General features: G+C 36.5%; 1 protein-coding gene across 1 annotated transcript; it reads right to left on the bottom strand.

Moving 5' to 3' along the window:
* Window positions 1-15,532: 15,532 nt before the first annotated feature.
* ankef1b (ankyrin repeat and EF-hand domain containing 1b) lies at window positions 15,533-64,141 on the bottom strand. The gene is made up of 10 exons (XM_028796919.2): window positions 63,911-64,141; window positions 45,549-45,937; window positions 42,603-42,802; window positions 39,908-40,057; window positions 37,757-37,880; window positions 26,612-27,434; window positions 25,607-25,833; window positions 23,527-23,687; window positions 20,504-20,647; window positions 15,533-17,085 (listed from the first exon to the last, which is right to left on the bottom strand). Exons 2-10 carry the CDS (start codon window positions 45,898-45,900, stop codon window positions 16,933-16,935), a joined length of 2,334 nt encoding a protein of 777 aa, XP_028652752.2. The 5' UTR covers window positions 45,901-45,937; window positions 63,911-64,141; the 3' UTR covers window positions 15,533-16,932.
* Window positions 64,142-72,089: the final 7,948 nt, after the last annotated feature.

Here is a 72,089-nt window from a genome sequence, read left to right as displayed (position 1 = left end):
TCCAGAGAGGTACTGAGGCTTGGTGCGGTAGGGGTCACTGGTCTGTGTCATGGTGTTTGACTTGAACCTCTGCCAGTTATTAGAGATGTGGCTAACAATGTCAACCCGCATCTGAACAGCCAGAGAGGCTTTTCCATGCACAAGGTAGGCCAGCGAGGAGAACAGGCACGCGCCGTCACTGCTCATCCGCACCACGCGGTGAGGGACCATTACTTTGTCAATATAAATCCTTTCTTCCTCGGTTATAGTTTTACAGATTTATTTAAAGAGGTATAAACTTAATAGAAGAATTTGTGAAGAAAGTATGACAAAAATAAAATAAAAGTATAAAAATCAAAATCCACAAAAAAAAAAATTAAGTTAATATACCTTGGAATAACCTAACTAAAGTATTTTAAAAAGATAAATAAATGGCAAATTATAAATGCTTTGTGGAAACTTGAAAATATCAGAACAAAGCTCGTACTATTCAGAAAAATGAAAGTATTTTTAATTTAAAGAAATTTATTTTAGAAAGAAATAGAGTGAATGGGTCTAAAAAACTATAAAAATTTCACGCTTGGACCACAACATTTTTTAAATCGTTTCTTAGCGAGCACCTATGGGCCAAGGATAACTTACATTCCAAATTTCAAGTCCCAAGTCCTCATGGTTCGGGAGATTTCATGATGAGTGAGTTTTGGTATTTGGCTTTTATATATAGATATATAAGTATGGGTGTTGTGCTTTTGAAATATCAGTTGATGGCAGACCTCACTGATGTCATACTGTGTGATAAAATATCACTTTCTCTAGAGTTCTGAGAATTAAATATTTTAAATGGTCCACTGATTGGATTCTGCGCCACTTGGCAGTGCTTAAACATGAATCAATGATAAAGGCCTTCATTGAATTTGAACATCTCAGTTTGCTGCTTTGTAAACATCTTAATAAAGATTATTTTGCATGAAAAGATTCTTCACATTCATGTGTGCCCCTGAAACCAACAGCTAGAAGTGCCAACCTGTCACAAGTGTTAAAAGATACATTTGGCATTTTTGATGTCAAATTTATTTTTTCACAAACATGGTGTGCTTTCATTTGGTCCAGAAAATTATGTTCTTAACTGAATCATTATTTAAAAATTGAAAAAGAAAAAAAAAAAAGTCTGTCACAGCACTTGCAGAGGACGCAAGAAAAACAAAACCTTATCTACAACAAGTTAAGAACCTTTGTGAGTTGACTCAATTGAGATTGCAAACGTCAGAAAAGTGTGTAACCACATTACTTTGGCAAAAATACTGATTGGTTTTCTTTAGGACTCCATCATTTTTAAAGAAGTTAGGGTGTCCTCATCATTTCATTTTGTCTCTCCATACATTGCAGACTTTGAACCCTCGGACATGGCTGCCTGTAGCTTGTTTTGTAAATAGTACAGTTGCATTTGTAATTTGATAGAGATTTAACATTCAGGCTACAGCTTTTTTATTTTGATGAATAGTGTACACAAATAAGTTCTCCTTTTATACGATCAATATGACCAACTATGAAGATGACAATGCAGTTAGAATTGTTGCTGGGCTTCATCTGTATGAGACAGAATGTCTGTATATAACAGGCTGAAGATGAGAAAATGACCAGAAGAAACAGAGAGAAGAAAATTTACAAGCTGATCCTAAGGTGACACTCAGGACAACTGCCCTTTGGTAACAAATATGTGGAAAGTGTAAAATAATGTCTACAACTAGATGAATGTCTTTGCTGCAGAGGTGGGTTTACTGGTGTCAACACTGGAAAATATAGACATGCCTGCCTTGTGACATGAGGCTGCCATGGTTATTAGTGGTGGCAATGATTTTCTAATCATCATCAGTCATGCAAGTCTGGAGAAAATTTTTTCTTTTCTGAAATTAAACTGGAAGATGAGGTTCAAGCTGGAAGAACAAGCTTTCATTAGAGTAAGTTTATTTATTGATCCTACTAGCTGAAGTGGCCCATTGCTTAGTGCTGATGTCTCAAAGCTAGAAATGATTCAGAGGAAAGAAAACTTTTTTCATTGTTTGTGTGACTGGTTCAGTGGGTTCCATGGTTTGCTTCTCACACCCCAAAGATACTGTATGCATGTTATAATGTGGTCACTCCATTTTTTCACTTTAATTTTACATTTGCATTTTTGAACCTTTTAACTGAATGGCAATGTTGTGCTGAAAAGCTGCAGATAGATGTTCAACTTTATGATATTATACTCTAGCAGTGGTATTTTGGGCATGGAAACTTTGGTGGGGCCATACCAGAATTTTCCTTTATGTATGTAGTACTAGGGTGTTGTACCGTCTTAGCCATTATAAATGTAGAGAAAAGCCAAGCAAAATGACACCTTTTATTGGCTAACTAAAAAGATTACAATATGCAAGCTTTCCAGGCTTGCCTTGAAAGCTTGCATATTGTAATCTTTTTAGTTAGCCTTTATGTGTGCAGATTTCTCTAACATTAATATTAACCTATCTAATAATATATGACCCTTTTTTCTAATGACTACTGAGACACGCACATTTATGCACAGTTCCCATCAAAAGTACAAACATTAAGTAAGCTGAGAGCCTTGCATCCACCCAGAGAATCTATTGATAATGTGCTGCATAAATTGAAACAGCAACACTGCAAGTTTAGAAATGAACGGTTTTGAGGTAAGAAAGGACAAGTCGTAACATCATGGAAAGAACATGCAGTCTACATACACTCTGTAACTTGAACATAAGACTCTGAAGCACAGTGCTAACCACCATGCAGTCAGCTGTTTGCTGGATAGTGTAAGGCCACTAAAAACATTTTTCTGTATACAGTACATGTCTTTTCAGTACTTACCAGTCTGTGCTTCTTTGAAACAGGTGTATCATACCGCCCTACCCTTCAAATTGAAAGGAGCACAAATAAGACTTCCTTGGTAGATCTTTCAAGAAGACGATGTTGCTCAACCCCTTTCTCGTCTTGGTCTCAAAGTATTCCTGATATTGATGTACTTCCTTTTTTTTCAAGTTGCTGTGACTGACTTTAAGGTAGCAAACAGCACAGGACTTTTCCAAACTTGTCACAGGCCTGTGCTGCATACATAGCCTTGACATGGAAACGTACATTAAAAGTACAGTCAGACCTCATTTTAATTAGCAAGAATTATTATATTAAAACTTCTGGATCCATCATGAAACTGGAAAGTTCATGTTGCACATGAGCACACATCCCCAGAGGTTAACTTTGAACACAGCAGGGCTGATAGAGCTTGTCCCCTGACCCAGACACCGGCTTATAGCATTAGTCGGGAGGGCAGTTTCACTTAATAGAAGATGCAATATTTTCCTAGATAAGAAATGACATTGAGTGTATCATGGAAAACTTGAAAAGAAGTGCTTAAGAAGAAAAGCTGAGGACTATTATAAACATTTTAGTTTATTTATTTATTATGATTTTGTAGAAGCTCAAATTTCACTCTGGGGACAAATAAAATTCTTTCTATGGATCTATCTTTGTAATGATAGCTTAAATTACTGTGGGGAGCTCATTACTTATTTTGCATAAAATCTACTGAAGCTGTGCCCCACTGGTCCTTAATGCAGAAAAATCACTGCACTTCTGTGCTTCTGATTTTGACAGTAAGTTCCATCATATGTGCTGATGTTTAAAGGAAAGTTCAGCACATAGACAACCATGTATTCTACTCTCCAGAAAGAGAGTTTGTTGTCATACACATAAGTCAGAAACACAGATGGCAAGTTTTGCCTATTTTGCTTTAATGTAGGTATATTCAATATGGGGCTTTTATTTCATGTTTTCTCTTATACTCTATAGATTGCCATTATAAGCTGCTAAGGGGAAGCCATTTTACTTTTTATTTCGGTTAAGAGTAAAGCTTTCTTGGGCAACTGATTATAAGCAATGAATGTTATACAATAGCTGTAGCTTTAAAAAGTAGTACATTTATCCTTTTAAAAAGTGTTGACAAACTGTGAGTCTCCTGCTAAGGCTGTGGATAAACGTTCAGCCATCTAGAAAATAGCCACTATTGTTAACAACATTTTTGAATGCAAATTTTGCATTACTTGTGTTACATTTAAAAGGGTTTTAAAGGCAGTTGTGACATATTTTTCTTCTTTCTGCATGCCCCGTGCAATTCTCATGAATCACTCTTCAAGAGTACTGACTCCGTTTATTTATTTATCTTCCACCATACCTGAGTCCTAAAAGCTAACCCAAACTTGATACAAGAAAGAAAGAAAGAAAGAAAGAAAGAAAGAAAGAAAGCAAGCCTAATTTGACCAAAATATTATTTATGGACACATACCAATGTAGCACATCTGCGGCTGTAGCTTCTGGTCAAGCCAAAATTCAAGTTCTAAACAACGTTAGCCAGATATGAATGTTGCATGCTGGCTTCATTGTTGTCCTCATCTTACTGCTCCTTTTTTAATATTCAAAGCAGATTTTTTTGTCCAGCAATCTAATTTTAATTTTCTACCCCTTGTGTTTCCCTCAGTATTTATTATCTTTAACCATTTAGACTGTCCCAGCTTTTTGTTTTGCTTTGTAAACTCATTTTATTTTACTTGCAGAGTTCTGCTGTTAATTGTACTCTTTAATTGAATACTCTTTTTCATTTTCTTCATTACTTGAACCCCTCACTTGCTATTGTTGCTGCACTTGATCCTTTTTGGGTCACTGAAGTTCTGTTCTTTTGAGACATCTATTTTTTTTTCTTGCTCTTTGATTTGAGCTGTTTTCATCTTATTTTGTCTAATTTCTTGATTTTCCCTTCATTTTGATTACATAGTCTATGTAGTATCAGTGATAGAATGACTGCTGTGATATCCATGTTCAGTGGTGCCATTCTAATGGGTCTGTAATTACTTACTTAGACTTCTAGAAACCTCAGTAGTGCAGTTATCAAGGAATTAATGAATGATAAGAAAAAGCCGAGTTCTTGGACTGATGATTAATAATAATCGCTCTTTAACATAGACTGCACATCAATTGAAGTATCAATAGCAAGCAAGGGTTTTTTAATTCTTTCTTATCATTTAACTGTGGAAAAATGCTATACTTTTGTAAATAAAATAGATAATTACTGTTATTAATAAAAGGACTTTCTGTCATACTTAGGCATTTAATAATTTAATATCGCATGTGAGCTTTGTCGCTATCATGGCTCTTGATATTAATACTGTATGTATGACCATTGCTATCACTCATTAAATCACTGATAATAAATCTAGTAAAGATACTGAGAGGTTCAGTGGGCACCACTGCCCCGGTTGTGTGGACTGATGAATAGTAGTACCATCCAACCGATGAAGTGAAAACAATTTGTTATATTTCTACATTTTCACATCTTTCTTTTTAACTTTCCTACCATCCCCTCTGTCCCCATTATACAGTATTTTCATTAACCCTTTATGCCTAAAATTCTATTTATCCTCACTTCAAAGTACTGTAGACCTCAAACTGCAGACATGTGAATCTGCTGTAAATTATAACATATGTCGCACCTCAGTAATGAAATTCATTCTACAATTTGTAAATTAATTCAGAGATGAACATTTTTGAGTTTTATTTAAAATAAATACCCCTGGATAATCAGAATTCTTATTTGACATCTGTGCTACTGTTTTGCTTTAGAGAGGCAACTATCCAATATTATGAAGTGTAGTGTATTGCAACATTTATGAACTGTTTAGTGTTACAATCCAGGGTTCCAAACAAACTGTAATTACTCACTGGGTGACAAGGCTGGCACAGCGGGAGACTTGCAGGGAAATTGGTACTCTCTAGTTACAGTCTAGCATTGATACTGTGTTACATGGCATAGCAGTTGGTCCTCAGTTACAAACCTTCTCTCTGTAATTTAACCTAATGTTTCCTTCACTATGTACTACACTAGTAAAAATGGGTGCACTAGATCAAATGTAGAGTGTCTATTGCCTCACTGCACTTTGTCCTATTTTTAATCCCACCTGGGCCCCCTTCTGTGCCGATACATGAAGATTAGTTGATTGTTAACTCTCAATCTGTCTGCCCTGCAATGAGCTAACTGTGTTATACCCTACTAGTTGTGGCCTTGAGGAAATGATTGCTTTCATGGCTTCAGGAAAAATGGAAATGAAAATGAATGAAGGAAGGAATTGAGATGTAATGAATTACACATTCAGTTTTTAGCTGACCAAAAACTTTCAACAAAAGTGAAATGAAAGGTTTTAGTATGACAGAGCCAAGAAGCCAGTCATCTGAAAGAAATACATCATAATTGTACAAATCAGTATCTGTGCCAGATTTCTTTCCTCCTGATGAGTTATTCAGGTTAACTAGAGTTAGCATTGACTGAAGTCTGCCCCTCACTCATGCTTTCAAGTGCTCCCTGTCTTAAAACATGTCCTTCTTGTGTTTTCTTCCTTTTGTCACACCCATCAATCACAGTTGCTAAGTAGTTTTAATTATCAGGCTGTCACTTGATTGAAGGAGGTCATATATTGAAACAAGACTTGCACCTCTAGAAAGTGTTCAGCCACTCTCTGCATTTTGTCTTTCAGAGAGACCCTGATGCCATTCCTTGGTATTGGTCCTCTGATGTTTCTTAGGAAATCCATAAAATAAAAATGGCTTCATTATCTCCTGACCTCTGCTTTTCAATATGGCTTTTGCTGTTTGTCAAGTGGGTGCCATCCCAGCACGCTCATAGCAGCACACCCCCTTACCACCTGCTTTCCTACAGAAAAAGCTGAGTCACAACACTGCAGTATGGTGCGGCCCTAGAAAGCTTGTCTTACTGTGCAAACCAAGGTTATTGTGTAGAACAGGGTGAACTGACAGAAGCAGGGGGCTGTCTATTCGCGTTCATGAACCAAAGAGTAGTCATGAGCACGAGCAGATGGACAAAAACTGAATAGAGAACAAAGGAACAAAGAATGAGGCCTTTGCTTGCATTGTTTCAATAAATGCTTGGCTCTCCGGACCTGGAGGTTGCTTTACACTTATGGGAGCTTTTCTGTCTCAAACATTTTGTAATTGATGCAAAACTGTGATATGCATTAAGGCAGAGACAAGTCAGTATACTCAAGAGATGTGTTCAAAATTGTCATAACCAATTTATAATTTTAACCCAAACCAAAATTTCTCTGAGCAAATACACAGTGCTTTCATGAAAGGAGAATCAGTGAAGCGTATATTGCAGATTTAACTGCAGAATGATTTAATGACTAAGCATCTTTTGGTCTATGAAGCCTGCTAAAGCACTTCATGGTGACTGCAACAAAAGTGTTAATTCCCTTAGTAATTGTAAAAAGAGATAACAATTTATTACCATTTTATCTTAACCACTTTATTGCCCAGCTCTTGATTTTATGTAATTCTCTAAGAATATGAACTACAGTATATTTTGAGTTCAAAATAACTAGTGTTTAGCTGACTTCACAAAATTTTACTTAATGTTCCTTTTTGTTAGTTTAAACTGCTACTGCAGGCACACACATAATACATGTGTAAATTACATCTGTTCAGACATTATATGATTTAAACTGATCGAAATGTAGCACTCTGTTAATTCCTAACAATGTTAATTGTTTAACCAATACACATTTTGAGACTAACTATTATTAATACATTGTAATTGTTTTAATGCAAATTAATGCAAACTTTATTTGGTCATCTCTGATATCAGTGACTTGTAAAATTATCTGCATTTCACTATTTGAGGGGTTCAGAATCAAATAAGAAATAACTGCCATTATTTTATAAAATTAAATTATATACAGTTATATATATACATACAGTATTATCTGTGCTACTCACCTAAGATAGGTTGAAATCTAAGTAATCAATATAGACCTTGTGTTTTTTATTTGATACATGGTTTGTCCATTTGGTTTGGTATAATCATATGCACCTGATCCCTTTCTTTCGTGGTGGCCTTTTTCTTTTGGGAGAGAGCTGCCTACTTCAACTGCTGCCTCCTACTACTGCTTATAGTTAAAAGTGTTTTTGCTGGGAACATGTGGTAGTGGTCGTTACCACATTGGTCTGGTTTAACGACTACAGGCTAGCTGTGTCAGGGCTTTGGTTTCCCAAATTGCACATAGATTTATTGTTATTTTCACTCATCTGTTGTCCACCACATGAAGTTATCAGTCATTAGCATTGCAACTATTAACCTTGTTCACGTGGCCTGAGTCGGTGTAAGAAAGTTCCTACCAAGCCGCTGTCACTTAGATATAATGTTGGACAATAGAATAAGCCAAAAAGACAATTTTTCTTATTTTTATACCCTTACTTGGTATTTTTATGATCATCTTTAATTTTTTTTACCATACTCTGTATTTTGCCTATTTCTAAACTTTACTTCATGACCCTAGCAACCAGACAGACAGATGCAGAAGCACACGCACAGACTATTAAGGTCTGGACAGAATCGAGACAGAATTAATTTTAAACAAAAGAAATCCAAATCTGATTCGTAAACTAAAATGTGACACATGTGCAGAGAAAGGCTGGAATTTGGAAAAAGTGAAGATGCTGTAGGGATTGACACCTAGCTGCGAGGAGGCGGCGGCTCTTTGCTTTTGACAGAAGGTGAGGGGGAAGGTGGTGTGAATCTGTGCCAGCTTTGCAGGGTAGACTGCAGCAGAATGTTAGCCATTTTTCATGTTTCTCAGTGGATTATTGATTAATGTAACTTGATCCTTGAGTTGTGTGTCTTGCTTTGTAAAATTATTGAACAACCACAGGAGGCCTAGAATCCATAAAAATAAACAATACCTCAAGTGCATTTACTATCCTGTTTTTAAGATCAGCCTGATACACTTTACCACATGTAGAACCTTTTAGCACTGCAGCTTAGGATAACTGGCTCCTTACCTTAAAATGATGCTATTTTAGTCTTTATTCAGCAAGTGTTTACTGCGGCCAACAAGCACGGTATGACAGTATCTTGTGTCAGAGTTAAGCGACAGACAATGAAGACGTCTCATTGCTTCTGTGGCCTACTTTGAAGAAAACAGCCTTGTATCATTTAAGACCAACTAAGAGATCTTCAAAAGCACTTCATCCAGTATGTACAAAAATTAACAAAGCATTACTTCACTACAGAGTTGTGTTATTCTCTTCTTTGGGTTCCAGTAGTACAAAAGTCCAATTATAATATAGTGAGACAAAAGATAATTTATAATAGGACCAGAAGAAAAAATATGGTCAAGAAAACAGGCAATGATTCATAACCAGGAAGTCAAGCACATAGTCATTAAGCCAAAAATCTGAATTTTAAATCATAGTCAATATTTTTTGCAAGGATTTGTTTGCCAAAAAAACTTAAAAGTACAATGTACCAGTCTCTTAGTTTTTACACTGGAAACTGATGAATAGGAAGTGTTGATCTTACCCTGCACACCAAAGACCCTCTCTGCAAAAAGGTGGTGCATGTGATAAATAAAACAGAGCCAAAAAGAAGTGAAATTAATTTGGCAGAATTAAAGAAATTAAATTAAGGAAACCATTATTAGAATTGGAATCTACTTGTTTTAAAAAATAAAATAAACCTGAAAACATCCACTCAAATTTCACAGGAAACAACAAAAAATTACAAATGAAACCAGACTGTACTTTGTAACACACACAAGACAAACACAATATAAGAGTGAAGCTAAATATTTGTACAGATCTCAAACACAAAAGTAAGGCCAAATAACACAGCAGACATAGTTAGCTAATGCTATAGCATCAAGTCTTTTATTATCTTCTCAAGTGACTTCCATAAGTCAGAGGACAATAAAGATAATAAAGAACATGAGGGACCAGCGTAAAATTATAAACACTAAACCAAATATAAACACTCCAAAAGTAAGGGGGTAGATTAAAATAAAAAAGGGGTTAAACACATTCCTTACACATAAACACAGATTCAAATCCATACCTTGAAACTCTCTGCCTGAAGTTTGTACTTTCTCCTCATGTCCATGTGTTTTTTTTTGGTTCAACTCATTAAAAAATGATGCATATGCTAATTAAATTTGAGCAATGTGAGTGAGTGTGTGTGTGTGTTGTATGGTGGACAAGTTTTATTTACTCTGTAGCGCATTATGTGAGTACAGAAATACATGGATGGGTCAATGGATTATTTTCTGTGTAAGATTTAAAAAAAAGGAACATCAAATATTGTAAATTAGAGCACAAGATAAGCATAGCTGTCTACTGCATAATGAACTCAAACTTTGGTCAAAAAAAGTAAAAGCCATGAAAGAAAAGTGTTATTAAACAATGTAAGGCAAGTTTCTTGTTAGAGAACAATAGCCAGTTAACCAGTAGAAGTGAAAAGTGCACCTGGAGTGAAAGGCAGGACTATACAGAGGAAGACTTGAAAAACTGGACCAGTCAGTACTGTAGTGTGATGTTTAATAAAAAGACAAATCTAATAGAATGTGCTTATTATAGAAAGGCAGGTTCATTTCACAAGAATGATATATAATGCTTAATTGGATGACAAAAAAGTTAGAATTTCATGACAAAAAAGTATAAATTCTAAAAGCAATGAAATACAAAGGAAAATAACAGGATTTCACACCATTGCACCAATTAAAGATTCAAGGGCTCTCAACATAAACCTCAAGGGCAGAATTTTGGTTAAGATTTCAATGGGTCAAAAGTGTCTATTTCTGGTCAAAGGCAATTTAACACCTTGCCTCATCAATGAGGAACTCTGGGATCTTTATTCAGTTTAGTCAGAAAACTAGACAAAGCAAAAAAAAAAGGAATGAAACAGGGGAATAAAGCTCAAAGAAAGAGTCAGTAGATCAGAAGCATGTCAGGTGTACATTATGCTTATCTGCAGAGGATCATGTTCACTCAGGCTAACAAAAGTTGCAAGTAAATGTTGCACTTTGGTAGATGACTGTCCACCAAAACAAGACGTGACTCTGAGAACTTCTGTAGATGAACATGTTCTTTGATCATTTATTATAATTATACATTGATTATACACTGACTTTATATACCCTAAAAGCACTTAAATAAAATCGGGATTAATAAAGTATCTATCTATCTATCTATCTATCTATCTATCTATCTATCTATCTATCTATCTATCTATCTATCTATCTATCTATCTATCTATCTATCTATCTATCTATCTAAAAGGAGCAAACAACAGTTCATCCTGGCCACAACATCACCACATGTAGATTATCTTCCTATAGCTGCTCAGAAGTGAGTAAATTGAATGTGTAATTGGACAACATTGATTCTTATTTGTAGGACTTATATTAATCTTATGTTTTTTTCAAAAGTTAAACATGGTTGTAATGATTGTAAATTTGTATAATGAATGATAATTCAGTTATCTCTCTTTACTGATGTTACTTTTAAATAAGTATACTTCTGCCAATGTAGGAATCTTATTGCTATAAATAAGTAAAGCTCTCAACTGAAAAGAGTTAAAAGCAAAACTGCTGGAAAGCAACTGAAGCAGAAATATCATTATTTATGCATGAAATGGCAGCATTATGAAAGTGTTTGTATTTTTCCTTTGACAAATAGGACTGCTGATCATGAAAGCCAAGACATACTAGCGTCAGTCAGCTGCCTTTGTTAAGAAATGGAAAGCCTACTCAAAGAAACTTCTATGATTTTAGGATCATCATATGAAACCATAAATAAGAAACCATTTGTAAAATATCTCTTTTCACCCTTTAAGTGCTTATCACCAGGTAGAGGACACCATGCCTTCAGAAGGGCATTTGAAATGAAATCTTCTACCTAAAAACTACTGCTATTTTTCTCCTAAACCCTCATACTACACATAATAACATTTAAAGTACACAAAAGCTTCAGTTGGAAAGCAAACACTACTCAATTATGCAAATACTATTTTGATCCTGGCAAGAAAAAGAATAAAAAAACCTACTTTTTTAATATTTACATATGGATCTCTACGAAGCCAAGTGGAATAATCTACCGCTGTGTAAGGAAACTGTAATTTTAACTGTGCATTTGTTGGTACCTCTTTCAGACAAATTTTGCAAAGATTTCCCATTTGTACAGTGGAAGACCACATGCTATTTTATGTTCCAAAATGTAGTTGGTGCCTCCACCCCAGGACAGTTGGTGCCTCCACCCCAGGCAGTGCTGGTTATCTCTAGTATGTTACAATTCAAAGAAAGCAATGGGTGACAATTTGAAGCTCTGAAGAAAAATATATAGCAATGCTCTCCATATTGTCAAGCATAAAATTTTTTTAACAGCCTCTGCAGAAATCTATTTAATGTTATGTTTTCCTGATCAATGTAAAACATAGCAGATGTAGTGCGAGCTTATCAGAAATTTACCTTTGGTACACTGCATGCATGCCTTCTAAATGACAGTTACATTATTTACCTTAGGAGGACCATTGCTTTTTAATTTTTTTTAATAATTAAAGAAACAGATTCTTCCTTTCCCTTATCAGTTCACTGACTTTACTCCTCCTCTGCAGCAAGCATATTAAATCCAAAATCAAAAGAGTGAAAGAAAGTGTAAAAGAGAAATCAAAGTGAAAGAGAAACCAAAGCACTGGTCACAAAGGAAACCTTAAGAAAGAATTTTAGATTATATTTATTATACTGTATATTACAAGACTGCTCTGATTGTATAATATTTTTGTCAAGGTTCTGTGATTTGCATGTTCTTTGTTTTTAGGGCCATGCAGGTGCAACACTAATTATTAGAAAGTGTACTAATGGTTGTGTTTTTCTTTTTTTTAATTACATGCTTTCACTAAAATATACACAAGTATAGGTAATGGATTTAAATCACAGAATATTTTGCACATAAGGAAAAGGGGAATGTAGATTTGCTTTTAATTTGTTTCAGCAATTGACTGCAAGCTCCCCCTGGTGGCATAACCCACCATTACATAGGCTTGGTATTCTGAAAATATGCAGTGTTTTTGACAAGTGAATTAAATTTCTTTACTCATAAATATCAAATGTCTAAGAGTCTTTCATCAGATCAAAAAAAATGTGAGCACATTTTCTTCCCCTTTAGTAGTGTGATTTGCATTACATTCATATATACATACCTGTATATATTTATTACGCTGATTTTCCCTGTTTTTATACACGTATTCCACTGCTTCAGTGACACTTTCACTTTCTGTCTTGATTAATTTTACTCTTATTAGATCTTTTCATATTGTTATTCTTGTAAACCTTCACATTTTCTTCTCTCTCTTGCATACCATATCAATTGGTATACTGTATATACATTTATATTTTATATTTTCTTTATCTAGCAGACTTTTTATTACAGAACAATTTGCATATCATACTTGAAAAAATGTGGGGGCAACCAAATATTTTAAATTGAAAGTGTTTTGTTAATTTTTTCCATATTTCTGATCAAAAAGTTATGATTGAAAGAAAAACAAAATGATAGACAAAATACATCCATATTCTAAACACACTTATCCAGAACAGTGTCACAGTGAATCTTGAGCCTATCTCAGTAAGTATCAGGTGCAACGCAGGAACAACACCTGGACAGGGTGCCAGTCCCATGGAGTGTGAACACATGCACACTTACATACTGTATATATCAAGAGCCAATTCAGCTTCGCCTGTCCACCTAACCTGCATGTCTTTGGACTGGCAGAGGAAAGCAGAGCACCTGGAGGAAACCCATGTAGACAAATGGAGAACACGCAAACTCCACACAGTGAGCACCCAATACTTGAACTCTGGTCTCCTTGTTGTGAGGCAGCAGTCTACCCACCATAGAAAAAATGATTCTAAAATATAAAAAATTACATTCTAGGGTACTACAAGAAGTTAAAAATGAGAGCGCAGATAATATCAGCTGACAACATCAGTCATTATAAGATGTGCTAACTTTAATCTGACTGTTCATTTTCAAATTTGGATATCCAGCTAATGTCTGCACAGAGTAAACAGAATTGGACACATGGTTATAATAGGAATCTACTTCAGGGCTATAATGTGGCACACACCTACTCTGACATCAAGTTGTCACTAAGTGTAATAGCATATCATTGGACTGAGGAAGAATTGCATTTTCTGGGCATGTGATATTGAAGGTCCACAGAATCAAACTAGTGCTCAAGCATGGAGAGAGACTGTAAGACATTCTGCAAAAAATGCATTTTCATGCTTTTACAAAGTATTTTGTAATCCTATGTAACATACCTAGTTTAACTAATTTTTGCATTTTTCTGTCTGAAAAGCAATCCACAAAATATTCATGGGTAAGGCCAGACAGAATTGACCTTTCTACATGAAAAAATAAATACCATCATTTGTATTCAAATATGTATTAGGCCAGTAAGCTTAAAGTGCTGTCATTCTTTAGATGGTGTCGGTATTAATCACTGACATGCTAAGATATCTGAGCATAAATCACTGGCCATTTAGTTTGATGAGGCAGATCTGTAACTTATGAGCATTAATAAGCAGGAAATAGTAGTCGATGTTAGGTTTTGCTTCAATAAAGACATAAACATCTCACTGTTATGAATTTTCAGATACTGGAATAGCATGGAAATGCACTGCTAAATTAGTCTACTGCATGTCAGAAGCAAGAATAGCATTTTCCCTCTAAACATCTTTGGTAATGAAGACTTATTTACTGAGTTAGTAACAATACAAACATGAAAGCTGTACATTTCATCAACAACATTTTCTACATGAATTTCTGTATAAAATAAGATAATAAAGGAGAAGTACGTACCTCGACTGTGGTAATAACAGTATCATATAGTTTTTCATTAGCATTTTAAAACAAGCTGTCATAAAGGAACTAAGGCAATTAATTGTTAATAGAAAATGGATGGATGGATGGATGTTTGGTTTTTAAAACTGCTTATTCCAATGTGGAAAAGCAGCACAGTATAATGATATACATCTATTTTCTTAACTCACGTTAATTTCTAACACAGGGCAACCGAGGCTTAATGGGCTTATGAGAAGGAACCAATCCTTGATGAGGCACATGCCTTCATCCACCTTCACTTATAAACGGCCATAAAAAGAGTCAGAAATTAAAATAACATTGCTGTGGAAGTAAACTAGAGGAAAACCTACACATATATGAGCAGAACTTTCAAACTCAATTGAGACTAGGACAAGTATGATTCTGGAGGTGGGAAGCAAGAATGTTAATCATTGCCCCATTATGCTGCCTGCTAAATATTCATCAATGTTAAAAAAACAACAAAGAACTGTAATGTGGAAATTATGCAATCAGCCAGGGTTTCATGAAGAACAGATTTAGGTGCTCCTCCAAAAATAAACAATCATCAAAGTAAACTTTTGTCTATTGAAATTTGCTTTATTTTGCATAATATTTTATCATCAATTAATTTTTTTTTAATAAATTTACTTTTAAAAATACTGCGGTGGGCTGGCGGCCTGCCCGGGATTTGTTCCTGCCTCGCGCCCTGTCTTGGCTGGGATTAGCTCCAGCGAACCCCCGTGACCCCGTGTTAGGATATAGCAGGTTGGACTGACTTTTAAAAATAAGGTTTACAGAAAATAAAACGCTGTTCTTCTGTTGCAATAGTAAGAACATATGTTTTAGTACAAAAGAGAAGAAAAATACGTTTTCAAATTTACTTAATAAAAAGTAACTGCCAAAGTAATGACATGAGACAAATTAGTAAAAGGATAAGACAATATGTATTACATTATTTTTGTACATTTTCAGCAATGGTAACAAATTTCTAAAATTGTTGTTTCAATGAATTGAAGTAATTGAGAATCCTTGCAAAAATCTTTAAAGGTAAGCATGAATTGTTGAAAATTAAACAGAAGAAAAAACAAAAAGAGAGTAAGAAAAAACAAGTCACTTAAAGTCTCAAAACATGAGGTTATGTTTTTTTTTTCATTTCTGAAACAGTAAGTTTCCAGCACCAATGTAACAATTAAATTTAAAGTGTGTCACTGCCTAAGTCTTAGATTATCGTATTTGCATGTTTCAAACCTGCTGGTGGACACCATACTTGTAATAAGTTCCCCAAGAGGTGTTGGGAGCATGCACCACAGACAAAGCAGAGAACATAGTCTTCCTATAATTTTTGATTTCACTTCATCCAATGTAAGGCAGTGTGTTTTCAAATTAGAAAGTTTTTCTGGACTGACAGATACATGATTTATTCTCTGCTTACCAGGTGTAGGCAAGTTTAGTCAGAACAGTCTGTATTTTCACAGTTCTTCTGTACCTGTACATGCCTGTCCCTTCATGCAGTTTACAAATATGACCACTGGAACTTTTAAGATTTTTAATACTTCCATAATTCAAAGTCTTAATAATAGAGAATATAAAAGTAAAATGTATAAACAGACTGTTTGACACAATTATAGAATAAAGCTAAGACAATCAATGGCTTTGTAGGAATGATTACTTGCTTTTCATTACAGCACTGTAGAAACCAAAAATGTGTCTCAAACTGAGAGGATGCCATGTGCTGTACTTGCAATTTGAAACTATTATTGAAAGTATTAATTTAAATCATTGCAGAGGTTAAATAAAAAAATGAAAGTACTTTTGTAAAATTTATCAAAAATACAATTAACTTACTGTAAAATCTCTTATGCTTTTCTTCCCAAGCAGTCAACTGTAACATTCAATTAAAATCCTACTATAACTACAGAAGAAACTGAATCCTGTATAATCTAAACACAAACATTAAGGAGACATAATTATCTTAAGGAAGAACTGATTTAACTCTGTATAAAAATTGGATAAATTGTGCTGTGAAAGGTCTGCATTTGGGAAATCTTGTATACTGGATTGCTGTTGAAAGCTATTAAAGTGCATACATTTGCTTTGACAGTAGCTTTTAAATCACAAGTATTCATTTTAATCCTAATATATAGGATGCTACGAAACTGTACCCATTACTTAACATTTATTTAATTTAAGAATTTATTTGCTCTAGTCTGGACCTCCTAATTCTAAAGATTTTTTCATGATGTTCTTTTCAAATGGCATCGTAAAGTCTTCAAAATCCACTTCACTGGAAAACCGCATTCTTCGTTCTTCTTTCCTTTTAATGAGGTCTCTTGTTGTTGGTTGATCACCCCAAACCTGCAAATAACAACAAAGAGCAACAATATGGAATAGCAACAAAAATTGTACAAAATGCCAGACCGGGGTACCCTGGAATTGACTCTATAACCAGAGAGATACTGGCACAATTCCAGGTAAGTAATGAGAACACAGTTTTATTAATGCAAATATCTACATAAGGGTAGAGGTAATGGAAGATGAGAAAGCAATATCAAAAAGAAAAGACAAAAGAAACAATAAAGACTATGCCCCTCTATGCCTACCTTTCCCTTCAAGACTATCTATCCATCCATTACCAACCCGCTATATCCTAACTACAGGGTCACAGGGGTCTGCTGGAGCCAATACCAGCCAACACAGGGTGGAAGGCAAGAAACAAATCCCGGTCAGGGCACCTGCCCATTGCAGGGCGCACACACACACACACCCACCCACCCACACACCAAGCACAAACTAGGGACAATTTAGAATCACCAATGCAACTAACCTGTATGTCTTTGGACTGTGGGAGGAAACCGGAGCACCTAGAGGAAACCTACGCAGACACGGGGAGAACATACAAACTCCATGCAGGGTGGACCCAGGAAAGAAACCCAGGTCTCCTAACTGCGAGGCAGCAGCGCTACCACTGTGCCACCGTGCCACCCCAAGACTATCTAACTGTACTGAATTTAAAAAGGGCAGTAAGTCCAAATACTTAAAGAGTGGTGATAATGAAAAACAACACAATCAAAGAGAAAAGCAAGAGTCAACAAAGAGAAAAGTCAGAAAAATCATAAACCAAAAATCATAGTCAAAGGTCAGATCTTTGTTTCAAATCACAAAGTTCAAAGTAAGCAGTACGCTAAATTTAGTCCAATCTTGGATACCTGTGGCTATTTTAGGGTGATCTTTTCTAACATAAGTTTAATATGTCACTGTCCTCTGTACAAATATTTTATAAATCTACTTTTCTTTTTACTCACATGCACAGCTAATACAAAGTCAGATTTAGCACAGGGGCTCATCATTTAGAATTGCTAGGCTAACATTAGAATACAAGACAGGGACAACTGCGAAATGGGCATTGTATACTATTCTTGTGTGTCAAAGTCAGCATAAAACTGTATCGTCTATGCCTTGTTTGGAATGGCATGATTCACCTAAGTGGGGGCCTGCACATGAAGAAAGAGTATAAAGCCTTGGAACATTGCCCGGCACACCTTTGAAGCCGACAGACGGATGGGAGATAACATCATCCGATCCATAAAATTCTTCCAACGCAGCAATGAAAATGGCAGACTGTATACATCAGGCCCCCACTTCTGAACTGGGTTCTTGCAATGGCTTCCTTTGCCTGTTATGCCGCCTAAGTCGTCATTAAAGAAAACCAAGTTATTTCTCCTATGTGATTTCTTACCGCCGTATCACTAAGGGAGGGTTATCGCCTTTTTATATTATATCTATATAGTTTCGGGTTATGTAACACACTGCAATTAAAAAAGAACTCATTCCAACAAGGGAGCTAGCGCCCCCTGCTGGATACATCTTTACAGTGGTAGGTTGATGATATCACAAGTGGCACAGCCCCAGTGCTTCATGGGAAATTACTATGTAAACAGACAATACAAACCCAACCAGATAGCAGTGCCATCTCTTATAAAAAAAGGTGTTGGAAAAGAAAAAAATAAACTTTCTGATTTCAGAATTTGATTCCTTGGGTGTTAAAAAACCCAAAACAATGCCAAGATTAATATTCCAGCTTCAGGGAAACACAAGAATAACAAAAAAACTCCAGTCATAACAGACAAATATGACCAATTATGACAGTAACTAAATATACATAATTATTTCTCTCCTTTCTACCTCCTAGTTTTTTTTTTGGCACAGTAAATTTCCATTCTCTTTCTCCATGCCAGAGGAACCCTATCCTGACTCCAAGCTCTTTAACTGAAGATCTAGAGTGTGTTTAAGTATAGTTCTGTGAGTACGTATGGCACCACTCCAATCTAAAGTGAAGCACCGAAGGTTATCTCTGTTCCCACAAAGACTTTGAAAACACTACATCTCCTAGAGATCTCTGCAGGTCTTTTAAGTATTGCAGTAATATTGGTCTTGGGCATTATAACAACTTAACAGCAGAAGGCCTTTAATCCTAGCTGAACACACCATAGTTCAGGAAAAGTTATCCGTCCTGGGTTGTGCACTGCTGTACTCTTCTCTCTTCACTTAACAATAGTTACATTAATTTTATACTGAAATTTAAACACAATTGATTATTCTTCAACTGTTGTAAATAAGCTGAAGAAAACAACTTACCCATCTGAAACAATAAATATTTTGGAAATTATGTAATGGTTTGCTTTTTATAACGATGCATTGAGTAGGATGCCTGCTTCATAGACCTTAAAGCACAGTTTGATTCTAGGCCTGAAAATCTTCTTTGTTCAATTTGCATTCTCTTCTTAATACTATGATTGTTTCCTACAGGTGTTCTTATTTTCTTCCATGCTGTTGGCTGTAAAATCTAAATTAACCCAATGGGAGTGTGCAGGTGAGTGTGCCTTGTGACGGACTACCATCCCACTCAGAAATGGTGTCTCCCTTGCTCGTTTATGCTGTCAAGATAGACTCTGGCTCCACAAAGCTCTATAGTAGAAAATTATAAGTTTAAAATATGTGTTAGTGCTTATGTTCTATAGATTCAGCATCCTTGATTTGAATTTTGCCTCTGGGTATTGTCCATATGCAGTTTAAATATTCCTCCTGTGTCTAAGCAGTTTTCTCTCCCACAACTGTAAAAGCAGGCAAATTTGTTTAAATGGCAACTCTTAAGCTGACGCTGCATGAGTTGTAATGCAAGGGCTGTTTCTTGCCTTGCACCTAGTGCTATCAGGCTAGGCTCTGGCCCCAGACAACACTTTGACAATGGTATAGTATTATATGGTATATATTAAAGTATGAAAAATTTATCTAAAAGTAAACACATATTTTAGTATTTTTAATATATTGTTATTATTAATATTGTAACTCTGGTGTGTACTGCTAAATTGTACTTTACTTTCAATATTGAAATACTATGCTTTAACTGAAAAATACTGTTCAATAGCAAGTATATTTAATGCCATACTGGAAAGAAGCATTAACAATATGCTGAGTACTTTAAATAAAACATTTGCATTAGATAAAAATTTACATAGCCATGAAATACACTATATCATTGTTCAGGTGGCTCACCCTGTGACCCCTAAGTTGATTAGGCTGGTTTGAAAATAAATGGATGGATATATTGATAAGTTCAAAAATAATCACAAAGTAAAGTACATTTTTATCCTTAGCTTTCTGTGTTATCTTATGACAAGATTGCCAAAAATTATGAAATAATCAAAACCCGACTTTCTGCCTTATTTAGATGTAGCATATGTTAATACAAACTCAGAGACAGAAATCTTCATACCGTTTTTGGCACAAAAGTAATATCAACCTTCTTCATGGCTCCATTAGCGATTTTTGTGTTTTGATAAATCACACTGTCATTCAGTGACTCCTTCTTTTCTACAGTAGCAGGAGTTGATGGAGAAAGTGTAGGTACGGGTGACTGCTGTGATAGCAAAGAGAAAATACATATTACAATTTGATGATACCAGACTAAATTTTAATTAAAAAAAAACTACCACACATAATTATCATGAGTGAGAGAAGGACTATGTCAGTGTGCATTTGGGCAAAAAAACAACAACTAATGATTAGTTCCATGTTGAAAAAAGAAGAACAAGATTTGTGACATAGTGCTTTGGTATGGAAATAATCTATAGTTTATCTAATACTTTATCGCCTCTACATGAAAGTTGCTTTTTCTGACTTTCAATCTTTGTATTTTTTGCACAAAAGAAGCTATACAAAGGATCCAGGAAGTAGAGGTGTAGGTAATCCAGGGGCTGAAGTAGGGCAATGCCCTCTAATGAGCCCAGGACTTTATTTTGTAGACCCTATTTCCAAAAGTTATTCTGGGAAATCCAGGAATTTTTGATCATTAAGTATACAGTGAGATGCAACGCCAAATGTTGAGATGCTAACTAGATTTTACAGTAATAGGTTACACCACCCAAAATAGGCGCCATTTTCAACTATACAGCTAAGTAACAAGATTCATTATGTAAAGGAGAAATGATGAAGAGAGGTGTGTACAGAAAGAAAGTGTACATATTGAAAACAAACTGCATCTGCAGTATTAAAAGAATTTTGCATTGTATTTATATTGACTTTTGTGCTTCCTCCTTGAGTAACATTCTCCTTTTGCTGAAATAATAGCTTTTATTTTGCAGATTTAGTTTTTAATTGTAATTTTGGAATTTGTGATGGTACTGTGTCTATCTTACATCTGTAGATAATTACTGACTCTTTGGCAAGCCGTACGTTTGGCTGTGAGTTGCATATGACAGTACTGAAATTGCAGGAAATACTCCTGTATAACTAAGTGTGGGAAAACCAGCTTTAAAAGTAGGTGGTTAAGCTTTGTAAATGTACTGTGAATTTGCAATGACTTTCAGTATAATTGCATAAACACATTTAATAATGCCTTAGAATTAAACTTTAGGTATACTTTAAAAGATTACTCTCACTCAGTGCTGTTTTTGTTGTTTGTTCTTGAGCTTCTGTATTGTGTCTTTGTGGACCTGGAGAAAGCATATGACAGGGTGCCTCAAGAGAAGCTGTGGTATTGTATGAGGAAGTCGGGAGTGGCAGAGAAGTATGTAAGAGTTGTACACGATATGTACAAGGGAAGTGTGACAGTGGTGAGGTCTGCAGTAGGAGTGACGGATGCATTCAAGGTGGAGGTGGGATTACATCAGGGATCGGCTCTGAGCCCTTTCTTATTTACAATGGTGATAGACAGGTTGACAGATGAGATTATACAGGAGTTCCCCATGGACTATGATGTTTGCTGATGACATTGTGATCTGTAGCGATAGTAGAGAGCAGGTTGAGGAGACCCTGGAGAGGTGGAGATATGCTCTGGAGAGGAGAGGAATGAAGGTCAGTAGGGACAAGACAGAATACATGTGTGTAAATGAGAGGGAGGTCAGTGGAATGGTATTGAGTTGGCGAAGGTGTAGTAATGGGGAGTGTGGAAGAGAGATGAAAAAGAGAGTGCAGGCAGGGTGGAATGGGTGGAGAAGAGTGTCAGGAGTAATTTGTGACAGATGGGTATCAGGAAGAGTGATATTGGGAAGGTCTACAGGACAGTAGTGAGACCAGCTATCTTATATGGGTTGGAGACAGTGGCACTGACCAGAAAGCAGGAGATAGAGCTGGAGGTGGCAGAGTTAAAGATGCTAAGATTTGAACTGGGTGTGATGACGATTAATAGGATTAGAAATGAGTACATTAGAGGGTCAGCTCAAGTTGGACGATTGGGAGACAGAGAGACAAGTCAGAGAGGCAAGATTGCGTTGGTTTGGTCATGTGCAGAGGAGAGACGCTGAGTATATTGGGAGAAGGATGTTAAGGATAGAGCTGCCAGGTAAGAGGAAAAGAGGAAGGCCTAAGAGGAGGTTTATGGATGTGGTGAGAGAGGACATGCAGGTGTTGGGTGTAATAGAAAAAGATGCAGAGGACAGAAAGATATGGAAGAAGATGATCCGCTGTGGCAACCCCTAATGGGAGCAGCCGAAAGAAGAAGTAAAAGTTCTTGAGCTTCTGTAAAAAGCTAAATTTCCCCCTTCTACCTGGACTATGTTGAGATGATGATAGCCATGCTCACATTTTTTTCTATCAGTATTAATTAGTGTTGGAATGCAGGAACTTAATAATGATTCAGTAAGACATTTCTTAATAGGTATACTAAAAAGTGAACAAATACATATATAAAAACAACAGCAAACCTATTATGCTAGTTCTCAATGTTCCATTCAGTGAGTACAAGGCATATGACATAAAGCATGATCAACACTCCATATGCTTTGTCTCTCTGACTCAGAAGCAATAGTCATGATTAAAACAATTGTCACAAAATGACCACAGAATTAACTTTTTTGAAGCTTAAAGAGTAACTAATTGTTAGTATAAAAGTTGCAAAGCTTATTTTTAAAATGATAATGATATCCTGGTACTTCTCATTTTACCCCCACTTGAGCTTCTCCACATGTCATGTAGAACTTTAAAAATATTCTGCTTATTTTTTTCTTGTAAAGAGCAAAACAATTCAATAAATAAGTACAATAAACGTATCCTTCAACACAAACATTTCTAACAGAGCTGTCTGTCATTTGATTTAAATTGAGAAGGTGACTAACATTTCTAAAAACAGAAATAGAGAGCTGTACATAATGTGAAATACATCAATTTAACAACTGAATCGCCTTTTCTACTTTATACTTTATATTAGTATGAAATGTAGATTTGGTACCCAAAAATTAAGATTTTAATATCAGCATTCAATAACTTTGCATGGCACACATGGAAAATACATTGTGTTACCTTGCTTTTTGGTGCACTTGATGTTGATTTTGGCCTAGGACCTACTTTTCCTTTACTTTTACTTTTTTCTTTGGGTTTTGGAAGAGCATCAAATTTCTCTTGCAACAGCTGGATAATTCGGAAATCAGCATAGGCTTTAGCAATATCTAATGCATTTTGCTCTGTAGGAAGAAAGTTGTTTAGAAATCATTAAAAGAGGCAAAAACAGCATTAAGGTATTGTCAATAGTTATTCACGCTCTATGGTATTCTGGTGGTTTATTGATACAGTCATGTGGCAGCTGATTTGTTTGTTATCAAGTACAAAAGTTTATTGATTTTACTTACTCTGTTCAATTGGGCCAGTAAGTACCTGCTGAGTGTACAATTGGTTTAGAAGATTTATTAGCAGCAGGTAATAACAACACTGATGCACCATAAGAGCAAGTAAGCAATTGCAGGTGTATAAACAGTCCCGCTATAATTTTAAAAATAGCTCTGAGTAAAATATTTTTATGAACTAACCTTAAATCACTTTTGACAATGCAGCATATTTCTGAAAAGTGTGTTTCTCTTAAAACTGACACCTATGAATATATGTTTTAACTATACCAAAATGCTAATAACAAAAGAATAATATTCATTGGTGCAGTAGCTAGTAAAATATTATAAATTTACATAGTAACTCTAACCTAGAAATCAAACAAATATTCAAAGGGTTAACATTATTCAGATTATGCACTTAACTGAAAACAAAATTTACAAATATATGACACATTTTAAAGAACTTTTGAGGTGCTCCTCATAAAGTGATTTTCATTTTTCCAGTTTTAAGTATAATAAATCTCTTTCCTATTGTTTGTGATAGGAAAATTGTTTCTTCCAGTTGAGGAAAATGAAACAACATAGCAGTAGTGTACAACAAACTGTTCATTAAACAAATTCGGTGCTATCTAATGGTTATCTAATAAATATCGCAGCCATTGAGACCTTTCCATACATTTCTCACATACCAGTTTTAGGGGTAGTGACAGATGTGTTGTTATGATTTCATATCAAAATTGCAGTCCGACAAAGCAGAAGTGGGTACACTAGGAACAGGGATCAAAATCCAAAATCAAAGTAGAATAACACTAAATTCCAATTTGAAAACAAGGCAAAGTTAAAAAATTAAAACTACATTCAGAACTAAACTGATTTGCTCAAGCACTAATTATCATGCAAAGTCTTCGTTTATTTTAAAACAATGTTTGAATATCCATCAGAATGAAAGGCAATCTTGTATACAGATGGCCACTAAAACGGCAGTGATTCAACCATGTGTCTATGCACAGCATCTACGGTAGCAACCAAAATTGCAGAGTATTGTATTGTTTTAAAGTTGAGGATAAAAATGATTATCTAACCATTGTTGTAAAACAAAAACAATGATGAACGACTGTCAAACAGGCATGCATCAGGCAGTCCAAGATGACATTTGTTGCTCCAGCTTCCACTGCTACTGTAGCGTTGGGCTTATGAAGGCCTGTATGTACATCCTCTGAATCTATATGCAACTGTATTGAATTGATTGGCCAGATATAGTTGTTCCTTTCTTTGGTTTTAGAATTGTTTTAGGAGGCATATGTGCTCTGTACCATTCTCAAAATATGAATGAAACTATTTAAAAAATGATATTTTACGTTTGTGCATAGAATCTCATCAGCTGTGGTAGAGTTTGTAGTAATCAAAACTGGTAAGGCACGTAAGTAATGTTATTACTTGATGATAATAAATTAAACTTCCAACAACTTTAGTGGGTACTTCTTGGCCCATTGTTATGGGACTGATGGAAACATGTCTGTTTAATGGAGTGATAGATAGATGGCCATTCATCTGTGTTCTTTCAATATTACCACAAATACGGTGAGAAACTATAAGTTTTATATGAGGAATCAACAAAATATGCTGGGGGAATAAAGCAGAGATAGACTTTAAAGGATTCCTGCATGAACACTGGGAGAACATGCAAGCCTTAACTGAATGCAACAACAACAAATTAGTAATAGTATTTTACATACACTTTTTAGTTTTCCAAATAGTTTAAGTAGATTACTTTGTACCTTTTTTATTTTGAACCTGAATCTTTGCACCAGCTTTTAACAAATACTCAACACAGCTCATTCTACAACTTTCTATTGCTCTCATCAGAGGGGTAGATCCATTTATTGCAATAGCATCTACTTCTGCACCGGCCTCTATCAATAGTTCAATGATATCCAGCTGTCCAGCATGGCATGCGTGATGCAGTGGTGTCCACTTAAACTGATCACATGCATTTACATTGGCACTATAAAAAACAAACACATATGTAAAAACTTTAACATAATATAATTAGCATGCAAAAATGTAAAAAAAGTCACATGATGCAATACTGTATTTCTAATCTTATTAGAATTAAACTCCGCTTGTATTTGTAACTGTAATTTTTGTACACACCCCTTATTTACACATTCTTATTTACCACTACAATCTATATTATTACCTTATGCTATATTATATTGTAATATTGTTTGTTCATTGAATCACATTGTAATTCCTGTCTCCATTTAGATTATATTAAATCTTTTGTCACATACTGTACTGTAAGACTGCAAAAGCATAGCAAAATTCATGTGTCAGTCTAGCATTGTGGGGCAAGTATACTGAGGCAGTAAGATATTTCCCCTTAAAACAAGTTTACCTGATTTACTAAAAATCCTCATGAGATATCCAGCAGTCCTCCTAGTGCACACATTTCAAAATGGTAATTAAACAAAGTGGGTTAGTGAATTTACAGATAGACAGAATTGTACAGAAAATATTTAAAGTGACATTTATACCAGTATATGCTAGTGTATGTTGATTATTAATTTAATTATGTTCAATTTTGCATTACTCCTAATTAGTAATTATTCACAGAGGAGAGGCTGAGGGAACATGCAAATGTTTAATATAGACTATTTGCATTACAGTTAATAATAATAAAGCCTGCTCTTGCTGATACATCAATTAAATAGTTCTTGAAACTTGTATGAAGCTTGAATAAAGTGCAAACTGAGTAAGGAAAATGTTTTTAGTATTCTTACCCCATTTTTATCAAATACTTGGCTATTTCATAATTTCCATGAGCACAAGCATACATGAGTGGAGTTTTGTAGAACTGGTCCTGCACATCTACTGGCACACCTTGGCTGAAAGCAAGTTTTATGGATTCAAAGTCTCCCGATTTCACACAGTAATTTATATGTGTGTAACTTTTATCTGGCTGGTCAAGGTACCATGCTGAGTCATCTTCTATGGGGTGTAGAGGAACATGATCTCGATCAAATCTACTGAAGTCAGTAAAAGGCTGGTAATTTTCAATCATAAAATGTGGTGGGCCACCGTCTTCCCTACGATGTATCAAGTCCTGGGGAACCACACATATTGGCATGGGAATTGAAAATTTGCCTTTTTTCTTTCCCTTTCTTCCTTTTCTCTTTTTTTTCTTCTTGGCACCATATGAAGATATCAAAAATGCTTTTTGCAAATACTTATTCCCTTTGAACAAGTCAAGGACATTGACAGATCCTTGATTACTCTTGTCAAGAGCTGAAATAATATGTTTTAACCCTTCATGTTCAACAGGTGCTCCATGATCATGAAGAACGGAAGCAAACACTTCTTTTGAAACTGCATCATTCTCCTCCTCAATCTGAAAAGCAATGCGGAGCTTCTCTTCATACTCAAGGGCCCAGTCATATAGTCTGATTGCCCAAAGTTCATTGGGATTCTTTACTCCAGGCTTGGAGTATTTATTGCTAAGTCGTTCAGCTTTACGTAAGTCTTTCATAGCTGCCTTGTGGCCATTCTCTTTAGCTACCTGCCTTGGGGTCATTAGTTCTAAATTTTTCAGTTTAGGATTGCAACCTGTTTTGAAATAAAACACATAGTATAATAAACAGCTGAAATATTACCCACAGTTAGAGTCACAAATAAAATATTCAGTAAATACAAGTAAAAATAGAAATACAGTAAACTGCACCCATGTGAATACACTCTGTAGTAAACATAACTGGCTTATACTAACTCTAATTCAGTAATAAAAAACAAACACAAATAAAAACACAACTTAAAACAAAAATTAAGGTTTTCAGTTATGATAAATGACAACAGAATGGATTTTACAGAAGTTATGAAGAACAAGTAGTCCTATTTGGAGGTTTTAAACACATTTTATAAAAATGATTACAATATACAGTATATGTATATACATATATTACCGTATAAATATACTGTATGCAGTAATACACACACACACACACACATACACACACACATATATATATATATATATATATATATATATACACTGTATATGCATACACTCACTAAGTAAATTATTAGGAACACTATACCAAGGCCTGCTTTTGCTCTCAGAATAGCCCTAATTCTTCATGGCGTGGAATGGATTCCACAAGATGTTGGAAACATTCCTTTCAAATTTCATGTTGAGATTACTACATAACGTAATTTCTGCAGATCTGTCAGCTGCTCATTCATGCTTCTGTTCTACCACATCCCAAAAGTTTTCTATTGTATTCAGATCCGGTAACTGGGAAGGCAATAAAGCATTTAAGCAATAATTGACTGATATTAATTGGTCCAAAGGGTGCCAAGAAAACATCCCCCCCCCCCACCATTTCACAACTACCATCAGCCTGGACTGCTTGTACAAGTCAGGTTGGGTGCATGGATTCATGTTGTTGACAGCAAATTGTGACTCTACCTACCTGTCACAGTAAAAATCAAGATTATTAGAGCAGGCTACATTTTTCTAGTTTTCAGCTGTCCAGTTTTGATGAGCCTGCACCCATTGCAGCCTTAGGTTTCTGTTCTTGGCTAACAGGAATGGAACCTGACATGGTATTCTGCTATTGTAGCCCAGCCACCTCAAGTTTTGACATGTTGTGCATTTTGAGATGCTTTTCTTATCACTACAGTTGTACAAAGTGATTTTTTAAAATATTTGGTACACTTCATTAATCACTGAGGGGAAATTGTCTTATCTGAGTTACCATAGCCGTTCTGTCACCTTATATCAGTCTGGCCAATGTCCTCTTACCTCAATAAGGCATTTCACACCATTTTTTTCACACCATTTTGTGTAAACTCTAGAGACTGTTGTGCATGATCTCAGGAGATCAGCAGTTATGGAAAGACTCAAGCAAGCCTTTCTGGTTCCAACAGTCATACCATAGTCAAAATTATCGAGATCACATTTTTTCCCCATTATGGTGTTTGATGTGAACATTAATTGAAGCTCCTGACCTGTATCTGCAGGATTCAATGTATAGCACTGCTGTCACATGAATGGCTTATTAAAAAATTGCATGATTAAACAGGTGTACAGTGTGATGCTATAGCCTCACAGTGATGCTGATACATTATAGTACGGATAGATATGGGACAAGACTCTCAATAAGTTTTACGTATGAACCACAATGAGCAATATACCAGCAAGTTTACAATGGGAAAAAAAAAGGAAATTTTTTTTTTTACTTTTATAAGATTTTTGGTCTTACCATCAGGTTGTTTGTTTAGTTTTTTTTTCAGATGTTTCACCGTATGTTTCGGGTTTACGTTATTGCAGGCTGAGGTACAGCGAGGATGCGAGGGAAGTCCATCAAAGAACCCTAGAGTGGTTCGTTCACCACCTGTAAGTCCCAATCTAATGTACACGGAGGGTGCGGAGGCTAACACCAGTAACTCTGCTGCAGGATCTACCAGGTGGGTGGAGGGTCCAAAGCTCCTCCCCTATAAGGAAGAGGAGGATGTAGAGATATTCCTTGCCACCTTTGAAAGAATGGCTGTTGTTTTCTCATGGCCTAAAACTGAATGGGCAATAAGATGAGTACCCCTATTAACTGGCACGGCTCATGCAGCGTTTGTGGCCATGGATCCTTCTGAATCATTAGACTATGAGTCACTCAAACAAGCCATATTGAATAAATTTGAGATTAGTATAGAGAGTTATCGTCTGTGGTTTAGAACTGCAGAATGGAAGGACGGTGAAACCGCATTAGAGCTACAAGCCAGATCGAAGGATCTATGCACTCGGTGGCTTAAGCCCCAACAACATGATAAAGAGACGATAATTGACTTTATTATTTTGGAGCAGTTTTTGCAGGTGATGAAGCCTGAGCTGAAGACTTGGATTTTAGAACATCGGCCACGCCAAGTCTTCACGCCAAGCCGCAGAACTGGCAGAGGTCTTTCAAACTGCTCGAGGCCATCCCAGGAATCTACAAAAAGTGACCAAAACTAGTAGGGCTCCAATGACTTATCCAATACTTCCTGGTGCATCCAAGATCGTGGTAGGTCATGGTTCTCTTATCTCTAACAGCGGGAGGGTTGGGGGTGTAGCCAGTGTAATATGTTATCTTTATGGACAGTGGGGTCAGAAGAAAAAACAATGTCCTAGGGCCAAGAGTAGTGCAGTGTACGAAGAAAATAAATTCTGTTATGTACCGTGCCCAATTCCTTGGAAAGTAGTGCAGAAGAATCAAGAAAATGTGGTTAAAGTAAAAATAGCAGGTCGAACCAGAACAGCACTGATTGATACAGGGTGTACCCAAATCCTGGTGAGACGAGATATTCTTGATGATAAATTGCTGTCGACATCCAGGAAGGTGGTTCTGAGATGCGTCCACGGAGATGAGGTTTCTTACCCTCTGGTGAAGATGTGCATTGAGATAGGAGGCCAGATGTATGCAATGTCAGTGGGAATAGTGGATAACATGCCATACCCTGCCTTGCTTGGGCTGGATGTGCCGGATATTGATGGCATATTGCAGCAGAGCCTGGTGCAGGAAACCTGGGACTTGACCAGAGCTCAAGCAGCTGCAGCCATAGAAAGTGACCAGGTGGACTGGAGCACTTTGCTTTTTTCCCAGGGGAATGAGGACTCAGTCCATAAGACCCGCAGGCAGCAGAAACAGGCAAAAATTTTGGGCACGCATGCCCTAGATACTGGCATTACTCTTGCCTCCGGAGAACTTGACTGCCCACCTTTCATTACAGGGGAGATAGGGGCTTTGCAACGTGGCGATCCCAGTCTGCAGTCCTGTTTTGTCAAAGCCAAAAAACAACATCAGTCAGTTAAAGGAGAAACCTTTGTGTTAGACCAGGATATTCTTTACCACCAAGATGAGCATGGCAAACAACTGGTATTACCTAAAGAGTTTAGGAACAAGGTGTTAAAAATGGGGCAAGATATCCCATGGGCCGGGCATTTAGGACAAACTAAGATTAGTGACCGCATTGCTAAACATTTTTATTGGCCAGGTTGGTCTAAAGATGTAGCCAGTCATTGCAGGAGTTGTCCTGAATGTCAGCTTGTAGGACATGTTAAGAAAGGAGACAGAGCTTCGTTAGTGCCGTTACCTGTGATAGAGAAGCCTTTTAGTAGAATGGCGATGAATATTGTAGATCCTCTACCACGTAATAGTAACGGGCATCATTACATACTGGCCCTATGTGATTATGCAACGAGATATCCATAGGCATTCCCATTGAAGAAGGTTAAGGCTACTCAGGTTGCTAACGCCCTAGTTCAGTTGTTTTCCAGAGTTGGCATCCCTAGGGAAATGTTGACCGACCAGGGGGCTAATCTTACCGCTGGGCTAATTAAACAGGCGTATGGTCTATTAGGGATGCAGGGTTTGAGAACCACACCTTAGCATCCACAGACTGATGGCCTAGTAGAAGGCTTCAATGCCACTATGAAGCAAATGCTAAAAAAGTTTGTGACTGACACTGGGGCAAACTGGGATCAATGGCTGCCATACTTGCTCTTTGCTTACAGAGAAGTCCCTCAGGCTTCCACAGGATTCTCACCATTTGAACTGGTCTATGGGCGAAATGTTCGAGGCCCTTTAGCTGTGCTGAAGAAAGCATTAGAAAATGGCAGTGGGCAAGAACACATGAATATTCTAAATTATGTTATTATAATGAGAGATCAATTGTCAGCAATGTTCGAGCTGGTTAAAAAGAACATGTTTCAATCACAAAAGAAGAAGAATTCCTGATACGATCAAGCCTTACGTAATCGCAGTTTTCAACCTGGTCAGAAAGTCTTACTACTGTTGCCCCTATTGACTACTAGTTTGCTGGCAAAATGGCAAGGCCCATATGAGAGTGTTTCACAAAAAGGCCCAGTAAATTACAAAATTTATAAACCAGATCGGTCTAGAAATAAGTATCAAGTCTTCCATATTAACCTGTTGAAAGAGTGGAGGGAAAAAGCTAATCCTGAGGTACACCTTTTGATTTGTAGAATTCAAGATGAAGAGGAATTACCAGAGTAGTTTCTGCCTGCAACATCATCTTCTGCCGATCTACCTGCGTTGGACCATCTTTTGGAGATGCAACAGGAACAGTTAAAAACAGTGATTCCGGAGCATCTGTTCAGTGAAATACCTGGTAGGACTAATGTAATAGAGCATGCTATTTGCCTCATCTCTCCAGGTCCCGTACAACAGACATGCAGCAGAGTTCCAGCTCGTCTGCAGGAGACGCTAAGGAAGGAGGCACAGTCCATGCTCCAATTAGGTATAATAGAACCATCTACCAGTGAGTGGTGTAGTCCAGTAGTACTGGTCCCAAAAAAGAATGGAGAAATTTGCTTTTGTGTGGATTATTCCAAACTAAATTCTATTTCTGCATTTGATCCTTACCCTATGCCAAGGGTTGATGAACTGATAGAACAACTGGGTCCAGGTATGGTTTTTATCAACTTTAGACTTATGCAAGGGATACTGGCAGGTGCCACTTGATGACACAGCTAAACCCCTCATGACATTTAAAGTGCCTAGTGGACTGTATCAGTTCACCGTCATGCCTTTTGCATTACACGGAGCTGCAGCCAATTTCCAAAGGTTTATGGATATTGTTTTGAGAGGAGCAGAATCTTATGCTCGAGCTTATATTGATGACATTGTAATATACAGTGAGTCTTGGCATGAGCATTTATCACATCTTGCTGATGTTTTTCACAGGTTAAAGCAAGCCGGCCTGGTAGTAAACCCGGCTAAATGTGTATTAGCCAGATCTGGGATACACCATCGGAGGAGGATTTGCAAAACCTCAGGTGGACAGGGTGATGGCTATTCAGGATTGTCCAAGTCCTAACACCAAAAGACAAGTCCAGTCATTTCTAGGACTGCTTGGATGGCATAGGAGGTTCATTCCACGGTTTTCGGAGATTGCCATCCCACTTACTAATCTCTTACAGAAGAAAGAGCCCAACCATGTGAAATGGACTGAAGAATGTGAAAAATGTAAATTGAAAAATATAATATGTTGTAACCCTATTTTGAAATGTGCTGATTATAATTTACCTTTTTGTTTATAGACAGATGCTTCTGGAGGGGGGCTGGGTGCTGTATTGCTGCAGGGTGAGGGAGAAGATAGACACCATGTTGTCTATATAAGTCGCAAGTTGTTCCCTAGGGAAATTAGATATTCCACTGTTGAGAAGGAGGCACTGGCAGTTAAGTGGGCTGTGGACTCTTTGAAGTATTACCTGCTAGGTCATCCTTTTGATTGTGGAGTCTGACCTTCGTGCGTTGCAATGGCTAGCACGGATGTGTGACTCCAATGCTCGAATTTCGCGGTGGTACTTGTCCTTGCAACCATACAAGTTTACAGTGAAGTATATACAGTAATCCCTCCTCGATCGTGGGGGTTGCGTTCCAGAACCCCCCGCGAAAGGTGAAAATCCGCGAAGTAGAAACCATATGTTTATATGGTTATTTTTAAATTGTCATGCTTGGGTCACAGATTTGCACAGAAACACAGGAGGTTGTAGAGAGACAGGAACTTTATTCAAACACTGCAAACAAACATTTATCTCTTTTTCAAAAGTTTAAACGTGCTCCATGACAAGATAGAGATGACAGTTCCGTCTCACAATTAAAAGAATGCAAACACATCTTCCTTTTCAAAGGAGTGCGCATCAGGAGCAGAGAATGTCAGAGAGAGTGAGAGAGAGAGAAAAGCAAACAATTTTTAGACGAGCGTCCGTATCCTCTAGGCCAGTGTGCGAACAGCCCCCCTGCTCACAACCCCTCCGTCAGGAGCAGAGAATGTCAGAGCAAGAGTGAGAGAGAGAGAAAAGCAAACAATCAAAAATTAATAGGTGCTGTTTGATCTTGTAAGTATGCGAAGCACTGTGCAGGAAGCATATCGCGTGACAAAGCAGCCACAAGTAAGCCCAGCTAGGAAGGGAGCAATGTGAAGGTAATCTTTCAGCGTTTTTTGAGGAGCGGTTGTATCCTCTAGGGGTGCGAACAGCCCCCGTGCTCACAATATATAGTTTTATTTAATATTTAATACGTGCTCTGATTGGGTAGCTTCTCAGCCATCTGCCAATAGCGTCCCTTGTATGAAATCAACTGAGCAAACCAACTGAGGAAGTATGTACCAGAAATTAAAAGACCCATTATCCACTGAAACCCACCAACCAGCAAAAAATCCGCGATATATATTTAAATATGCTTACATATAAAATCTGCGATAGAGTGAAGCCGCGAAAGTCGAAGCGCGATATAGCGAGGGATTACTGTACAAGGGAAACAAAATAGATGTGCCAACTTTCTCTCTCGAATCTAAGATATCGAGGGTCTGAGTGAGAGGATGTGTGGTGCTATAGCCTCACTGTGACGCTGATACATTATAATACGGATAGATACGGGAAATGACTCTCAATAAGTTTTACGTATGAACCACAATGAGCAATATACCAGCAAGTTTACAACGGAAAAAAAAGGACTTTTTTTTTTTTTACTTTTATAAGATTTTTGGTCTTACCATCAGGTTCTTTGTTTAGTTTGTTTTTTCTTATGTTTCTCCGTATGTTTCGGGTGCAAGTCTCACGCGTAACATACCATTGTTACCGACCGGTGTTTTAAAGGTGGCGCAGACGCTAAACGCAGTCACAGGTGCCTGGGAAGGTCAAACGACAGCTATAGGAGAGTCCAAGTTGTATTAGTAGTAAACGTGTACCATAATGTTTAAGTTTGTATCTTAGTAACCTCGAGGTTAGGTATAAAGGTTTTTCTTGTTTTGTTGTTTATTGTTTTATTATGTATATGTTGTTGTCGGATATTTTGATTTGTACTTGAAGTGTACGATTTCCCTGGCAGGTCTTACATGGTATCTCCCTATGATTAGGTAAGCGGATCCTGGTAATGAAAAACGCTTTTCAAGTACATTTGTGGCCGCAAAAGGGGGAATGATCGTTTGGAGAAAATTAACAGGGGTTAGGTAGTGCGTGGCACGCCAGACTAAGAGGTGCCTGGTGGCTGAGCTGTTGATTGATGTAAAGGAGTGTGTTAGGCTCCTGAGGACCAAAAATGACTCCTGAGATTTCTTTTATTGAGGAGTTGTACTTTGACCTGGGCTGAAACAGAGTCCAGTTTTGTATTATTTTAAGGCTGCTGATGCCCTTACATTGACTGGAATTGATTATATATATATATATATATATATATATATATATGGTTGAAATAGTTTACTGTCAAATAATGCAAAGAGTACGCGACACGTGTTTCGCCCTAATTCTGGGCTCATCAGGTGTACACACTCTACTGCACTCCCTCTCGGGAATTGAACCTCGGACGTCAGCGCCAGAGGCGATGCCCCTAACGTTGTGCCACGGTGTGTGGTTCATTTATTTGAAAGCATGTAGATCGGGGTAATTACATTCACAGCATTCGTAGTCTGTGTCACAATCTGATTGTATGGGTGGTTACCTACTAGGTAACGCTTGTGGTTGGCCAGCAAGTCTGCTAACATATACAGTATATATATATTAGAGTATGAGCCTCTGTGTTTTCCAATTTCTATTTTTCATCCTTTTTTTTTTTATTTAGATTTTGTCTTGTCACAGGATTATTTATATGTTTTTGTGCATCCTTTTTACATCAACAACTGTTTTTTTTTCACTACTCTATCGTGGAATAATAAAATTACCTTTTGTTTTGAACATCTGCCTCTCTCGTGCCTCTCTTATTACCCCCTCAGTCCTGGTCGGTCTCAAACTACTAGCAGGCCATCTGTTTTAGTAGATGGCTTGTGACATTCAGGTGTTCCTAATAATTTGACAAGAGCATCACACTGACTCTCCCGGCTTTTCTTCCCATAGTGCATCCTACTGCCATATCTTTTCCAGATAAATGCTGCTCACGTGTCCAGCTGTCCACATGGTCTAAAAGAAAACATGATTCATCAGACCAAACCACCTTCTTCTGTTGGTCCATGGTCCAGTTCTGCCGCTTACATGCCCAATCCAGAGTCTTTTGTCAGTGGGCAAGGGTCAGCATGAGCACTCTGACCAGCTTGTGGCTATGCAGCCACATACACAGCAAGCTGTGATGCCCAGTGTCCTAAAACTTTTCACCTATGGCCAGCATTACATTTTTAAGTAATTTGTGCTCCAGTAGCTCCTCTGCAGAACCTGATCAGACAGGCTACCCTTCACTCCTCATGCACATCAGTGAGCCTTGGGCACCCATGACTCTGTTTCCGGTTCACCGGTTGTTCTTTCTTGGACAACTTTTGGTAGGTACTAAGCACTCCGTACTGAGAACACCCCACAAGACCAGCCATTTTGGAGATGCTCTGACCCAGTCATCTAGCCATCACAATTTGGCCCTTGTCAAAGTTGCTCAGATATTTGTTTGCCCGTTTTCCTGCTTCTAAGGCATCTCCGTCAAGACATGACTATTCTCCTACTGTATCCCATTTCTTAACAGGTGTTACTTTAACAAGAAAATCAATGTTGTTAACCTCACCTGTCAGTGGTTTAAATGTTGTGGCTAATTGTTGTAAGTATGCAATATTTTTCTGCCCAGGTGGATCACTAGCTCTTATGCTTTTCACATTGCAAAGACAAAGATCTTAGGCTACTTCTTAAGTTTATACTGGCACAGTACGACCAAGTGTGTCTGTGAGTGTGTATGCAAATGTCACCCATTCAGTGCATACTTCTGACTAGGGCTTATGTTACTAAGATTTGCTCAGGTTACTCACTATCCTATAATGGAAAATTGGATTCAGAAAACTGATGAATGAATGAGCCAAGAATTTCAGTCTGCTTATGTTATGTATTTTGTTAAGATTTACCTAAAATTGAAAATTGTGATTTCCAGATGCAGGGGGATTTAAGAATGCATTTACTCATTTACTATTCAGCATATGTCTAATGTTACACAGTGCTCACTTTCTGAACCTTTATTTATCCCTATATAGATTAGCAGTATACAGTACTGGGGATTAGCCTACCAACATGTGGCACAGAAATCATAGGCGGAGAAAATGGGGACAGCGTTCAGATTGCCTTTTGACAGTAATCAGGTCCTGCAGCTGGTCTATTCATTGTACCATAGTCCCATCCTTAATTTACATTTAGCTGAATTTAGTTTCCAGGGGCAAATACCAAGAGATTGGATTACTGTACTGCACATAAATGTTTAATTTATCATATATATATATATATATATATATATATATATATATATATATATATATATATATACATATATGTATATACAGTATACATATATATATATATATATAATGTATATACACATATATATATATATATGTATATATACACATATATATATATATATATATATATATATATATACACATATATATATATATATATGTATATATACACACATATATATATATATATATGTATATATACACATATATATATATATATATATGTATATATACACATATATATATATATATATATGTATATATACACATATATATATATATATGTATATATATATATATATATATATATATGTATATATACACATATATATATATATATGTATATATACACATATATATATATATATATATGTATATATACACATATATATATATATATATATATATATATATATATACATACACATATATATATATATATACACATATATATATATATATATACACATATATATATATATATATACATATATATATATATATACACATATATATATATATATATACACATATATATATATATATATACACATATATATATATATATATATATATATATATATATATATATATATATATATATATATATATATATATATATATATATATATATATATATATATATATGTTTTTATGTACTAAGGACTATTCAGTACCTCTCTGAGACAGAAATTTGCAGCAATCCGCAAATCCACCTTTAGCAGCAAGGTGAAGAGGTGTGTTTCCATCCATGTTCACAACACCTAGATCAGCACTATATGCTGAAAGTACCCGTATTACCTGGGGGAAGAAAAAATATGAATGTTTTGACTCAAAACTTGCACTGATTCAACTGAAATATTAACTTAACATATTCAGAATTTAGGAGTGTATGGTACAACATACACCTTAATTTTACATGTCTGACATATTGTACACATTGTTACTAGCATTTTAATTTATCATTGGATTTCAAGCATTACATTTTCTGTGTTTTTAATGATTTCTTAATTCAGTAAAATTACCTAGATCAAGCTTAATGTCTTTGCACTTTTACAATAAAATCAATAGGCAGAAGAAAGCATTTTAAACTTCAGCAACTGCTATTATAAAAACTGACTAAATAAAAGCAAGGATGATGAGCAAGTTTATTTATTAAATATGTGAAAAAATGCACATTTAGTAAGATCATACAGTATCCATTTTAAAACCCTTTTGTCCAGTTACTGGATTACTGGGACCTGTCTATGCAGCTTTGGGAACTGGGCAGGAGCCAACTATGAACTAGGAACTGGTCTATTCCTGAGCACACTTATACACACACTCACACTTACTGATACAAGATCAACTTAGAGTAACTACTTAAAATGCAAATCTTTGGAATGTGGGGGTGAAGCCAGAATATCCAGAGACAATCTGACATAAACTAATGTTATAGCAATAATTTCTTTATTTTTCTAACATCTAAAAAATGAACAGGATGAGATTTGAAACTAAGATTCTGCAACTGTGAGGAATGGAATTAAAAGACTTTGAATAAAATCAATTAATTGCAATGGTTTATTTATTTTTGCCAAGTAAAACCTTCTGGCATGACTGCATACAATAGTGCAATAGTCCTCATATTGGTTAACATACCTTAGCTTGATAAAGTTAAACTCTTTAATAGTACTTTTTTTCTCATGTTTATTGACTTTAGGTTTTTCACTGATCGCAGATGGTTTTTCCTCCCAATTATATAGTTTGTATGTTCTCCTTAACTGCGGTGGGTTGGCACCCTGCCCGGGATTGGTTCCTGCCTTGTGCCCTGTGTTGGCTGGGATTGGCTCCAGCAGACCCCCGTGACCCTGTGTTCGGATTCAGCAGGTTGGAAAATGGATGGATGGATGTTCTCCTTAATATATGGGAAAAAGTACGGTGACAAGTTGTTGCCTTGGCTGGCACTGTTATCATGCAGTTCCAGGGACCCAGGTTCAATTCTTGAGTTTACAGTATATTTTTTTCCAGTGTATGTGTGTTGTACATTAACTGTGAGTCTACTGTAAATTTGCTTTTAATAAAAGAGTGAGTGAGCATGCTCTGCAATAAAGCTATGCAGTGCTGTATGCCTTCTACCATTCCAGTGGAGTTATTTTCCTATTCTTCCATTGGTTCCCAAACTCAGTCCTGGGGACCAACTGTGGGTGCAGGCTTTTGTTCCAACCAGATTCACAACCAGTGATAGTAATTGATAATAAGTTATTATTATTATTATTTAATTAGCCAGTATTATTTTCTCTGTGTTCTGCATTTAGGAAAGCACAGCAGTACAATTTTTACATTTATAAGACATTTAGAAATATTTTTGTTTTTGCTATAGATTTAAGTGCTTAACTCTCTTTTGTTGTTTTTTTATTATTTTGCCTTTTTCCATGTAGTTTGCCCCCTTCATTGTATTCTAATAATGATAATTAAAAGCAAGCAAAGCAGACATACGGGCAAACATCACAGAATGACAAAAGGCTGTGAGTACCTCAGCATTAGATTCACTAATAATTAAATACTATAAATAACCAGAACACATGGAAAAGCAGAATGAAATTAGGATAAAAATATTGTTAAAAAGTCAAAACAAAAAAACAGAAATCGGGAAATTACATGCAAGACTGAGTTTGAGAACGACTTGGTTAGAAAATGGATGGAAGGATAAACAAATTTGTTCTATCCATCCACAAATATATAAAACCTACTTATTTCATTTCAGGAGGCTATATGGCAGTATCTATCCAAAAAGAAAAGACAATCTTGGATACTGCTTTATTGTAGATTATTTCTTTACAAACACTTACCTCAAAAAAACCACCCAATGCAGCAAAATGTGCAGCATGATTTCTCCTTTTGTCTAGAGCATTCACATTCCCTCCTTTTAAAAGAATGGCTCGAACAAGTTCAGCATCTCCTGATTTGGCAGCTTCCATTAAGGCTGTATGCCCAGTAACCTAAAGAGATAAACAGGGAATAGTGTAGACTTTGTGTATAGTAACTTTATACTTAGGTATAAAGATTAATGGAAAGTATTTTTCTATTTCAGATCAAATGCAAAAAATATAAAAAAAATCTTATCCTTGGATATAGTTTATAAGTAAAAGAAAAACACTAAGAACCATTATTACAACCAGTTAACTATTTACCAAAATGACAACATGAAATCCTCTTTAATAAAATCCCTGTGTGCGTCCATGTGTCCGTGTGTGTGTGTCTTCTGGTGAAGTGCGCATGTGCAGGGCACAGTGCGACGCTTCAAAGCAGATGCTTCAAAGGCCACCTGACGCGTCACACAAGACAGAGAGGGCGGGACCTATAAAATGTCACGTGGCTGATCCAATCAGATTTCGGTAAATGAGGTAAGACCTAAAACAGAATGCACGAAAAATACAATCAGGTACTGAGACGCGGAGACCAGCTTCCCCAAAGAAGTGGGATTAGTGTTTGTTGTTGTGCAGGTGTTCACTCTTGAGGATGTCAGATTTGCGATTAACAAACTTGGCCCGGTAAAGTATAAAGTGTCAGTCGTTGAAGGAGTTTTCCTAAATATACAAATTTTCATGATATTACAATATGATGACTTTTAAAAGTAGATTTATTTTCGCGCACATAAAATCCGTTGCTGGGGAGACGTCACACATACAATAATCAGCTGCACGCCAGCACAGATTAAAATACTTGCTGGGGAACTACACAGTACTTGCTGGAGAGACGTATTACTGTGAGAGAAAATTAAAGGCACACAATACAGTGACGCATATTACAGCCACATACAAGTCAGGATTACTGTAACAGAAAATAGACGGTCCCTTGCCATTTAATATAGACTGTTCCTACTAATGTTTATGCACTACTGTTCTAGCGCCCGTTATTGCAACGGGCTTAATGTCTAGTAACACTATAAAATTAAAAAAAAAAATCTCTATCCCATGTAAGCTAGTGCTAATTAATTTAGTCTTTTCTCATATTAATACATCTTTCTTTATTTTTAAGCAAACACATCCATTGTTAAATATTTTGTAATTCATATTACTTGCTAAACGTGAAGTAATGCTGATGGCAAAGTAATGGTGACTTTTGTGAGGAGCAGCAAAACATTGCTGAGATAATATTTTGAAACACACATTTGATTGCATCATTTTGGTTGTAGGTGCTAAGTAACAATTTTAAATGTTGAAGAATATAATGATCTTTGGCAATGAGTATAATTATGTATGAATGTTACTACTAGTGGTGAAAGAGTTATTGGTGGAAAATAAAAACAAAGAGGAATGACAAACAGCATTAAGTACACTCATGGAAAAAGCAACAGTCAATCTGGAAAGCAAGATGTAAAGAAACATTGCCTATACAAGGATGCTGATTATGTTTGGTGCAATCATACTCTTTAACTGACAGACATTGTAAAGGGTGTATTATGTACTGTTTGATTTGAATAAAGCATCTGTTTTACATCGTCTGAGAATACTTTTACAGATTTATCTAGGCCTGTGCTGGCATACCGTTAACTGACTGACTCGGTTATACACCCATTATTTCTGTAAAATGAGACTTACCAGCTGCACTTTTTGTAGACAGCAAATTTTAACAAATGTAATTACAATATTAATTTCAAAATTGTGCTGCATTAGTGACCTCCCGTGAGAAAATTAAAAAGAATTTACAGTCAATATGGATATTATTTCAAACCAAATGTAACTTCTGCAGTTTTGTAATATCTTATGTGGATAACAGAGTTAATATTTTTCTTACAAGCAATCAATAAGAAGATATAGTAATTGTATGATTTACTAAACTGCTGCCTTGTTTAAATCACTGCGACATATTACCCAGGTTTTATGGGTAATATAGTTGTACAGCTCAGTACATACTACAAAAGTCTACACGTTTTTGTTTCAAACCAAATGATAACAGAGAGACATAAAATGTAACAGATCCTATTTTCCAGCTTTGTTTGAAAATGGTAGTCCTTAAATTCTCAAATACAAGCAGTTTGCAGGCACACTTAAAATGCAATCATTCTGGTGTTGTTGCTCAGTTAATGCTCTCCACTTCTTCATCATAAGCCTAACCTTCTACATCCAGTGAACAACATTTATGAAATATTCTTACAAGTAGTTACAACGTGTAGCCTTTTATTTATGTTATTTATAGAATATTGTTTGAAGAACAGTGTTTATAACAAAAAAAATGCACTGTTTTTAAATAAAGTCACATTCAAATTATTTATTAAAAATAATAACCACAATAGTACCTTACTTAACCCCCGATACTCACCTTCTTCCAAAGAATCTGTGATATTACCTACTAGTGACGCTATTTTTTGTTTTTGTTAATTAGTTTTGTTAATTATTGCTAGTTAGTTTGCTTGTTAGTTATTGAAATAAGATAAATGACCTGATGGCACACCACTAAATGCATACAAAAAATTTCAGGTAATACATAATAAAAACCACAACTAAACATGATCCATAAAACTCTCATAACAGCAGTAATTACCTGATCTGTTGCATTTGGATCAGCACCATTTTCCAAAATGTTCATACATGTTGCTTTGCATGTCAGAGCTTGTTCACAAGCTAAAACAAATATGGGTCTTCCTGAGACTGAACAGTTGTTAACATCAGCACCGTGTGAGAGAGCAATCTGAACACAGCGTAAATGTCTTTTAGTAGAGTGAATACAATAAAATAAAATGCCTAAAAATGGAAAAAAATATGTAAATATATATTAGACAATATATACTCACACTACACATACTAAACTTGCTGCATGGCAGGTAAGAAAAAGAATATGACACACCTTTACATACATAATAGTGAGTTCAATGCAGAGCTAGACTGAAATATGATGAGACACTGGGCTGGCACACTTTTTAAAACATGGTGCCTAGATTAGTGTATATTATACTAGGGAGCTTCGCCCCCTGCTCGCTTCGCTCGCCAACCCCCGTGTTTGGTTTTCCGGATACACACTTTTAAGATTTTTTTTTCTTTGAATTGTTGCTATTTCATTAGTTTCACTTTTATTTCAGAACTTCTGTAAAAACAATATTTGTAATCTTGCGAGTACCAATATGCTGAATCTTTTTAATGAGGTCAGGACAGGTTTCTCTGTTTGGAATTTCAGCACAGACAAAACGATCTATATCACCAGCAGTTAATAATTTTTTTTTACAAAGTAAAAAAGTAAATAGAGTTCTGCATTGGACTCCTGTCTGTAAAGTCGTGCTATTTTCCTCTCACAGTTCCAAAGGTACATGGGGTTACCAAGGTGATACCCCAGCTTTTGTGTAGGTTTTTGTACAAGGGCTAGACAGAGCGTTTTTGACTCCTGGGGTAAATGTAGCTTTTTAAATAAGCAGACAGATAAATATATACAGTATACACTAACAAAGTAACCAATAAATGCATGTGCGGTAAACTCCGTTTTTGAAATTCTCAAGATACTTTATTTGTCACATGCATAGTTATACAGGACAACACCCAGTGAAATGCATCCTGATCTGCTTATCAAAAACTGTGCAAAGTTAGAAGAATATCAGTTAAATTAACAAAAAGTCATAGATTGAAAGATAACAGTATAGTATAACATAATAAATAAGTAAAATTATGTGAATAAAGTAGAATTAAGTGTTAAGGTGCAATAGTGTAGTAATTATTGTGCAAAACCAAAGATAGACTGGTGCATAGTTAAATGAGGCAGTTTGTTTGCGCTACTGCGATCTTTACTTTCTTTTTTTATATTTTCTAATCTTCCTACTTTCATATCCTTTAACTTTCTCCACATGTGTATAGCGCCGGATTTTTTTTGTTTTTTTTTTGAGCCTTTCTAATTTCACTGGTTTCATAGTCTCTAACCTGCTCTGCATGTGTTTAGTGTCAACGTTTGTAAACGTCTTTATGAAGTTCTAGTTTGTCATTTTACTCATTGTCTTTTAATTCTGAGCCGTACAGTACAATACATAGAACAGAATAAATCCTCAATACAATATAAAAATAAAAATTCTAGAAGTACAGAGTAGAATTTCACATTAGATGATATCACAAAATATGATTTGGATTTGTTTTAAGTCCTGGAGACCTCATTAATTAAGCTGCCTCCCCCATTTTGCCATTCAACATCTGAAATAGCGCTAATCCGATGAAAGAACCCCTCATTCCCACGTCCCCCATTCATCAGGGATGACTTTACCTTAGGCAGGCAATCTACAATTTAAAGAGATTGTTATTTTGTTGTGAATTGTTACACATGCATTATTTTCACTATTACTTTAAAACCTTTTGTAAAACAATACTTGTTTCTTTATTTCCTGCCCCGCGCGTGTTTACATCTCTTTCTTCCCAGGCGTATAATACTGCTCGTGTTGTGAAGGGTGTTGCGGCTGAACGTACGCTAAGGATATGGCTTTGGATCATTTGCTGTCTTTTTGCTGCTTTGAGCTCCGAGCACATGATGCTTGCCTGCCAAAAGCAATCCAACAACTGCTAGATTAGAGGTCTATTGACTTGTTTTAAATGATGACTCACTGCCTGGTCTCGCGTGACTTTGTAAAAGCAATACCTGTCTTTTATTTCTGGCCCCGGGCATGTTTGATTTTTTTCTTGCAAAATGTATAACGCTGCTCGCGTTAGGTTGGGGTAGCTGCCATCGCGCTACCCTTCGATCCTTTTAAAGCCTGTACAGCCGCTGTCCTTTTTGCTACGGCCCTGGGACAATCTCTTGACACCAAGTCTCATGTTTACGGTCCGTGGCAAGTCTCCTTGGTCTTGCGGGTCTTTTAAATGTCTTTCGAGATTATCACGTATCGTAGCCTTGCATTTGCTTTCCATTCCTAATTCATGAAAGTGGGATATTCTTTATTTCTTTTAGCCAAACAGAAACTTAGTTTTTTTTTTTTATAAACACGCTTACACAGGGCCACCTTTTTATCTCCAAATAATGTATAGTATCTCTGCATATTTTTAAAGATGTGGGAGAAGAACTGGTGTACTGGTGTTTTACTGCTGTAAAAATAATTTTCTCAGTTTAAAGGATTATACCTGTATATTACTAATACAAAATGCATATAAACAGTAAAATGACAAGGAGATTGCACGATGATGTCACAATCTAATATACTTCTAATGCAGATTCCTGCAGGAAAAGAGGTACTTTTCAGAATTTTGTTTATTTATAATGTTTGTGGCTTTAGATCTAACACCATTAAAACTAGAATTTTGAGAATATACAATGTCTTCTCTGAAATTATATTAAAATAATCTGTGTTACTGTAGGTATAAATTAACTTTATCTTTACGGCATCTAATTTCAAAAGTATACCTGTGTTTGTTTTCTATGAATAACAACTATCTTTACAAATCATGCTACAATACTGTTAACTCATTATGTGCCATATTTGTTTTTAAAATCATACACTGATTGAAAGATTAAATATTTGTATACCTTTGCCCTCATTGTCCACTACTTTCATATTTGCTCCAGCCTTTGCAAACACTGCGACTATGTTATCATGACCAAGTTCAGCCGCTTTCATTACTGGGCTACATCCATTTTTGTCTTGTGTGTCAGGATAAGCCTTCAATGAGAGAAGAAAACTACACATGCCAGCATTGTTATCTAATGCAGCCAAATGAAGGGCACTGTTTCCATCACCAGGATCAACTAAATTGATGAGATTAGGGACACCAAGCTCAACCATCTTCTTTATCTGAGGCTTGTTCTCTTCTCGTACACATTGAAGGAGCTTATATGTCTGAAGTACTGCTAGTCGTCCTTGTGGTAGTGGACTTGCCATAACTGCAGACCGAATAGCTCTTTCCTGATGCTATAGCCTATAAAAAGAGAATGACAGAAATATTCTAAATGCCACATTTATTCAATATTCTAATTTTCACAGTAGAATTACATTTTATTTCAATCTTGTTTTGCCAAGTATTACAGCACATTACAATATAACACATTGAAAATAACATAAGACAATAGAAATAAAAAATATGTAAAAAACACATAATGCGAAGGTCAGCTTGTCCCTGAGAATAACAATGAATTCCTCTGTCTGAAAGGGCCAGACTACTTGCACTGGGAAAGCAAATATACACAGTTTAGGAAAGATCTCCACATACCAGAAGACTACAAAGCAACTCTTCTTCCATCTCTGTGTGGCAAGAGTGTTAAATCAGCATTTGGCTGCAGCACTTAGCAAATACTCAGTTTGACTCTTACCTAAAAAGATCCTCAGATCCCAGCCCTCTCCTTGGAGGACCTTAGGCACATCTCCTCTAGAAAACAATAGTCTGCAAGTTTACTTTTTCCTCTGGATTCAATGTTGCTTTTTGTATTCAATACAGCAGTCTCCAGTCATTTAGCAAAAGACGTAAGACACAAAATGAAACAAAGAGCAGCATTAAACTACTGTGCTAACATGGTAGTAATTATCTTAGATACATTAGACGACTGCATTTTTTGTGAAAATACAGGATATTTTTTATTATCTATTCACCTTTAACTGTTCACTTTGTGATGATGATGATCATGATGATACAAAATTAATTATCTTGTTCATAGCACAATTTATAATTTATTTTAGATTTTTGGAATAATACAATTAGAAGTGACTATAACTTTGCAGCAGTATTTAAAACAAAAGCCTATTGTAGTGCAGTGTTGAAACTGTGGCTGGTCATAACAATGATGATTACCACCTAGGTAACAGAAGTTCTTTTTGAACGTATCTAGTTTGGTCACTTGTGTACCAAAGTTTTGGCTGGGACTGCAATTATGAGTACATGGTTTATAATAAGGGAAGATTATGAGCTAGCAAGGATAAACCTGAGCTTGGTTGCAAATACCTTGCAAATATCAAATGTAATAAATGGCAAACCTAGGTTACTAAACTGTTTATATGAAACAGGAATACATATTTCCACATATACTATAGACAAGACATAAAAACTAGTAATTGCAGGAATTCAGGGAAGAAGTCGTCAGAAGGCAAAAACTGGTGAGGGATACATGTTATATCAGTCATCCTGGATATTCCTTGTTAACACTGTTAATGGCTAAATAATGAAGACACAGAAGCAGAATTATTTTACACTGACCCTGAAAAAGATAACACTTTAACACTTTATATTCACTGACTAACCAAGAAAAATACTTGTTGGTAAAACAGGGATTTTTTTAAAAAAGCAAAAACACTGCATCAAATGGCAGTAGATGGAGCACTACTTAAAACTGGCCTTTCTCAGAAAAAGATTTTGCAAAGAAACTGATGTGGTTAAATAATGTAAAAATAATATCTTTTGAAACAATACAAGGTGCTATGTGCAGTACTGGTCAAGTTTCATTCTGTCTTCATGCTTCCATAATTCCAGTCTTAGAATCAAGTGTGCCTATGTCAGGAACAGAAAAACATGGAAACTTTTTGGGGAAAATTTTACATTGAAGGAAGGCTATGGTCCAAGTATTAGCATCTCACTACATTTGCCTTGCACATCCAAAGAAAAAGAGTTTGTTTGAATTTATAGTTTCATCTGTGACATTATACTGCGTTCATTTTAGTAAGAGAAATGGAGAGATGGATATACATTTTCAACAAAATGTTTGAACCATAATTTCTAATACTGGTCAAGAAACATTAAGTTGTTTCAGGTAAATGACAGCTGCAACAAAAATAAAATGAAAAGATATACCAGCTATTACTTATTACATATTTTACAGAAAAAATCAATTAAATCAAAGCAAGTGTCTTAAAACACAAACTATACATATGACTTGTGCATTCTTGTGTAAAAAGCCTGATTCTGCTTGTTTGATCTAACATATTTACAGAATGTTATTTGCACCTTAAAAATTCAATATATTATCAAGTGTTAATAAGATAAAATATTAAAATAAAATTATCATCAGTGTGACACTGTATATAAATATCCTGGAGCATTTAAGCCACACTCATTTTTGTTCTATTAGTGCCTCCAATCAAATGATTGGTTTCTCAACATAACTTTATTGGTTACTTGATAAGCAAACCACAGTTTAGTGGAGAACTATATGTATTAATTTGTATTTAATAATTCAAATTCACAGTCTCTGTCCCAAGTTCATGTGGCCCCTCAAGAATTTTCAAGCTAAAAAGCCTCAGTGAGAAGTCAGTCACAGTGAAATTTAGCATGCCGATATGTTTAAGTGCAACAAGTATCACCAATATAGCTATGAATGCCATGTTGCTGCAAAAAAAAAGAAAAAACAAACAAAATATTCAAGTACACTAAAATGCAATTTCAAAATAATAAAAGCTACCATATCACAATTGTACAATAGCTACCAAAAGACATTTCTGTGACAGACACACTGTCTAGGAAGTCATTGTTTTAGTCAAGTCAACAACAGAAAAATTAACAAATAGTAACATGCCTTTCATATCATTGTGCCAATACTGGATTGAAAGCTTTACGAAATACAAAAACTAAGGATAACCTTTTGAAAATCCTTAAAAGAATAAAAACATGATGATGGTAGGAGAATATTGCCCTAGAGCATTCCAGAAAGTAATTGAAAACTTCTGACAGAGGACAAGTAACTAAATTGGGTTCATGTCTGGATATTGTTCCACTTTTCTTGAGTATTGTCCCTGAAACACCAAAGCAGAAGTCAGCCACAATATCCCACAGAGGCCATAACAAACTGTAAACTCCTAGACATGTGCTTTGAAGTCACGATAGTATTCTCAATGCGTTGTAAGTTCCAACCATTTTAAGTTGGAGGAGATGAGAAATAGACTTTTTTGATTTTAAACAGCATGCATAGCTTGATAAGAAAACAGTGTTAGCACTCTTCCTTTGAATTCAACAGACAAAACAAAATATTTAAATAAATAAATGATCTGAATTCAATTAACATGACTACAGTTGCCCAGGCCATTCATTCATCAATTCTCTCAGAGGGTGGAAAGTGGGAACCAACCTCGGATGAGGAACCACTCCAAAACAGGGCACACTTGCACATGCACCCACAATTAATAATCATACAAGGACAATTTCCTCTTAAGTTAAAGTAATCCCCATGTGGACATGAAGATGAATGAGAAAATCCACATAAGCTTCTCATTACCTTCTTTATTCACTTTTCAATATTGGTCATCCATCCATCCATTTTCCAACCCGCTGAATCTGAACACAGGGTCACTGGGGTCTGCTGGAGCCAATCCCAGCCAACACAGGGAGCAAGGCAGGGAACCAATCCCGGGCAGGGCGCCAACCCACCGCAGATATTGGTCATTGTTTCTCTTTTTTTATAATATCCATCCATCCATTTTCCAACCCGCTGAATCCGAACACAGGGTCACGGGGGTCTGCTGGAGCCAATCCCAGCCAACACAGGGAGCAAGGCAGGGAACCAATCCCGGGCAGGGCGCCAACCCACCGCAGATATTGGTCAATGTTTCTCTTTTTTATAATATTGTTCTGTTCATTTATCATTTGTTAAATTATGTATTATTTGCTTTTTTGTATTCTGTTTGGTTATTGTTTAGTATCTATGTGTGTCTAGCTATTTTGTGGGTGGATCCCTAAGAGATGGAGCCACCTGTCCATCATAGTTTAGGGACCTCCCTCAGCTGTTTTGGTATTCCATGTATTTATATGTGTTTTATTTATTTTTGTGTGTTTTTTATTATTGCATTTTCTGTTATTTTTATAATTATGCATTTTCTATTTGAATGCGAGTATATTCCATGAGTTTTGTGGGTGGAACACAAAGAGGCCACCTGTCCATGTCATTTAAGAACTTCCCCAAGCCCTGTAAAGGTGCTGGAGACAGGCAGTTCAAGTGGGAATCATTCATTCTTGTGAAGTGTTTTGAACTGTATTACTGTTTATGGTTGTATGTGTAGCAGTAGGGTGTTATTCCGTGTTAGCCATTATCGATGCAATGAAAAGACGAGCAAAATGACACCTTTTTTTGGCTAACTAAAAAGATTGCAATATGCATGCTTACATCTTCCCTGAAGAAGACCCGTCTCAAAAGCTTGTATATTGTAATCTTTTTAGTTACCCAATAAAAGGTGTCATTTTGCTTCACTTCTTATTGTTGATGGTTATTTTGGTCTGTGTTCTTAGTCTGATTACTGGAATGTGTTTTTGGGTTTTGTTCACTGTGGATTGCCTTTTAGGCAACTCCTTTAGTGCTTCTGTTTGCACTGTAGAGCTTTTTTTTGGTATTTTTCTAAATACATCTCCTTTTCATAAATTTTCTTTTGTTAGCCCATGTTTGCTCAGGCCAAGGTTTAAGGTTACCCCTCTGGTCCAGCTTTTCTGTTTCCTGCAAAACTTAAGGCATGCCATCTAAGTGGGAATTAAGCCCACAGAGTTGAGGTCTTTTCCAGTTAGGTAAAAGAGGCCTGGCCTCACCAGTGAAGTCTTGCTGAGGCATTATTAAGGCTTCACACCTTTTGGCTTTCATGAAGGCTCTGGTTCATGACACCAGCCCTATAAAGGCAAAGGTATTCAATGAGGTTTATTCCAGTGTTCTCTAGTGTTTGGTGGTTCTGTGAGTACTATACAGTATGTTCTTTGGTTTTGATCTTCAATTTGATTCTTGTGGATTTTGTATTCAGACCTATTTGCTTTGGATTGTCCTTTAGGCAACTCATTTTATTTCTTTTTATTGCTTATATGGAACATTTTGTTATTTTTGTACGTTCTAGTGAATAATTCCTTTATTTATAACGTTTCGTTGTGAAACTTGCTACTGCAAGCCAGAGTTTTATGGTTTCCCCCCATGAAGCAAGTTTATTGTTGGTTGGTGATTTTTAAGAATATTTTGAACTGTTGAAGCCAAAGCCCAATATCACCCACCCACGGTATGCTAAAGCCAGTCTATAAAGTGGGAGATCAGCTTTTCTTAGAAATTTGCATCTTCAGGGAAGGCTGGTGAGGAGGCTGGCCTGTTTTGGGTTAATTTTAGAGGTCTCTGGCCTTTGCCATTTGTGTGCTGCTACAATCATAACAGTTGTTTTCCATGTGTGAACTTCCTTAGATCTTAACAATAGAGTTTGATTATGCAGACTTGTTATGGTATCTCTGCATCTGTGAACTGAGGGGATGGTCTTATAAATAAATAAAACTGGCACTGAACTGAAATAGTGAAATAGTACTTTCAATTGTAATATCTGGCGGTAAGTTGGGATAAATCTTCCCTCCCATCTCTACCTCCCTTTCTGACTTTACCTAGGAACCTTTAATAGCTTTGAAAGCTGGTTACTTAATTGCCTTTGGAGCTTGAAGATAGAAGTCTGAGAGTGAACAGGTGATGTGTGCTTCAGACTTTGAGGATTGCTGACATTTATAATGCTGCATTATCACTTTAGAATTGTCACTTCTCTGTTGCATGAACTGGTCTATTTCAAACATTCCTTTTCAAAAAGTACTGTCCACTTCCTGGTGAGACACACTCAGAAATTTCACAGCTGTCTAAAGTCAGCACAATAGACAGTGAAGACACCAGAGCTTACAACAGCCCTGCATTTGGTCAGACTATTTTTAGTAAAGGAATCAGTTTGACAACCTTAAATTATAATTCACAATGTGATTTTGGAACTACCTGCTTTCCAATTATGCATAGGTTAAAATGTGTGTGTATTTCTTATAGTGGATACTAGAACTGCCAAGTCCCAATTAAGCACTCAGATAAACAGTTTTTTATAAATTGTGTGATTCTGTCTCTACCTGCTACCACTGCACTGGCATTTCTGCATTAAAGGGAAGTATAGCACAGACTCACTTAATGTTGTTCAAAATAAGTAATAAGCTTTCCTCCGTAATTCAACTTATTATTAACATGTTTATTACAACCTTCTCCTCTTTAGCATTTTTTTTCAATTTCTTATTATATGTTCAATGAAATTTGTTACTGCTTTTTTTGCAGTATGTGAAATTGTCTTCATGCTTCAGGTCTGTTTATGGCTCATGGAACTACTGTAAATCTACTGGCCCTGCAGTGTTCTATGCTTTCTCTTGGGTATGTGTGTGTACACATATGCAGCCTGACCTTTTCAGTTTAGTTATAGGCTTAAAGGCTGTAGCCTCTTATTCATCCATCCATCCATTATCCAACCCTCTATATCCTAACTACAGGGTCACGGGGGTCTGCTGGAGCCAATCCCAGCCAACACAGGGCGCAAGGCAGGAAACAAACCCCAGGCAGGGCGCCAACCCACCGCAGGGCGTACGCGTGTGCATACGCACACACCAAGCACACACTAGGGACAATTTAGAATCGCCAATGCACCTAACCTGCATGTCTTTGGACTGTGGGAGGAAACTGGAGTACCTGGAGGAAATCCACGCAGACACGGTGAGAACATGCAAACTCCACGCAGGGAGGACCCGGGAAGCAAACCCAGGTCTCCTAACTGCGAGGCAGCAGTGCTACCCACTGCGCCACTGCCCTCTTATTCCTAGTGTTAAAATGAAAACTGGCTTCTTTTTTATTTTTTAATCGCATATTTACATTTCTAATTCAAGGTCTTCCAGATAGCAGTAGTGCAGCACATGCCTAGTGCCAAAGGTCAAGTACAATTTGCTTCTTAAAGGGAGCCACGGGAATTTGAAAAAAAAAACATATCAGTATCAGGAATGCTTGAGCACAAGATAATACTCTGACCAGAATGGGACTGAACAGCATCTTGATCTGAGAAGGACGTCATGACAGCACTAAATTAGAAAATGCCACTGAGGAACTCTTATGTGTGCTTCTTCTACTTCACGCAAAACAAGCCAGTAGTATAATGCTCCATTTCAAAAAAGTGCATAGTCCTGGTGTGGAAAGAACAGGTATTTAGAAAATTGTTTTTTTTAATTGTATGCCAGCTTTCACGATGTCCAGCTAACTCCTGTCTGTGCAGTTGTTAATGCTGCCACTAAAGAGCCCCATGTCCAGAGTATTGTGTTCAAGTTGTGCAATGTGTATATTCTATGTGTTCTTTGCATGTTATTATGGCTTGTCCTTTTTCACTCCAAAGCCGCTTAGTTCTAAACTTGAGGTGTTGCTATTTCAATTTAGGCAGTACATAGCAAATATACAGTATTATCCCTGGCTATGGGTGGTTGCAAGGCTCTCTGTTTACTTAAATCCATATTGGTGTATTTTGTCGGATTACGATGAAGTCACAGAGTATCAAAATGATCTGAAGCCAATCAGGCTAGGCATTAGAATCCCATTGTTTGATTTATTTTTTGTGACCCAAACTACGCATGACGTTGCAAGTTTCAGTAGTCATTTGCAAAAGATTGGCACATATTATTAGTTAGGTAAATTAATGTTAACATTAAAGAAGTCTGCACACATAAAAGAAAATCCCCACCACAATTTTCATACCAGAAATACCATTATACCCCTGTTTATGCTTATGGTGTCTTGTAAATCTCTTTTGAGGGTTCTGGCCACTTCAATACTCAAGAGATTTGCCTAATGCATACTTTAATATCACATGAATTAGGTCTAATCTTATGCAGCTATAGATCTGTTCCTTGACTTGAGATTTTTGTATCTTGGATAAAAAACTACCAGTCAGATCTTGCAGGTGGACTCCAAAAAAAACACAATGAAGCAAGTTTTTTGTTTGACATCTTTAATTGGTTTAGATTCTTTTGCCATTTTCACTATATTTTTATTGCTCAATGGCAACAAACTTTCACTTTAAAATGTATTATATTAATAACTGATATTGAAATATAATTTGATTAAGGTGGGGTGAACACTTTGCATTTTATCTCTCATGCATGTACATAAATATGCATTACATAGGCTCATAAAATAAAGATCAAAGTGAATCTGAATATCAAAATGAAATTTTATATACAGTTACAAGCCTGGCTGGTACTGGTGTCACCAAACCTTAATACTGGGAACATATTGTAATAGTCACAAATTCAGATTAGCTCAATTTTAATAATGAGAACAATGTATTAAAACAAGTTTAAAATGTTTCTAAAGATTATGAAGGATCAAAAACTATTTACCAAACATGAAAAATGCTGATATCATCCAAAGTATTATACAAACGCTTCTGAATACATTGACTATAAAATAACATTACATTCTCAAAACCACTAAGCCCAAATCAAGGTCACAGGGGCTAGACCCTAACCAAACATCACTGAGCAGAAGACCGGAAATAGCCATGGACAGGGTTCCAGTTCACTACAGGACCCAATAACATCCACAATCAAATAGGGCCAATTCGGAATCTGCAATTAACATAACCTTTATTTGTTAATGTGAGAGTAAAGCTGGAGTACTCATAGTAAAAAAAAAAGGAAAATCCACACATATATTGGGAGAATGCACAAACTCCACATGAACAACAACCATGACATGGGGTTTCAATCCAGGACACTAGACGTGTGTGATAACAGTGCTAACCACTGTGCCATCAATTTGTGTGATCCATATATTTTTCAGTATCTATACTAATAAAAGGCAAAGCCCTGACTGACTGACTGACTGACTGACTGACTGACTGACTGACTCACTCACTCATCACTAATTCTCCAACTTCCCGTGTAGGTAGAAGGCTGAAATTTGGCAGGCTCATTCCTTACAGCTTACTTACAAAAGTTAGGCTGGTTTCATTTCGAAATTCTACGCGTAATGGTCATAACTGGAACCTGTTTTTTGTCCATATACTCTAATGGAGGAGGCGGAGTCACATATCGCGTCATCACGCCTCCTACGTAATTACGTGAACTGAAAACAAGGAAGAGATTTACAGCACGAGTCAAACGCGGGAGCGAAGGTAAATGACGTTAATTGTCTTTTAATACTGTGTAAGCATACATATTAACACATGTGCAATTAAACGTGTGCATTTACGGGGTGATTTCTCAGGCTTAAAAGCTCGCCTTTTATTAAAAAGGTAAATGCAAACTGTTTTCATTCTGAAGGGCACAAACCACGTTAGATTTCAGCCGTTAAACACGCAAAAATGTCGGTACACCAGATAAATAAGCGCAACATATTATCAGATGTATTGTATGCTTACAATACATATAGAAATGTGTTAATCGTTAACTAATAGTATGGGATGGTGTTTTTCGACTCGCGCCTTGATTTAAACGATTCCATGTCTTGGTGGGTTTGCGTAGCTTATTGTCAATATCTTTACACCTGTTTTTAAGACTTATTGACTGAAACGGGCTTTCACGAAAAAAGTTAGGGCTTTGCTACAGGATACACCCTCCACAAGTTAAGGAAGTAAAAATAAAAGGTATATATTTCTGTTTTATTTAAACCTTTTAAGTTCGTATGCATAGCCCCATTTAGCTGTTTTAGTTTTTTTTTTCTTTCTTCAGTAATATTTAATCTCCTTAAAGAAAAACAACATATGCATTTTACTTTTTTTGTATCTCTTTAGTAATATTTTAGTGTAAAAGGATAACCAGTATTTAAACCTTTTATGTGACTTTATAAAGTTATTTTACACAATGTTGAAAAATTAATAAGAAAGCTACATATTTTGGCAGCTGCTGCTTTAATTTTCAATGAAATGAAAAAAGCTCTCCAAGAGAAAACCTCAATGAAGAAGAAACAGTTTGCACTATCTAAAAAGGAGAAACCCTCATTTATAAAGGTTTGCTGCAGATGACTTAACTGAAAATAAATGAATAGTTCCTATGTGTATAATACATATTTATCTATTTGACTTATGCCTTTATTCCAGCAACTTGCAACATCTGAAGTACAATTTGTTACATTACTTTTGTTTTTTGCAGCACAGGCAGGTGAAGTGACCTCCTCAGGGTCACACAGTGGTGTCAGTACCAGGATTTGAACTGACAAGCTCCGGGTTTACTGAAATATTACTGAAGAAAGAAAAAAAATGAAAACGGGCAAATGGGGCTATGCATACAAATGTCCATCCATCCATTATCCAACCCGCTATATCCTAAATACAGGAGCCAATCCCTGCCAACACAGGGCACAAGGCAGGAAACAAACCCCGGGCAAGGTGCCAGCCCACCGCAGGGCGCACACACCCACACACCAGGGACAATTTAGAATCGTCAATGCACCTAACCTGCATGTCTTTGGACTGTGGGAGGAAACCGGAGTACCCGGAGGAAACCCAGACAGACACGGGGAGAACATTCAAACTCCATGCAGGGAAGCGAACCCGGGTCTCCTAACTGGCACCTTTCACTGCGCCACCATGCCGCCCGCATACAAACTTAAAAGGTTTAAATAAAACAGAAATATATACCTTTATTTTTACTTCCTTAACTTGTGGAGGGTGTATCCTGTAGCAAAGCCCTAACTTTTTTCATGAAAGCCCCTTCCAGTCAATAAGCATTAAAAACAGGTGTAAAGCTAAACTTGCAGCACCGCTATTCAATTACACTTGCCTAACGCCTCTCCTAAGGGGAAATACTGTGGGATCTGGGCATCCGTCAAAGCACCAATCACAGGCCTGATTAGAAAGCGGGAACCTGTGATTTGTCGTCTCCCTCCCATGTAACAATCACAGCCCATGTTACAACGCACTATGTATGTATGTGTATATATGTGTATGTGTGTGTGTGTATGTATATGTATGTGTATATATATGTTGATATGTGTGTATTATATATATATATATATATATATATATATATATATATATATGTGTGTGGATGTGTATATGTATATTATATATATATATGTATATGTATATATATGTTTACATAACCTCTTTAACACACCACTTCTCCGCTGCGAAGCGCGGGTATTTTGCTATTATACATATATACAGAAGTGAGGGAGTGAGACTTAAATAATTTTCATTGTAGAGTAGAAAATATAACTGAACTGCATTTGTACTCATTTACAAAAATGTTTACTACAGTACATATCTTCCAAAACTGTAAACACATACCCACTAACTGCACACATATTCATTTATCATAATATCCAGTGTTCTCTTAGTGAGAAAACACATTGTTAAAAAGAAATATATAAAATAATAAAATAATTTTCATCTCTTTTCTGCGCAAGTCCACATTAAAAACTAACAAAAGATTCAGTACTAAGTTGGGCTAGAAATAGGCAGAAACATTGTGTTACGTGTTTCTTTCAGTATCCATGCAACAAGAGAAAAACAGGCTAAGACTGTCAAATGAAGAACAATTACATCTCTCAGTTCGTCACAATTATCACTGGCATGCATTGTCATCTGTGATGAACAGAAAAGGACATGCGGTAACCTGAAAAAATAAGCATGATTGAATGAAAAAAAAACAAACATTCTTATAATAATCATGTACAGTAACTCTCTGCATTCAATCTTAATTATAAAATAAGATGTTGTGAAGAATTACTTCTTCCCTTTTCTAGCTATAACTTTACAAAACAAATATTTCTTTTACCTGTGTTTACCAGTTCCCAAACAATTATTGCTGTGCTTTCAACCATTTTGTGCGATACTTAGAATTTCTTCTATAAAAATTTGCACCCATGTTGATTTCAGCCTCTTTCTTGGATACTTTATCTACAGTATATCACAGTGTGATATTCAGTGTAAATACTAAACCAGCTTTATGTCCAATAGCACATAAGCCATTGTTTGTTGATTTGACAACATTTTTCTTCACCAGACAGTAATAGTTTTTAGCTCTTGTGTATATGAATGCAAGCATGAACATTAGAAACAGAAAAATATGTTGACAATTTCTGCTTTAACTAAGAGGACCCATTGAACCCATTATTCATAGACTTGCTACAAACTGTAGTGGTTAAATCTGGGTGTACAATTTGTGGTAGAATCACCACATTTATTTGTGTAGAAACATCCAGGCACTACCCAGCTCATACTGAATATGTTACATACACCAGCATGTGCAGTATTACATTGAGCAAAAATAAGGTATTTAAAATGGTATACATTGCTATGATGTGGTTTTAGATTAAGTGTGCATAAAACTATGGCCTTCTTCTGGCAGCAGATTTTCAATTATATGCAGCCTGTTTAGTGGCAGCATATCAGTGGAATAATGTGTGGTACAATCAAATCCAGAAACAATTTAAGTAAAACAAAACTTTAACATTTGCTATTATATATTCCTAACAATCCTCCAGTACATTCTGTGTGTTATTCTTTGAAATTTAACCCACTCTATAGCTATACTACCACAGCTGAAAGTCATTACATACTATATAAAACTCTGCATACAGAATAGCTTCACATGCATCAAATGAACACGCAGCAGAGCATATACTGTAATTTGTATGTAACAAAATAAAAGTATATACTGTATCTGTAAAGCAGTGTTTCAGTTTCTTCTTTTGAGAAATGTTTGTTTTCATGATGCTGAAGTGATTAAGAAATCAAACTGGCTATTGCCTGCTTGGAAAAAAAAAGTTTTTTCTGCAGAAAAATATTCTGTAACATTTGTCAAGCTACTCTTCACTGCTAAAGAGTCACCATTTTGTTACAAATAGAATTGGTCTTGTAATACAACAAGAAAAAATGATTACAACAAAAATAAATTATTTTGTTGTGAATTTGGGTTTGTTTTTAAGTTTTTATTGTTTCTTTTGTGACATCATTTCAGCAGTATTTTGGGGTTTATTCTCACAATTGTGGGCATATTGTCTGTAGTAACTGTGCCGTTGCTATGCATAATAGATGTGTGACTACATGTTGTGTAGGCCCTCATTTTTGCCATCATCTTCTGGTAAAAGAACCCATTTTTCAGTTCTAGGAGCAAATTAATAATTTTAGACCTGAGGACAACTGCAGTAATTCAATCAAGGAATCATGATGGTGCAACAAACTATAGTATCTGTGTAGGAGATCTAGGGTCAGATCTTGATCATGACACTTAAAAGAAAAAATGAATGTCTGATTCAGGTGAAATGTGACATTCAGCCTGCTTTCAAGGGTGGTCACAATGGATAATAAAATCGCCAATAATCCAGACAATGCAAAATCTTCAATATATGTTTGGTAACAATTACAGAATAACAGCTCCACTATATGGGGTCACTTTGAAAATGCTTCTCCTACTAGTATGAATGCCTCTGATTTCCTCCAATATTCCATAAATATTGATATCATATAAAGTCAGAACTGTGACCCAGATATAGATGAACCTCAAAATGAAAAAAAAAAATTAAAAAGTTGTAATGTTGAACCTCATGATAATTTTCAATTAATAGTGGTCAATATACCAGCTGATTTGGTATGCCTGGATAAACCTTTTCTCCTTGTATGGATTTTGAAAAAAAACATTTTTCTGGTATTCTAAACATTAGTGGAGAACCTGCAAACACATTTAATTACAAAGCATGCAAGCAAGATTAAAAAGGAAATGTGATTTTGTATCATTCTGTTCATAACTTAAACATAAAGTCTTTGTGTGTGGATTTGTATCTGTGTGTAACAACTGAGCTTACCCCTTTAAGAATATTATGCAGAGTGCAATCTGATTGGTGAGTTGATGAAACAGAGAACACAAGAAGAAGCCATGTCTTGAGCTAAGCAAGGTGGCATGAGCATGTGATTTGAGATAGTGAGAGTGGGACAAGCTGTATTTTTATTGGTTCATGAGAGACAAATACCTGCAATCGAATTTGTTTCAGTAGCAGAGCGTGAATAAGTGTCTCACCAGATAAACAGCACATCTGTGTTCATTACAATAATGATTATATTAATCAGTAATACATTTGTTATTTGTTAAAGCATACAGTAAGTTTCAATCTGAAAAGTACACAAATACATTATACTGGTACACCTACATCAATTAGACAACTATGATCTCTGCAGTTGTACAGTGCTTTTGATACAGGTCTATAAATGTATTATGAGATACAGTAATATGTCAATATGACAAATACTGTACATGGGCAACTATTAAGGTGTTATCACTGAAGAAAAGTAATTTTTAATGATTTATTTTACTTTTTTATACAAAACAAGTGATAATAATATGATAAATAAAAATTACACATTTTTAAAATTATTTTATCCAAAACTCAAAATACATATCAAGAGTGAAATATACATAATTGGCAAAAACTAACTAACAGAAAATAAACAAATAACAATCTTATTCTTGGTTGTTTGTTTTTATAGACTTTACCTGGGTCTGCAGCAATAATCAACGAAAAGTTTTCATAATAAAAAAAAAAAAACTTAAAGTAGATTGATGTTGTTTTTAAGAAGTGACAATTTAATTCCCGGAGCAGGCGTGTAGTGCTCCCTGTATGCCTCAAATCTGGACACATGAACAGAAACATTAACGACTTGAAGTTGCAACTGATCTTTCTTCAAATGAACTCATGTTTAATGGGGTTATTATGAGTGATGAAACATGGTGTTTCTAGCAAGACCCAGAAACAAAATGGTAAAGCATATAGTGAAAAACACAACGTTTACCAAAACAAATAAGCATGATCTTGAACTGCAAGTGTGATATGCATGCTTTTTACAGCTGTTGAACGAGCAATATAATCAAAGATTACAGTCATTCAGGTAGCCATTTCTTTAATTTATTATCTTTAAAATATTACTGTTTCCTCAAAACGAGATCACGTATCATATCACTAATTTCTTTCCTACATTGGTTACTCTGATCAATCAAAAGGTTTGAACTACCCTCCACCCAAAGTTCCAATAAAGTTACTTTATAGAAACTGATAAGAGTATTACACAGAAGCGTAGTTAATTTGTATTTAATGTTTTTTTTGTTTAAAGAAAAAACACAATAATAAACCAATACAATCTAAGAAAATAGCAAATACAGTAATATATTCTAATGACAATGCATGAAATTCCACCTGATCTCAGAAAGCTATATGATGAAAGAGACACATCTAAAGAGACACTTTATCTTATATATAAACGTCCACGCGTGGAATTGTGCGTGTCTGTCCAGCTTGGAAGTGAGAGGTGGAGTCAGGGTAAGGGCTCTGCCTCCAAGGAAACAGAAAACTCTCTTAGTCGCTGATAACACAAGCGGGTCCAGCACGTCAGCAAAACGAAACATCAGAAGAAAGACAAAGTCGCTTAGCCGCTAACATCTGTAAAACGGTATCCCTTTTACTTTTCCTCCCGCCGCTAATGCACAAGCGAGGCAAGCATGTTGGCATAATGAATCCTCCTAGGACAGAGATGCCCAGAGTAGTTCCTTTCAATTACCTGACATCTCTACATTTCAATTTTTTTTTCTGATGATTTCAATAGTTTCTAGGACCCTGGGCTTTTTACAGCACAGGCTTACACAGTTGTTATAGAATAAAACAAAATAGATAACACGGTACAACATAGGCCCAGTGTGTTTACTTTAGAATGACATGACTTAATTCTTGCTAAATTAAGAAAACTTTCAGAAATGACCCTGATATTAAGTATTTGTTTCTTATTTGAAATAACACAGTTCAATTTGAGATAACCCCAATGAGTTATACAAGGTGGATTAGGAATTTCCAATTGAAATAAATGCAGGATTATTAACTTGTGTGTTGTAAAATTAATATTTAATATAGTCATATTGTTACTAGGTGTTGTTGAGAAAATGTATTGTGTAAAAATTGTAACCTATGTATTGTGGATATTATATATTGGATTGTAAATTTATTTAACTATTACAATATTGAATGCCACAGTTTTTAGTTGCGGTCGCAGCAGTGTAATGAGTTCTAAGTTTGAACATCATCGTTATGTGCATGTTAGTTAAACTAGCAATTCCAAATTACACCAATAAGTACATTCTTAAAAATAAAGGTGCCAAAGTGATCCTTCAGAGCGATGCCATAGCAAAGCAATTTTTTATTCCCAAAAGAACCACCCACATACAGGTTCCAGAAAGAACTTTAATTTATTTAGATCCCTAACAAATTTCATAGATAACCATTGTCACGCGCTTGCACAATGGGGAAAGCTTCAGGTCTCTGGTGATTGTAATTCCCTGCTGCTCCAGGGGTTAGGGTTCAGGTTGTGTCCTAATCTCTTTTCTCCTCCTCCCTCTGCAGACCACAAGACTGATGGCTAAAACACCAAGGACATCACGTCCGGTGTCTATCCATCTGGACCCACCTCTTCCTGCTGGAAGGACTTAAGACCAGAAGATCTGCCATCTTGAGACAGTTCAAATGGCAACATGTGTCTGGAAAGAAAGTTCCACAATTATTGCAATTTTTTTTGTGTTTTACTTCAGTTTTACAGGGTCACAAGGGTTGTGCCCCAGCTCTGTATCATGGTCTGTCTGTTCTGTTACATCATGAACAGATGCTAGTAGGTTTGTAACATGCCAGTGGGTTCCTAATTTTAAAATGACTATTGCTGCACAAAATACAGGCTAACTTAAGGTTTTCTTGACCTATTAGTATCCTGCTAGGCAGCTTACTTTACATTAGAGAGAAACACATATTGGAAACCTTTTCGAAGCACAAATAACCACATTCATATGCAAAGAACCTTTCCCAGAATTAAACTTTTCTTGGTCAAACAATAGTTCTTCGAGGAAAAACACAACCAAGTACACTCTTAAAAACTTTATGGTTCTTTATTGGGTTGTTTAGTTCTTTGCTTGACCAAGCACCATTTCATTCTTGGGAGGGTTCTTTGCATATGAAATTCTTTCTTTGTTATTTGAAAACTCCCTAATATGCAGAAAAAAGAGAAACCTTTTAATGTTTGGTAGGTTACCTAGCAGGAAACTAACAGATTGAGAAAGCCTAGACTTGGTGTGTGTTATTGCACACGCGAAAGTCCTTTTCAAACCATGACCCATTGGTATTTTATAAATCTGTTACCATCTACTCATGGTTATTTACTTATGGAGTCTATTACAGATCTAAATTAATAAAGGTTCTTTCTGGAACCTTTATGTGGATGGGTCTTTTGGGAACCAAAAATTGATCCCCTGTGGCATCGCTCTAAAGAACCACTCTAGCACCCTTATTTTTAACAGTGTACAGTGCCATTAAGTAACTTTTATTTTTAAGAGTGTTGGTGTTGTGATACACTAATAGACTAACAACTACCTGATCCCTGCCTTCCACTCTGCTTGCAGAATTGGTTCCACCCCCAGGGTTCCTTTCAAGTAATTTCACTAATGATACACACAAATAATTACGTTCAAATCACTTACTATGTTAGAATATTGAGCAGAAGTAATTCTGATTCATGTAGTATGTGCTTACTGTGTAATGTGTCCTATATTGCCACTTAATGTTTTCTAATATAATGAAGATATTTTGAATGTTGTATACGGGATTGTGCATTTTATGTTAATAGTCCAATAGTTGCATTTTAGGTTTGTAGCACAAAGGCAAATTGTTAATAAATGGAGCTATACTGTACTGCTGTAAAGCTCCATTTCATTGCACAACATTAAGTTGCACATCATTTTATGCAGGTCAGTTTTAACACGAATTTAATTAAATAGTCGGCCAGCACAATCAAATTCAGAGTCGCGGAGAGCCACAATCACGGTAGCACTGGACGCGACGTTGGAGCTGTCTCTGGACGGGATGCCAGTCTATGCCGGAGTATTACTGTATAGTGACTCAGCTTCGAGTCACCTATTTGGTGGCCTGAGTTCTGCACCCCGGATTTCGTGAGACGACAGAAAACACATAAAACAAACTGTTCTTCACTACTCTCTGCCCCCGATTTATCATACATTTTACGGAAACAACGATATGTTACTTTTTTTTCTAAAGGTGAAGTAATGCTTTCCAGTTTCGAGAAATCATTTCAAAGCAAACCTTTGAGAGAAACACGGAAGCAAAATGAGCAAATGTAATAAACAAATAAACAAACATACCGAGAGGCTGGTCTCCTCCACCCCGGTTCGGGTTCAAGAAAAGCGAGCGGTCGAAACTCTCAGCATTCTGAGTAACAGCACTCCGAGTTGAGTTTGCCCTTTCACTTGTCACAAGCCCGTACGTAGGTTTAATCACGAAAACGCGCTAAAATACTCTTGTTGTCAGTCCGCCGAGTGCCTGCGCCGCCGACGCCGAGAGACGCTGCCTTCCCGTAAGCATAGCAACGACTGAGGAACGCCGCGTGGTTCTTAAGGAAAGCAAGAGGACTGATTTAATTACAGCTAATGCCGGGAGAGTGAAATTTCATCCTCACTGTTTTAGGTCAGTGTCATTTTGTGTTACTTTAGACGCCTGTGTATTAACAATACAGCGGAACAATCTATATAATTATGCACCAGTCATGTGGAAATTAGCATAATGCCGAATATGACAAGGCAAACTTGACTTTATGGGGCTGGTCAATTGCGTCAACTTTATTAAAGCAATTCAATCAGGTGTAAAACATTACTTTTGACATTTTAGCAACTCCGGCCGGTTTGTAGTAGACCTTATCCTGAATCCATTTGCTTGGTCTTCTAGTCGGTGGAATATTTTGTGCATGGTGGTTAAAAATGATTTGTTATAAGCATATAGTTGTCATACCGCAGTCCCTATCAGAGGCTTTAGCAGGAACTTGGGAACGAGAGTAAGTGGGACAATAAGGGATGCGGACACAGCTGATGTGACAATTAAAAAAGGTGCATTTATTGAAAAAAATACTCCAAAAAGAAATTATAAAAAAAGGCACCTAGATAGTGCAATGATGAATTAAGATGAAAAACAGACAACAAAATAACGTTCCAAAAACTGCATTCAACACATGGCACGAACCAAAAAATGTTCCAAAATAATAATAAAAAAGGCTCAACCCCCTTTTTAATAAGATCTTTCTCCCCTATCCAAAAACTTCTGGGTTAAAGCTGACTTGTCCAGGCAATTCGGAATACCACTCTATTCCCTGCCGATACATCGTCCTGCAGCACACCTGTAGTTCTTCTTCTGGTTTGCACTCAACTCGCCCGGTTCTGGAGTAAAGATTTGCTTTTATCCCGTGTCGAGCATCACCTGACTCGGGTCTAAAACCCCTCGCGCTCCCTAGTCACGCGCCTTCCCTAAACGTTATCTGTGTTGACTGTGCCGCTCGCGACTACGTTGTCGACACTCCGCACCACGTCTTTCTGTTATGCCCACAACCGGCGTCAGCCACGCGCCTCTATGTTACCTCGCAGCGCCGCAGCCTCCGAACATATCGACCGCACTAGAAGAACGCCGGGACGAAGCACAACGGGCAGCTGGCACGCGCCCCAACCCCTACGCTCCAAACCCAAGAACCCACGGTCGCTCCACTTGTGCACCCGAGGAACAAACCGGTAAGTAACAAAAGTTCTTTTATTACAAGGGCAGTGCATGCAAAAAACAAAAAAACAAAAAAGGTTCAAAATACTTTTAAATGACTACATTGGGAGGCGTTTCCTCACAGTAGTATAGCCAGTTTAAATCGATCATTTCAGTTTCAAAAGATCGCCAAACACCTCTATTGGAACACTATATGAAGACTAAATGGATTGTAACATAGCGATCTGTAATAAATCCTGCATGTCCATAATTTCCTTATCAGCACATTGCCTCTAAAAAGTATTCATTCCCTTTGACGTTTTCACATTTTACTGTTACACAAAACTGAATCACACTAGATTTCATTTTGTCTTTTTGAAACTGACCAACAGCAAAAGAAACTTTTAAAGTCAAAATGAAAACCTATCTTTAAAAAGTGAACCGAAATAATTACATATATAAAACACAAAATAATTGATTGGGAACAGGGCCGGATTTATATGAAAAGAGGCCCTAGGCTATTCCACTTATGAGGCCCTTTCACCTTCCATTTTTAAGTTTGTAAATTACATGAGAGATAATAAAATACATCATTATTGTGATATATATCAATATGTTAAATGAAACATGTTGTGATTGGTACTAACCTGTGTGGAAAATTAACGCGTTGATCTTAACCAATACATTTTTATGTTTGTTTATTAGTCATATGCGTAGAATTTCTCCTTATTTTCGGTTCAGTGTTTTAGTGTTCACTGTTTTTAGAATAGTGTAATTTTAATTTTGCTAACAATTTGAATGTAGGCCCCTCTTGATCTTGAGGCCCTAGGCTGAAGCCTAGTTAGCCTATAGGAAAATCCGGCCCTGATTGGGAAAGTATTCACCCCATTCTAACCAGACATTTTATATATACACATTTTACAGCAATTCCAGTCTTGAGTCTGTGTGGACAGGACACTTTACACATCTGGGCAGTGTAATTTTTCCCATTTCTTCTTTGCAAAACCTGCTGAAGCTCTGTCAGGTTGCAAGGGGACAGCAAGAGAACAGCCTTTTGCCAAGTCTAGCCATACATTCCTAATTGCACTGAGATCTGGACTCTGACCTGACCACTCCAGAACATTAAAATTGTTTTTAAACCATTGCTGTGTAGCTTTGGCTTAATGCTTGAAGTCATTTTCATGCTGGAATACCAATCTTGTCTCAAGGATCACAGTTCTAACAGACTACATCAGGTTTTCTTTTAGGATTTGCCTATGTTTTGCTGCTTTCATGCTTGCTTCTACCCTCGCAAGCCTTGGAGGGCTTGCTGCAGGGAACCATCTAAATAGCATGATGCAGCCACTACCAGGCCTCACAGCGGAGATCGTGTGTTTTTGATATTGTGCAGTTTGGTTTATGCCAAAAATGGCATTTAGTCTGTTGGCCATAGTACAGTATCTTCCAATAGCTGACTTAAGAGTCTCCCATGAACTTTCTGCCATGATGCCATATGTGTATTTTTTCAACAGCGGCTTTCTCTTTGCCACTCTTCCATAAAGTTGTGTCTTGTAAAGCACCCAGGCAACAGTTGTTACAACCATATTTTTGCCATCCCAATTACTGTAGCTTGTAACTCCTTCAGAATTCTCACCTCACTAATCCTTTACTTGAGTGGTCACTCTTACTTTGTGGACAGCCTGCTGTAGACAGATTTACAGCTGTGCCATGCTCTTTCCATTTCTTAATGATTCATTTAATTGGACTCCTAGGGATATTCAGTAACTTGGACATTTGTGCCTATCTTCTGTCTTGTGCTTTTCAGTCACATTTTCCACATTTTCATGTAGTTGCCTGGAGTGTCTTTTTGTCTTCCCAATGTAGGTTTGGCCACTATACTGATTTACAATAAGTTGGCCCTTCCAGATAAGGTGCATTTATATTAAAATCAGTTGAAACTCCTTGCCTACAGACAGGTGATCTCCATTGAACTAATTATGTGATTTACATGTGCCATGTTAAAGGGAGTAAATGCTTATGCAATCAGTTACTTTGTGTTTTATGTTTTTTTAAATTAATTTAGACCACATCTGGGAGACATAATCCTTCCAGCGAGCCCTGCGCCTTTCTCGTGGACTCCTCTCAGCTGGTCGTGCCCCTAAAACCTCCACAGGGAAGCATCTACGAGGCAGCTGTATCAGATACCCGACCCACCTCAATTGTCTCCTTTCGAAACGGTAAGTCAGCGGCTTTACTCCGAGCCTCTCCAATGTTGGCGCTTCTCACCCTGACCCAAAGGGAGAGCCTAGTCACTCTGCAGAGAAAGCTTGTTTCGGCTGCTTATACCTACAATCACATTCTTTCAGTCATTACCGAAAGCTCATAACCATACTGTAGGTGAGGGTACAGACATAGCTGGATTGGTAAATTGAGAACTTTGCCTTTTGATTCATCTCCTTCTTCCCCACTACAGATTAGTAAAGCGACTGCATAACTGGGTATGTTGCCCCAATCTGTCTGTCAATCTCACCATCCCTTTTCTCTTCACTTGTGAACAAGACCCCTGAGGCATTTAAACTTCTCCAGTTGAGGCAGTAATTCCCCACCCTCTCAGAGAGGACAGTCCACATTTTTCCTACTAAGGACCATGAACTCAGATTTGGAGGCACTGATCTTCATACCTGCCACTTCACACTCACAAACTGCCCCAATGTCTGCTGTAGTTTACAGCAGAATGAAGCCAAGAGGACCATATTCTCTGAAAAAAAGCAGTGACGCTATTCAAAGGTCAAGGAACTGGAGCCCCTCTCCTACTGCACCTTGATATCCTGTCCATGAATACCTCAAACAGGATAGGAGACAAAGCACAGCCGTGGCAGAGTCCCACACCCACTGGAAATGGTGCTGATGTTATTCCAAGTATGAGGACACAGCTCTCATTGTGATTATACAAGGACCAAATAGTCCTTATTAGGGGCCCAGAATCCCATAGTCTCCCAGCATACCACACAGCATTCTTTGAGAAATTCTGCCAAATGCCTCCTCTAAGTCCACAAAACAAATGTAGACTGATTGGGCATGAGGGTAAAGAGCTGGCCCACCGTTTTACGGCATGGATGGAATCCATATTGCTCCTCCTGGATGTGAGGTTGCACGACTGGTCAGAGTCATCTTTCTGTTACCCTGGCATAAGCTTTCCCAGGGAGACTGAGGAGTGTGATCCCCAATAGTTGGAGGTCACCCTCCTATCCCCCTTTTTAAAAATGGAGGTGCACCATTGCACAGATAAAAAAGAGAGGGAGGGAGAGAGAGAGAGAATGGGAAACCTTCACAAAATTAGAGGGCAGAAGATCAGTCAACAGACAGTGGCATCTGACTGCTAGTGTACAGAAAGAAAGACAAACAAAGAGACCATAGAAGTTTTCCAAGAAGGTCATAATACCATACAGCAGACATCCAGCAGCACATTCCTTCTAGTTTAGAAAGATCTACCCACATTGTCCAATTTAATGATGAGGTTAGGGTGGATTGCCAGTATACTAATATCTTTTCATTCAAGGGGGCAGGACACTTTCCCTGACTTAGAGAAGCAGTATTGCATTAGTCATTTAATGAAACTGATAGCTGCCTTAGAGACCTAGTTCTTTCAGAGTTACAGAGGGTTCAAAAGTGCAGGGAGCCTTGGAGTGTCAATAGTGAGCACAGAAGGGCCACACCACCTCTAGTAGTGATATGAAGGTTTGGGCATTGGAAGGAGCTTGATTATCATCTCATACTAGAAGTTCAGTTGAATCTAGTGTTGGGAGAAGATGAGGCACAAAGGCTCTCTGACAGGAGGGAAAGTCTAGGTTATCAGAGGGATATGAGACATTGAGAAACAGAGAGAGAAACAGAGGTTGTTTTTATGGTTCATGGTAGGTGAACAAGTCAGTCATTCAACATGAAACAGTGAAGACCTGTGAAGAAAAGCTCAGAATGGTAAAAGTATTTATTTTGTCTTTTTCCATTCTGCTTATATTTTTACTGTTCACCCTATCTCATTTTTGTTATCTTTATAATATCATGCAAATATTGGAAAATGTGGCCCACTGTCATTATTTCAGGTGTGAATAGATGTCAGAAGACTGCCCTATAATGGTAAAGTGTATATAGTATGGGTGTATGGATGCAAGCATATGTTATACATATATCTTTATGTACATTTTGACAGACAAGAAGTAAAGAAATTGTTCTCCATATAGATTATTTATTTGATATAATTATTATTTGCTAAGTATTAATTTGTGGTCATGGATAGAGGGACACAAAACATAAGTACAATATTTAATGAAAGCATATGTTTGCAGCTTAAAATATGTAGCTTAGCTGTTACACAGATACTGTATATCTCCAGTTTAAATTCAGCTCACAGTATCATAGAACAGCATTGATTTTCTTTTCTCATGCAGTGCAATGTAGGCTGCACTAGCATCAGTAAAACTAGTTGGCAAGTAGGGAAACAAGAGAAAAAAGAACTTCTCCATCATTCTAACAACAATATATCTTTGTTTTGGTGCTGAATTGATGAGAGCCTGTATCATGGCATTTGTGATTAGATTAATGTTCTTATTTCCTGCATCCAAACATTTGTTTACATAGTCAGTAATAATTTCTACATATTCTCGGTTAAACACTTCCTTTTGCTGCTCTTTCATTTTGCTCCAAATCCCCTCTGCCATTTTCTTGTTTTGAATCTTAGTAACTGAGCCAAAATTTCTAGGCTGGTTGATACTAACCTGTAAAATAAAATATAAACCAGATGAAGTTGGACTAGTATGTTAGACTTTTTCTAGTTGGAATATATATTCTCTTCTGGAAAGTGTTACACTGAAAATAATTAACACACTAATCTTTTGGTCTTTTAAGATTGATGTCTTCGGCAAAGTGTAGTTATGACTTGACTTCAGTGTTTGTGCCTTATATGTATGAGGGAATTGGAAGAGGCATAATTGTCAATGTAATGGATGTTTAACCTTTCAAAAACAATATTACATGTGTAACAGGATACTCTGTGTTTAAACAAGTTGTTTTTAAGAAATAAAATACCGTATGTAGCAGCTGATATAAATTACTCTGCATAACACCTGCAGGCAGGGTTTTATTATTTAAGCAGTTGCAACAATTCATTACCCTTGAATTCCTAATTTACCTTTACTCCAAAGTCGGACATTTCTATCCTCAAGCAGTCTGGAAAGGCTTCAACTGCTCTCTTGCTTACACTGTATGCACTGTAATGTGGAAGTTTGAAAAAAGAGAGTGTGCTGGAGACAGAAATCACTCGACCTTGAAAGCAAACCACAACTTATTACTGAAATTCTGTGCTTCCTTGTTCAGCTTTATTGTCATGGGTAGGGTCAATTTCACATGTATTTAAATGTGAAGCAGCAATTCAGTTTCCATAAAGACTAGAATGTTTTTTGTAGTCATAGTTTACGCAAAATATACACATCTACTTCCACAAAAAAAACAGGCATTTAATTTTAATTCTTAATGACTGCATACTTCATTTCACTACTGTGTTCACACATAATTAAAGTAAACTGGACTAGGTTTGATTGCAATGTGACAGTGTCCAGACACAAATGTGAAATTTGTATAGATCAATAAAAAGGTGACTAATGCTAGAAGATTTAGCATCTTTTCTACCAGACCTTCCATATCTACATTCATTCTAATAGTAAAATGTATCATCAGTATCCATTTGGAACTAATCTGGGACCCCTGTCTTTCTAACCATGAAGATCTACAAGACTTTATTGCAAATCTGCCTGCTGTATTATTAGTATAGATGTAATTTTTCCTTATAATTCTGAACTCATATACACTTAAAAATGTATACCTTAAAATGTAAATTCTTAATTCTTGTCATATTTTGTGGACAAATATGGTAAAATAGAGTGCTTTTATATATCGGCAATGTTGAAACAGGAAATGTGATGTAATGGTAGCGGACATGGACCTTAGACAACAAGGCTGCTGCTTGTATTCCCAGGTCAACTTCACAGTGTAATTCTAGCCAATTGTGTTTTCTTTTGACCAGCTGTAAAAAAATATTCATTTTTGCAATGTATTTGTGATGCAGTTTGGCATAGTGTTCACTATAGAAAGATGCTATATAAAACAAAGAGTTGTTATTTTTTAAGTCATAATAAAAAAGCCTTTTACCTTGTGTGGCCTAAAGTTTAGCCTGGAATCAGTAGGATGTACTGCATTTTTTGAAATGTTTATATGAAACATTATGTGACCACTTTGATTTTATTGCTACTTTTCTAAGATAATTCTGTTTATTATATTGTTACTCCATGACTCTACAACATTTTCATAACTGTAAATATATCTATACATATTAATAAAAGGCAAAGCCCTCACTGACTCACTGACTGACTGACTGACTGACTGACTCATCACTAATTCTCGAACTTCCCGTGTAGGTGGAAGGCTGAAATTTGGCAGGCTCATTCCTTACAGCTTACTTACAAAAGTTAGGCAGGTTTCATTTCGAAATTCTACGCGTAATGGTCATAACTGGAACATATTTTTTGTCCATATTAATGGAGGAGGCGGAGTCACGTATTGCGTCATCACGCCTCCTACGTAATCACGTGAACTAAAAACAAGGAAGAGATTTACAGCACGAGTCAAACGCGGGAACGAAGGTAAATGACGTTAATTTTTGACTGTCTTTTAATACTGTGTAAGCATACATATTAACACGTGCAATTAAACGTGTGCATTTACAGGGTGATTTCTCAGGCTTAAAAGCTCGCCTTTTATCAAACGCGGGAA

This window comes from Erpetoichthys calabaricus, chromosome 3 (assembly GCF_900747795.2).
Source record: "Erpetoichthys calabaricus chromosome 3, fErpCal1.3, whole genome shotgun sequence".
NCBI lineage: Eukaryota > Metazoa > Chordata > Cladistia > Polypteriformes > Polypteridae > Erpetoichthys > Erpetoichthys calabaricus.
Note: the sequence above shows the minus strand (reverse complement) of the source record. Positions and strands in the feature narration are given on the sequence as shown.

Coding starts and splice junctions, on each gene's coding strand:
- ankef1b (XM_028796919.2), bottom strand. CDS start 45,900: ATGGCAAGTCCACTACCACAAGGACGACTAGCAGTACTTCAGACATAT. Junction 37,881..39,907: donor CATTGGGTGGTTTTTTTGAG/GTAAGTGTTTGT, acceptor TTCTTCCCCCAG/GTAATACGGGTACTTTCAGC. Junction 20,648..23,526: donor CAAGTGCACCAAAAAGCAAG/GTAACACAATGT, acceptor TTGCTATCACAG/CAGTCACCCGTACCTACACT.